The sequence below is a fragment of the Hypanus sabinus genome, chromosome 6 (assembly GCF_030144855.1).
Source record: "Hypanus sabinus isolate sHypSab1 chromosome 6, sHypSab1.hap1, whole genome shotgun sequence".
NCBI classification, from domain to species: domain Eukaryota; kingdom Metazoa; phylum Chordata; class Chondrichthyes; order Myliobatiformes; family Dasyatidae; genus Hypanus; species Hypanus sabinus.
In genome coordinates, this window is record NC_082711.1 from 1,483,496 (window position 1) to 1,555,584 (window position 72,089).

A 72,089-nucleotide genomic window follows, 5' to 3' on the forward strand; every position below is an offset into this window, starting at 1 on the left:
CATGCCAACAGTTTCCCAGGCCTTTATCAACAGTGGGCTCTGGGATGCTCTCCACAAGATAGAGGTCTACAAGATTATGAGAGGCATAGATAGGGTGGGTAGTCAGTACCTGTTTCCCAGGGAACCAATAGCAAACACCAGAGGGCATATGTACAAAATTAAAGGAGGGAAGTTTAGGGGAGACATCAGGGGTAAGTTTTTTACACAGAGGGTTGTGAGTGCCTGGAATGACTTGTCAGGAATTGTGGTGGAGGCTAAAACATTAGGGGTATTTAATAGCCTCTTGGACAGGCACATGGATGAAAGAAAAATGGAGGGTTATGGGGTAGTGCGTGTTTAGTACTTTTTTTAATGATTATATGGGTGGGCACAACATGGAGGGCTGAAGGGCCTGTACTGTGCTGTAGTGTTCTATGGTCCTATGGTAAGTATGCCTTTGTCTACTTGGATGACATCCTATATTTCTCGAAGTCCACGGAGGAACACATCACTCACTTCAGAAATATCCTAAAGCAGATTCTTGATCATGGACTTTACACCAAGCTGGAGAAGTCTGAATTTCACCTAACCACTATTTCTTTTTTTGGACTTCATCATCTCTAATGGCAATCGCAGGGTGGACCCTAATAAGTTGCAGGTGATCAGAGATGAACCACCAGCATCCACTGTGAAACAGGTCCAATGATTCCTGGGATTTACCAATTTTTATCAAAAGTTTCAAAAACTTCAGCTCAGTGGCAGCTCCAGTGTTGGCACTAACCAAGAGATCCACGGGTCCTTTTATTAGGACTACCATCTCAGGGGCTGCTTTCGCAGAACTCAAATAGTGGTTCACAACAGCTTCCATTTTAGTCGCACTAACCCAGACCTTCCTTTCATCGTGGAGGTGGACGTCTTAGCCATCAGTGTGGAGGCAGTGTCTCAATGGACACCTTCAGACAATAAACTGCACCCATGTGTGTTCCTTTCCAGGGGACTAACCCCATCAGAGGTGATTTACAGCATTGGGTATAGAGAGCTGCTCATGGTCAAGTTGGCTCTGGAGAAATGGCGTCACTGGTTTGTAGGGACCAAGAACCTTTTTGTCATAGGAACGGACCACAAGAACCTGGCTTGTATTCAGGAGAGCAAGAGACTGAATTTCAGGCAGGGCAGGTGGTCTCTTCTTTAACTGTTTTAATTTCTTCCTGGCCTGTCGACCGGGATCTAAGAACCAAAAGCCATATGCCTACATTGTTTAGTCTTTTCACTTAAATTACCATGATTATGGATTACATCAAATGACCGAACCAGTAATCAACCTTCTCATTTCAGTAACAATCATATTACCTTCTTTAATCAATACAATTCTACCTCTCCCCCCCACCACCTTTTTTCTTATTTCCCAAACATCTCCAAGTTCAATATCCCTTCCAATACCATCTCAAAATGATCTACAGTAAATCTTTTTTGCAACCTTCACCACTTTCCTGACCCAGCCTGTACCCTTTTATACTTGATAAGGTCACTCAAAACTTTCCTAAATGCCTCATTTCTCTCCCCAATTGCCTCTGCACATTCCTCAGTCCACTATGCTGCAGCCTTTCACCTATTCAGGCCCTTTTTAATAGCAATCACTTCAACCTCTATTTGCTGAATAATGTGACATAACCTTCCATTTCAAAAATCCAGATCATCAACAATCAGCCTTGACAGATGTTCATCACATTAAAGCTCAACTTCTTCCAATTTGCTTACCAAAATTGCACCTCGTAAAAGTGGCCTCCTATCCCCTATACAAATCCAAGCCCAAGCTTATGTAAATGGAGAATGAGCATTTTCCTAATGTTTCATCTCCCATGCCAATCCTACGCACTCAAGCCAGGGTGTTCAAAACTAAAGTTAACCTAGAGCAGTTTCAGAACTATTCCGAACATCAAATCTCATACCCCTCCCATTATAAAGCTGCACAAAAAGGAAAATATCTAAAAATTCTTTTAAAACTGAACTATTAACATCATTCTACAAACAACCCCCAATGAACCATGTGCATAAAAATCTCCACACCATACAATCCTTAGTGAGCTACAACGTTTGTAGATCTACATATGCTTTCTAACAAAAGAATCGAAAGCTTTCCACTAGGGTTGTAAAAATTTACAACTTTAACACCCCTACCTGTTGAATCAAATACTTCTACCACAAGTGCATCATACTCTTCATTCACTTCCATAACTTCTTATAAAACTTACATCCCTCTACCAGCTAACCTAGCACACCTAATAACAATATAATCCTGCAAAGAAAGAACTTCAATGTGGCAACTGCCAGGTTTCCTGAATACATATAACGTCGGGTGGATTTGATAAATCAGAAATGAACTTAAAGTCTTGAACATTAGAAATCAGGCTTCTCACACTTCATTGCAATATTCTTATGTCCATTATGTAGTTTCACAAAGAGAATGAAATACAGATATCCAACCCATCAGAGCTTTATTTCCAGCTTCCCACATAACACCAGTTATAACAAGATACTTTTCAGCAGCTTTCACAATTTTAATTTTCACAGTACGACTAGACATCTGAGCAGTATAATTCACCACATCCATTATAAACATCACAAACTTGATTTTATCAACTAGAAAAGTATCTGTAGTAAGAAAACTATGATGCTGACATTTAACATCCCATTTCACATTGTTCTCTGACTGGTAAGATTTTATGAAAATGCAATTTAACTTTTTGCAAGGCCTCTGCATAAGACACACCTAACTGTACTTCAACCTGTTGAACTTCAGCTGCCTTCTTAAGAACTTCACATCCTCTATAAACTGCACTATGTTCTCCTTTGCAATCACAATTAAACTTTACACCTTCACAATCTTCATACTTATGTTCCCCATCACGTTTACTACATCTTAGTTTCCCACGACATACTGCCACAACATGTCAAAATCTCCAACATTTGTAACATTTAAGTGGGGGTGGAATTTAAGCTCATACATTATAACTAACGTACCCCAAACTAACTACACTATTTCCCAACATCCCCTCAGCCTGTGCCACCAACCACCACTCTTCCGATCCAATGGTTTGAAAACCCTGCAGGTAAAGGTCCAAGCCAAGCACCAGAATTCTGTTCAGGTGCTCCTTAAATACTCAATCCTTGGTGCCCAAAACATGATTGCAGATTAGCGGGACTGTTCTGAAACTTTAAGGGGCTGAGCCAGCTGGGAAGTTAGATACACTAAACCTTGTAGGTTGGTATGGATGGGTGCGTGCCGAAACATATACTTTTCACTACCTCGATAAAGCAGACAAAGACCCCAACCATATGACATAGGAGCAGAATTAGGCCATTCAGCCCATCAAGTCTGCTCTACATTCCACCATGTCTGATCCCAGATCCCACTCAACCTCATACACCTGCCTTCCCGCCATTGATATAACGATCAACTTCTGCCTTAAATATACCCACAACTTGGCATCCGCAGTGGTCTATGGCAGAGTGTTCCACAGATACACTACTCTCTGGCTAAAAAAAAATTCTGCTTACTTCTGTTCTAAAAGTTCATCCTCGATTTTGAGGCTGTGCCGTCTAGTTACAGTAACTTTCCTGTAACTCCACAGGATTTTATTTTGTTCAGCAGCCACTCCAGACAGTCTTTCTTCTACCACCCACCCACAACTCCGCTACCATTGGTCAGAAGATTCAACAGCCTGAAAGCATGTACGGCCAGGCTCAGGAGCAGATTCTATCCCACTGTTATATGAAAATAATCTTATTCGCCTGGCCCCCTTTAGCCTTCTCTATTACCTGGTTAAATTCTCTGCTGTTTCCTTTATACTCTTCAAAAGCATCCATCCACCTTACAAAGCATTAAGTGCATGGCTCTGAGGCAGCAATGTGTGCCAACTATGAGAAATAGTGTAGAACAGATTGACCAGCATGTTGCATGACTTGACACATTGAGATATAGGGAGCAGTTTGCAGGAGTGTAGGAGACTAAGGGATGAACTTACCAAGGTGTACAATGTCATGATGGGCAGAGATGGGTGACGCTGTCTTTTATCTCAGGTTTGGGAATCAAGAATTAGAACCATAGAACATTACAGCACAGAATCAGGCCTTTTGGCCCTTCTTGGCTGTGCCAAACCATTTTTCTGCCTAGACCCACTAACCTGCACCTTGGCCTATATCCCTCCATACACCTCTCATCCATATACCTGTCCAAGTTTTTCTTAAATGTCAAAAGTGAGCCCGCATTCACCACTTCATCTGGCAACTCATTCCACACTCCCACCACTCTCTGCATGAAGAAGCCCCCCCAATGTTCCCTTTAAACTTTTCCCCCTTCATCCTTAACCCATGTCCTCTGGTTTTTTTCTCCCCTAGCCTCTGTGGAAAAAGCCTGCTTGCATTCATTCTATCTATACCTATCATAATTTTATATACCTCTATCAAATCTCCCCTCATTCTTCTACGCTCCAGGGAATAAAGTCCTAACCTATTCAACTTTTCTCTGGAACTCAGTTTCTCAAGTCCTGGCAACATCCTTGTAAACCTTCTCTGCACTCTTTCAAACTTATTAATATCCTTCCTGTAATTTGGTGACCAAAACTGCACACAATACTCCAAATTCAGCCTCATCAAAGCCTTATACAACCTCAACATAACATTCCAACTCTTATATTCAATACTTCGATTTATAAAGGCCAATGTACCAAAAGCTCTCTTTACTACCCTATCTACCTGAGATGCCACTTTTAGGGAATTTTGTATCTGTATTCCTAGATCCCTCTGTTCTACTGCACTCCTCAGTGCCCTACCATTTACCTTGTATGTTTTACTTTGTTTTTTCCTTCCAAAGTGTAATACCTCACACTCGTCTGTATTAAACTCCATCTGCCATTTGTCAGCCCATTTTTCCAGCTGGTCCAGATCCCTCTGCAAGCTTTGAAAACCTTCCTCACTGTCCACTACACCTCCAATCTTTGTATCATCAGCAAATTTGGTGATCCAATTTACCACATTATCATCCAGATCATTGATATAGATGATAAATAACAATGGACCCAGCACTGATCCCTGTGGCACACCACTAGTCACAGTCCTCCACTCAGAGAAGCAATCATCCACTACCACTCTCTGTCTTCTTCCATTGAGCCAATGTCTAATCCAATTTACTACCTCACCGTGTATACCTAGCGACTGAACCTTCCTAACTAACCTCCCAATCGGGACCTTGTCAAAGGCCTTACTGAACATCCACTACCTTCCCTTCATCCACTTTCCTTGTATCCTCCTCAAAAAACTCTAAATTTGTTAAACATGACCTACCACGCACAAAGCCGGGCTGACTCTTCCCTAATAAGTCCCTGTCTATCCAAATACTTGTAGATCCTATCTCTTAGTACTCCTTCCAATAATTTACCCATTACCGACATCAAACTTACCGGCCTATAATCTCTCAGATTACTTTTAGAGCCTTTTTTATTAGAGGGCATAGATTTAAGGTAAGGGGAAAGATTTAATAGAAAGCTTTGTTTATTTTTACAGAAAGGATGGTGGGTATGTGGAACTGGTGTAATGCATTCACATTTAAAAGACAGTTGGACAGGTACATGGATAGGAATGGTTCAGCAGATACAGTCCACACACGAGTAAATGTGACTATATTTGAGGGGCATTTTGTTTGGCATGGACCCAAGAGGCCAAATCTGTGTTGCATGATTCTCTAAGAGCTGACCAACAGCCAGGCTATGACCAGTAATGATTTCTTCTGTCCTTGATTTACAGTCTCGACTAACACTGCAGAAGAGGTACTTAATCAACCAGAGGCAGCACAGAAGACAGGCCAAGAGCTAGAGCCAGTTGGAGATGATGCAGAACACAGGATGTCAGGAGGATGCAAGCTCTGCCTGCGATGTCACCTCTTTGCCCAAAGGTGATGAGCTCAACAAAGGATCCACTACAGAGGGCTGCAACGCTATGAAAGCTCCCGACACAACCCCCAGCAGCAGCATTGCTGGGCTCCTAATTTATTCAACTAATGAGAAGATGAGCATCTACCAGGCCTTCAAAAAGGAACTGCTTCCGCCTGGCGTAGCTCTACTTCTGCTGGAAGCCCAAGCTGCAACGGGTTCTCTCATCGACCCTGTGACAGAGCAGAGGCTGCCTGTGGATGATGCTCTACAGGCTGGGATCATTGGTCATGACGTATACAACAAGTTGCTGTCTGCAGAGAAGGCCGTGTCAGGTTACAAGGATCCCACCACAGGGAATACCATCTCCCTATTCCAAGCCATGAAGAAGGAGCTGGTGGTGCGCTCTCATGGCATTCGGCTATTGGAAGCACAACTGGCCACAGGCGGCATCATCGATCCAACCTCGGGCTGTCGGATTTCCATGGCGGATGCCTATCAGCAAGGAATGTTTGATCAGGAGATGAACAATATTCTCTCTGACCCCAGTGATGACACCAAGGGATTTTTTGACCCGAACACCCAGGAAAACCTCAGCTACCTGGAGCTGAAACAGAGGTGTGTGACTGAGCCAAGCTCCGGTCTCTGCCTGCTGATCATCACGGATAAAGTGGTGAAAGGAATCCAGATTACCACTGAAGGAAAAACGAAGAACACCTTCAGAAGGACTTTGGTTTCAGTGAAAGCTGGCCGGTTCAGAGAACGAAAAGTGGCATTATGGGAAGTCATCAATTCAGAATACTTCACTGCCGAACAAATCTGTGAGTTTATCAAAGATTTCGAGTCTGGTAAAGCCACCATCGAGAAAATAATCACAGTTGTCATGACAACAATTGAACAAACAGAGAGGGAGAAAAAGATGGCCACATTCCGTGGACTGAGGCGCAGGGTGACTGCAGAGCAACTCCTGAAATCAAACATCATTGATAAGAAACTCTACGAGGAATTGGAGGAAGGGATCACCACAGTTAAAGAAGTTACCAAATTCCAGTCCGTGGAGCAGTACCTAACAGGAACATGCAGTATCGCTGGTGTCCTGGTGGAGAAAACCAATGAGAAGATGAGCATCTACCAAGCCATGAAGAAAGGTCTGCTGATGCCTGGAACAGCCCAGATCCTGCTGGAAGCTCAGGCAGCGACTGGCTTTGTCATTGACCCAGTCAAGAACATGAAACTTACGGTGGATGAGGCGGTTAAGAGTGGTCTCATTGGAAAAGAGCTCCATGAGAAGATGCTATCTGCAGAAAGGGCAGTTACTGGATACAAAGACCCCTACACCGGCAACATCATCTCCTTGTTCCAGGCTCTGAAGAAGGATTTGATCGTCAAGGAACATGGGATTCGCCTGCTGGAGGCACAGATTGCCACAGGGGGCATCATCGACCCGGTACACAGCCATCGCCTCCCTGTCGATGTGGCGTACAAGAGAGGGATGTTTGATGAGGAGATGAACAAGATTCTGGCTGATGCAGGAGATGACACCAAGGGATTCTTTGACCCCAACACCAAGGAGAACCTCACCTATCTACAGCTGAAGCAGAGATGTGTGAATGAGGAGGAAACTGGCCTCTGTCTCTTGTGCTTGAGAGACCTCAATTATATAGACAAACAGACAGAAGTGATTTTCAAACAGACCACCTTCTCCAGCACGATGGGCATATTTCAGGGAAAGACCTTGACAATCTGGGAATTTCTAAATTCTAAATATGTCACAGACAGAAAGAGAAAAGAAGTGCTACAGCAATACAATTCTGGATCATTGACAATACAACAGATAATTAGCCTTTTTACCAGGATCATTGAGGAGACTGAAAGAATATCCAGCTGCACAATGACTGTAGATGGATTCCGAAAGAAAGTTTCCATGCAGCAACTTGTGAACTCGCAAGTTATAAAAAGTGATACATTCAAAGACCTGAGCGAAGGCAGGACAACAGTGCAAGACATTCTGCAGATGGAATCAGTGAAGAGATACCTGCAAGGATCAAACAGCATTGCAGGCATAATTGTGGAAAACACTAATCAGAAGATGGGGATTTACGAGGCACTAAAAAAACGCCTGCTGATGCCTGGAACGGCCCTGATCCTGCTGGAAGCTCAGGCGGCGACTGGCTTTATCATTGATCCAGTCAGGAATCTGAAACTCACGGTGGACGAGGCTGTTGAGAGTGGTCTCATTGGAAAAGAGCTCCATCAGAAGCTGTTGTCTGCAGAAAGGGCAGTTACTGGATACAAAGACCCCTACACCGGCAACATCATCTCCTTGTTCCAGGCTCTGAAGAAGGATTTGATCATCAAGGAACATGGGATTCGCCTGCTGGAGGCACAGATTGCCACAGGGGGCATCATCGACCCGGTACACAGCCATCGCCTCCCTGTTGATGTGGCGTACAAGAGAGGGATGTTTGACGAGGAGATGAACAAGATTCTGGATGATGCAGGAGATGACACCAAGGGATTCTTCGACCCCAACACCAAGGAGAACCTTACCTATCTACAGCTGAAACAGAGATGTGTGAGTGACCAGGACACTGGTCTGTGCTTGCTGAAGATATCAAATGGAAGCATGCAGACTCACAAGGGATATACCATTGATGAAATCATGAGCGCATTTCAGAAGGAGACCATGTTTGTATCATGTGGCAAGTTCAAAGGCAGATCTATCTCAATTTGGGAAATCCTCCATTCTGAATATTTCACAGAGGAGAAGAGGAAGAAGCTGATGGAGATGTACAGATTGAGGGAAGTTGACATAAAGACCCTCATAACAAACATAAACACCATTATTGAGCAAACTCAAGACAAGACCATTGCTGTGACACCTTCTGAGGCTCTGCCATGTCAGAGCCCCCTGGTCTACACTGCAGAAGAGACTGAAGCTGCCTTTCAAAAGACAACACTCACCTTCACGCTCTGGTGTCTTCTTCATTCTAAGCTCTTTACTGAAGAGGAGCGCACATCATTGATTGACAGGTATATCAGGAAGGAGTTTGATATGGCGACGGTGATCACAACCATCACCACAAGAGTTGAGGCAAGACAAAGCCAATTGGACACCTCAATCACCTTTGCCGGTCTCCGAGCAGATATTTCCCTTCAGGAATTGGTGGAGTCGGAGGTTATTGATGAAGCAACATTGCTGGATCTGAAGGAGGGGAAGAAGACTGTGCAAGAAGTCAGTGAGCTGGAGTCGGTGAAGGTCTACCTGAAGGGATCAGACAGCATTGCCGGCATCCTGGTAGGATCAACCAATGAGAAGATGAGCATCTACCAAGCCATGAAGAAAGGTCTGCTGATGCCTGGAACGGCCCTGATCCTGCTGGAAGCTCAGGCGGCGACCGGCTTTCTCATTGACCCAGTCAAGAACATGAAGCTCACGGTGGATGAGGCGGTTAAGAGCGGTCTCGTTGGAAAAGAGCTCCATCAGAAGCTGTTGTCTGCAGAAAGGGCAGTTACTGGGTACAAAGACCCCTACACCGGCAACATCATCTCCTTGTTCCAGGCTCTGAAGAAGGATTTGATCATCAAGGAACATGGGATTCGCCTGCTGGAGGCACAGATTGCCACAGGGGGCATCATCGACCCAGTACACAGCCATCGCCTCCCTGTTGATGTGGCGTACAAGAGAGGGATGTTTGACGAGGAGATGAACAAGATTCTGGATGATGCAGGAGATGACACCAAGGGATTCTTCGACCCCAACACCAAGGAGAACCTTACCTATCTACAGCTGAAACAGAGATGTGAGAGTGACCAGGACACTGGTCTGTGCTTGCTGAAGATATCAAATGGAAGCATGCAGATTCACAAGGGATATACCATTGATGAAATCATGAGCACATTTCAGAAGGAGACCATGTTTGTATCATGTGGCAAGTTCAAAGGCAGAACTATCTCAATTTGGGAAATCCTCCATTCTGAATATTTCACAGATGAGAAGAGGAAGAAGCTGATGGAGAAGTACAGATTGAGGGAAGTTGACATAAAGACCCTCATAACAAAAATAAACACCATTATTGAGCAAACTCAAGACAAGACCATTGCTGTGACACCTTCTGAGGCTCTGCCATGTCAGAGCCCCCTGGTCTACACTGCAGAAGAGACTGAAGCTGCCTTTCAAAAGACAACACTCACCTTCACGCTCTGGTGTCTTCTTCATTCTAAGCTCTTTACTGAAGAGGAGCGCACATCATTGATTGACAGGTATATCAGGAAGGAGATTGATATGGCGACGGTGATCACAACCATCACCACAAGAGTAGAGGCAAGACAAAGCCAATTGGACACCTCAATCACCTTTGCCGGTCTCCGAGCAGATATTTCCCTTCAGGAATTGGTGGAGTCGGAGGTTATTGATGAAGCAACATTGCTGGATCTGAAGGAGGGGAAGAAGACTGTGCAGGAAGTCAGTGAGCTGGAGTCGGTGAAGGTCTACTTGAAGGGATCAGACAGCATTGCCGGCATCCTGGTAGGATCAACCAATGAGAAGATGAGCATCTACCAAGCCATGAAGAAAGGTCTGCTGATGCCTGGAACGGCCCTGATCCTGCTGGAAGCTCAGGCGGCGACCGGCTTTCTCATTGACCCAGTCAAGAACATGAAGCTCACGGTGGATGAGGCGGTTAAGAGCGGTCTCGTTGGAAAAGAGCTCCATCAGAAGCTGTTGTCTGCAGAAAGGGCAGTTACTGGGTACAAAGACCCCTACACCGGCAACATCATCTCCTTGTTCCAGGCTCTGAAGAAGGATTTGATCATCAAGGAACATGGGATTCGCCTGCTGGAGGCACAGATTGCCACAGGGGGCATCATCGACCCAGTACACAGCCATCGCCTCCCTGTTGATGTGGCGTACAAGAGAGGGATGTTTGACGAGGAGATGAACAAGATTCTGGATGATGCAGGAGATGACACCAAGGGATTCTTTGACCCCAACACCAAGGAGAACCTTACCTATCTACAGCTGAAACAGAGATGTGTGAGTGACCAGGACACTGGTCTGTGCTTGCTGAAGATATCAAATGGAAGCATGCAGATTCACAAGGGATATACCATTGATGAAATCATGAGCACATTTCAGAAGGAGACCATGTTTGTATCATGTGGCAAGTTCAAAGGCAGAACTATCTCAATTTGGGAAATCCTCCATTCTGAATATTTCACAGAGGAGAAGAGGAAGAAGCTGATGGAGATGTACAGATTGAGGGAAGTTGACATAAAGACCCTCATAACAAAAATAAACACCATTATTGAGCAAACCCAAGACCAGACCATTGCTGTGACACCCTCTGTGGCTCTGCCATGTCAGAGCCCCCTGGTCTACACTGCAGAAGAGACTGAAGCTGCCTTTCAAAAGACAACACTCACCTTCACGCTCTGGTGTCTTCTTCATTCTAAGCTCTTTACTGAAGAGGAGCGCACATCATTGATTGACAGGTATATCAGGAAGGAGATTGATATGGCGACGGTGATCACAACCATCACCACAAGAGTAGAGGCAAGACAAAGCCAATTGGACACCTCAATCACCTTTGCCGGTCTCCGAGCAGATATTTCCCTTCAGGAATTGGTGGAGTCGGAGGTTATTGATGAAGCAACATTGCTGGATCTGAAGGAGGGGAAGAAGACTGTGCAGGAAGTCAGTGAGCTGGAGTCGGTGAAGGTCTACTTGAAGGGATCAGACAGCATTGCCGGCATCCTGGTAGGATCAACCAATGAGAAGATGAGCATCTACCAAGCCATGAAGAAAGGTCTGCTGATGCCTGGAACGGCCCTGATCCTGCTGGAAGCTCAGGCGGCGACCGGCTTTCTCATTGACCCAGTCAAGAACATGAAGCTCACGGTGGATGAGGCGGTTAAGAGCGGTCTCGTTGGAAAAGAGCTCCATCAGAAGCTGTTGTCTGCAGAAAGGGCAGTTACTGGATACAAAGACCCCTACACCGGCAACATCATCTCCTTGTTCCAGGCTCTGAAGAAGGATTTGATCATCAAGGAACATGGGATTCGCCTGCTGGAGGCACAGATTGCCACAGGGGGCATCATCGACCCGATACACAGCCATCGCCTCCCTGTTGATGTGGCGTACAAGAGAGGGATGTTTAACGAGGAGATGAACAAGATTCTGGATGATGCAGGAGATGACACCAAGGGATTCTTTGACCCCAACACCAAGGAGAACCTTACCTATCTACAGCTGAAACAGAGATGTGTGAGTGACCAGGACACATGTCTGTGCTTGCTGAAGATATCAGATGGAAATGTGAAGACTCATCAGGGATATACCATTGATGAAATCATGAGCGCATTTCAGAAGGAGACCATGTTTGTATCATGTGGCAAGTTCAAAGACAGATCTATCTCAATTTGGGAAATCCTCCATTCTGAATATTTCACAGATGAGAAGAGGAAGAAGCTGATGGAAATGTACAGATTGAGGGAAGTTGACATAAAGACCCTCATAACAAAAATAAACACCATTATTGAGCAAACCCAAGACCAGACCATCGCTGTGACACCCTCTGTGGCTCTGCCAAGTCAGAGCCCCCTGGTCTACACTGCAGAAGAGACTGAAGCTGCCTTTCAAAAGACAACACTCACCTTCACACTCTGGTGTCTTCTTCATTCTAAGCTCTTTACTGAAGAGGAGTGCACATCATTGATTGACAGGTATATCAGGAAGGAGTTTGATATGGCGACGGTGATCACCACCATCACCACAAGAGTTGAGGCAAGACAAAGCCAATTGGACACCTCAATCACCTTTGCCGGTCTCCGAGCAGATATTTCCCTTCAGGAATTGGTGGAGTCGGAGGTTATTGATGAAGCAACATTGCTGGATCTGAAGGAGGGGAAGAAGACTGTGCAAGAAGTCAGTGAGCTGGAGTCGGTGAAGGTCTACCTGAAGGGATCAGACAGCATTGCCGGCATCCTGGTAGGATCAACCAATGAGAAGATGAGCATCTACCAAGCCATGAAGAAAGGTCTGCTGATGCCTGGAACGGCCCTGATCCTGCTGGAAGCTCAGGCGGCGACCGGCTTTCTCATTGACCCAGTCAAGAACATGAAGCTCACGGTGGATGAGGCGGTTAAGAGCGGTCTCGTTGGAAAAGAGCTCCATCAGAAGCTGTTGTCTGCAGAAAGGGCAGTTACTGGGTACAAAGACCCCTACACCGGCAACATCATCTCCTTGTTCCAGGCTCTGAAGAAGGATTTGATCATCAAGGAACATGGGATTCGCCTGCTGGAGGCACAGATTGCCACAGGGGGCATCATCGACCCGGTACACAGCCATCGCCTCCCTGTCGATGTGGCGTACAAGAGAGGGATGTTTGATGAGGAGATGAACAAGATTCTGGCCGATGCAGGAGATGACACCAAGGGATTCTTCGATCCCAACACCAAGGAGAACCTCACCTATCTACAGCTGAAGCAGAGATGTGTGAGTGACCAGGACACTTGTCTGTGCTTGCTGAAGATATCAGATGGAAATGTGAAGACACATCAGGGATATACCATTGATGAAATCATGAGCACATTTCAGAAGGAGACCATGTTTGTATCATGTGGCAAGTTCAAAGGCAGAACTATCTCAATTTGGGAAATCCTCCATTCTGAATATTTCACAGATGAGAAGAGGAAGAAGCTGATGGAGATGTACAGATTGAGGGAAGTTGACATAAAGACCCTCATAACAAAAATAAACACCATTATTGAGCAAACCCAAGACCAGACCATCGCTGTGACACCCTCTGTGGCTCTGCCATGTCAGAGCCCCCTGGTCTACACTGCAGAAGAGACTGAAGCTGCCTTTCAAAAGACAACACTCACCTTCACACTCTGGTGTCTTCTTCATTCTAAGCTCTTTACTGAAGAGGAGCGCACATCATTGATTGACAGGTATATCAGGAAGGAGTTTGATATGGCGACGGTGATCACAACCATCACCACAAGAGTTGAGGCAAGACAAAGCCAATTGGACACCTCAATCACTTTTGCCGGTCTCCGAGCAGATATTTCCCTTCAGGAATTGGTGGAGTCGGAGGTTATTGATGAAGCAACATTGCTGGATCTGAAGGAGGGGAAGAAGACTGTGCAGGAAGTCAGTGAGCTGGAGTCGGTGAAGGTCTACTTGAAGGGATCAGACAGCATTGCCGGCATCCTGGTAGGATCAACCAATGAGAAGATGAGCATCTACCAAGCCATGAAGAAAGGTCTGCTGATGCCTGGAACGGCCCTGATCCTGCTGGAAGCTCAGGCGGCGACCGGCTTTCTCATTGACCCAGTCAAGAACATGAAGCTCACGGTGGATGAGGCGGTTAAGAGCGGTCTCGTTGGAAAAGAGCTCCATCAGAAGCTGTTGTCTGCAGAAAGGGCAGTTACTGGATACAAAGACCCCTACACCGGCAACATCATCTCCTTGTTCCAGGCTCTGAAGAAGGATTTGATCATCAAGGAACATGGGATTCGCCTGCTGGAGGCACAGATTGCCACAGGGGGCATCATCGACCCGGTACACAGCCATCGCCTCCCTGTCGATGTGGCGTACAAGAGAGGGATGTTTGATGAGGAGATGAACAAGATTCTGGATGATGCAGGAGATGACACCAAGGGATTCTTCGACCCCAACACCAAGGAGAACCTTACCTATCTACAGCTGAAACAGAGATGTGTGAGTGACCAGGACACTTGTTTGTGCTTGCTGAAGATATCAAATGGAAGCATGCAGACTCACAAGGGATATACCATTGAGGAAATCATGAGCGCATTTCAGAAGGAGACCATGTTTGTATCATGTGGCAAGTTCAAAGGCAGATCTATCTCAATTTGGGAAATCCTCCATTCTGAATATTTCACAGAGGAGAAGAGGAAGAAGCTGATGGAGATGTACAGATTGAGGGAAGTTGACATAAAGACCCTCATAACAAAAATAAACACCATTATTGAGCAAACTCAAGACAAGACCATTGCTGTGACACCTTCTGAGGCTCTGCCATGTCAGAGCCCCCTGGTCTACACTGCAGAAGAGACTGAAGCTGCCTTTCAAAAGACAACACTCACCTTCACGCTCTGGTGTCTTCTTCATTCTAAGCTCTTTACTGAAGAGGAGCGCACATCATTGATTGACAGGTATATCAGGAAGGAGATTGATATGGCGACGGTGATCACAACCATCACCACAAGAGTTGAGGCAAGACAAAGCCAATTGGACACCTCAATCACCTTTGCCGGTCTCCGAGCAGATATTTCCCTTCAGGAATTGGTGGAGTCGGAGGTTATTGATGAAGCAACATTGCTGGATCTGAAGGAGGGGAAGAAGACTGTGCAAGAAGTCAGTGAGCTGGAGTCGGTGAAGGTCTACTTGAAGGGATCAGACAGCATTGCCGGCATCCTGGTAGGATCAACCAATGAGAAGATGAGCATCTACCAAGCCATGAAGAAAGGTCTGCTGATGCCTGGAACGGCCCTGATCCTGCTGGAAGCTCAGGCGGCGACCGGCTTTCTCATTGACCCAGTCAAGAACATGAAGCTCACGGTGGATGAGGCGGTTAAGAGCGGTCTCGTTGGAAAAGAGCTCCATCAGAAGCTGTTGTCTGCAGAAAGGGCAGTTACTGGATACAAAGACCCCTACACCGGCAACATCATCTCCTTGTTCCAGGCTCTGAAGAAGGATTTGATCATCAAGGAACATGGGATTCGCCTGCTGGAGGCACAGATTGCCACAGGGGGCATCATCGACCCGGTACACAGCCATCGCCTCCCTGTCGATGTGGCGTACAAGAGAGGGATGTTTGATGAGGAGATGAACAAGATTCTGGATGATGCAGGAGATGACACCAAGGGATTCTTCGACCCCAACACCAAGGAGAACCTTACCTATCTACAGCTGAAACAGAGATGTGTGAGTGACCAGGACACTTGTTTGTGCTTGCTGAAGATATCAAATGGAAGCATGCAGACTCACAAGGGATATACCATTGAGGAAATCATGAGCGCATTTCAGAAGGAGACCATGTTTGTATCATGTGGCAAGTTCAAAGGCAGATCTATCTCAATTTGGGAAATCCTCCATTCTGAATATTTCACAGAGGAGAAGAGGAAGAAGCTGATGGAGATGTACAGATTGAGGGAAGTTGACATAAAGACCCTCATAACAAAAATAAACACCATTATTGAGCAAACTCAAGACAAGACCATTGCTGTGACACCTTCTGAGGCTCTGCCATGTCAGAGCCCCCTGGTCTACACTGCAGAAGAGACTGAAGCTGCCTTTCAAAAGACAACACTCACCTTCACGCTCTGGTGTCTTCTTCATTCTAAGCTCTTTACTGAAGAGGAGCGCACATCATTGATTGACAGGTATATCAGGAAGGAGATTGATATGGCGACGGTGATCACAACCATCACCACAAGAGTTGAGGCAAGACAAAGCCAATTGGACACCTCAATCACCTTTGCCGGTCTCCGAGCAGATATTTCCCTTCAGGAATTGGTGGAGTCGGAGGTTATTGATGAAGCAACATTGCTGGATCTGAAGGAGGGGAAGAAGACTGTGCAAGAAGTCAGTGAGCTGGAGTCGGTGAAGGTCTACTTGAAGGGATCAGACAGCATTGCCGGCATCCTGGTAGGATCAACCAATGAGAAGATGAGCATCTACCAAGCCATGAAGAAAGGTCTGCTGATGCCTGGAACGGCCCTGATCCTGCTGGAAGCTCAGGCGGCGACCGGCTTTCTCATTGACCCAGTCAAGAACATGAAGCTCACGGTGGATGAGGCGGTTAAGAGCGGTCTCGTTGGAAAAGAGCTCCATCAGAAGCTGTTGTCTGCAGAAAGGGCAGTTACTGGATACAAAGACCCCTACACCGGCAACATCATCTCCTTGTTCCAGGCTCTGAAGAAGGATTTGATCATCAAGGAACATGGGATTCGCCTGCTGGAGGCACAGATTGCCACAGGGGGCATCATCGACCCGGTACACAGCCATCGCCTCCCTGTCGATGTGGCGTACAAGAGAGGGATGTTTGATGAGGAGATGAACAAGATTCTGGATGATGCAGGAGATGACACCAAGGGATTCTTCGACCCCAACACCAAGGAGAACCTTACCTATCTACAGCTGAAACAGAGATGTGTGAGTGACCAGGACACTTGTTTGTGCTTGCTGAAGATATCAAATGGAAGCATGCAGACTCACAAGGGATATACCATTGAGGAAATCATGAGCGCATTTCAGAAGGAGACCATGTTTGTATCATGTGGCAAGTTCAAAGGCAGATCTATCTCAATTTGGGAAATCCTCCATTCTGAATATTTCACAGAGGAGAAGAGGAAGAAGCTGATGGAGATGTACAGATTGAGGGAAGTTGACATAAAGACCCTCATAACAAAAATAAACACCATTATTGAGCAAACTCAAGACAAGACCATTGCTGTGACACCTTCTGAGGCTCTGCCATGTCAGAGCCCCCTGGTCTACACTGCAGAAGAGACTGAAGCTGCCTTTCAAAAGACAACACTCACCTTCACGCTCTGGTGTCTTCTTCATTCTAAGCTCTTTACTGAAGAGGAGCGCACATCATTGATTGACAGGTATATCAGGAAGGAGATTGATATGGCGACGGTGATCACAACCATCACCACAAGAGTTGAGGCAAGACAAAGCCAATTGGACACCTCAATCACCTTTGCCGGTCTCCGAGCAGATATTTCCCTTCAGGAATTGGTGGAGTCGGAGGTTATTGATGAAGCAACATTGCTGGATCTGAAGGAGGGGAAGAAGACTGTGCAAGAAGTCAGTGAGCTGGAGTCGGTGAAGGTCTACTTGAAGGGATCAGACAGCATTGCCGGCATCCTGGTAGGATCAACCAATGAGAAGATGAGCATCTACCAAGCCATGAAGAAAGGTCTGCTGATGCCTGGAACGGCCCTGATCCTGCTGGAAGCTCAGGCGGCGACCGGCTTTCTCATTGACCCAGTCAAGAACATGAAGCTCACGGTGGATGAGGCGGTTAAGAGCGGACTCGTTGGAAAAGAGCTCCATCAGAAGCTGTTGTCCGCAGAAAGGGCAGTTACTGGATACAAAGACCCCTACACCGGCAACATCATCTCCTTGTTCCAGGCTCTGAAGAAGGATTTGATCATCAAGGAACATGGGATTCGCCTGCTGGAGGCACAGATTGCCACAGGGGGCATCATCGACCCGGTACACAGCCATCGCCTCCCTGTCGATGTGGCGTACAAGAGAGGGATGTTTGATGAGGAGATGAACAAGATTCTGGCCGATGCAGGAGATGACACCAAGGGATTCTTCGATCCCAACACCAAGGAGAACCTCACCTATCTACAGCTGAAGCAGAGATGTATTAAGGATCCTATGACAGATCTCTGTTTTTTGTTACTGAGTCGATAAATAGTCGAATTGTCTTGTTGAATAATCTTATTATTATTATTAGGTACTACTGTTTAAGTGTACTATATAATTTTAATTAATTCCCTGTCATGTCCACATGCCATAGCTCTGCAGTCCTAAGCTTGTAACTTCCCCTCTTCAATGGAACGACTTGTCCTTCTTCCCCCATGCCCATGTGCTCCATTGTCTTTAATTTTCCTCTCCTGTCTTTCTCTTTCCATTCACACTGTCCCCCTCCCCTGACTCCAGATCTGATATGAGACTGATGAGGACTTTAACACATTTCATTTCAAGCCCCAATAGAATTAGCATTGTGGCATTTCACTTGCCATTGTCCTGCTGCATCTGCGGATAGAGGACACATTGAAGAATTTCCCTCAGAACTGAGAGGAGGCAAATAAGATGGTTGAGCAGCTGCAAGAGAAGTTGTTTGTAATATGGCTTTTCTTCAGTTTGTGCAGTTCCATTCAGACCTTCTGTGTTGTACACGTTCAGCATGATCCTATTGGAGCACAGGGTAATGTGGACAGCTTTGGGGAATTCAGGCCATTATCCGATATCGAGTCTGTGGTCAGCAAAAGAAAGGAGGCATACGGTTGGATTTGGCAATTGGAAAGAAGAAAATCCAGGCTCATTGAGGTCTTTAGTTGTGCTGACTGCTTCAGCAAGAAGTGTAAACAGAGCCTGATTTCCTGTTCCTGTATTAATTTTCAAAGCTGTACAAAGCCATCGTCCATCTCGATCCGATGTTTTCTGTGGCGAATCATAAATGACTCCGTGTTGACAGACATGCCAAACTTCTTTAATTTCCTGAGGAAGTAAAGGCATTGCTGAGTTTTTTTAGTTGTGGCGCTGAGTCATGGACAGGCGATTGGTGATGTTTACTTGTGGGAAGTTGAAGCTCTCGACCCTCTCAGCATTAAAATCATTGATGTAGACAGCAGCATGTGCTCTCCCCCCCCACACACTTTCTGAAGTCAGTGACCAGCTCCTTTGTCATGACAAATGACACTAAGCTATCTACCTCTTTCCTGTATCCGGAGTGATCATTATTTGAAATATGTTGACTATGGTGGTATCATCTGCCAAGTTAGAGATGGAGTTTGAGCACAATATGGCCATGGAGTAATGAGTATACAGGGGAAGAGCAGGGGGGTGCGACGACACATGGGGTATGGGGTAACATTGTTGAGAATAATTATAGTTGAGCTGTTGCTGTGAATCCTTAATGGTTACAGTCTGTTGGTTAGGAAGTTAAGGATCTAGTTGCAGATTGAGGCATTGACAACTCAGGTCTAGGATTTTGGTGATTAATTTTTTTAATTGGAGTACTAAAGTCAGAACTGTAGTCAATAAACTATAGAGGCATATGTACTACCATACAGAAAGAGGACATTGCGAACTTGATCTTCTGTCTAGTCCAACCTACATTGACAAAGACCACACTGCTCAAACCCCTCCCATCCATGTACCTATCCAAACATTTCTTAAATAATACAATTCAACCCACAGTTACCACTTCCACTGGCAAATTGTTCCACACCCGCAACAGCCACTGAGTGAAGAAGCACCCGCTCAGGCTCCCCATCAAATATTTCGCCTCATAATTCTGTGACTATGACCTCTAGTTTGTCTCACCCAACACAAGGGGGAAAAGCCTGCATGTATTTACCCTGTCTACACCCCTCACCATTGTGTATCACCTATATGATCTCCCGTCATTTTCCTATACTGCAGGGGATTTGATCCATAATGTTCTACTAAGCTAAATTAATTAGTATTCAAATGTCCAATTAATCTTCCAGTAATCACCTCTTTTGAACCCTCTCCATGGCCTCAACATCTTTCTGTTAATGGGATGACAAAAACTAGATGCAGACTAACCACAGTTTTATAAAGCTGTAACATAATTACCAACTCTTGAGTTCACTTCAAAGTTCAAAGTAAATTTATTATCAATTACAGTGTGTATGACAACTTCCTTGCAGGCAACTACAGGAAAAATAAAGACATACAATAGAATTTAGAAAATCAATACATGAAGAGATCAAAATTGACAAACAACTGATGTTGAAAGGAAGACAAATTGTGAAAATTAAAAATACTGAGAACTCAAGTTGTAAAGCGTCTTTGAAAGTGAGTGTGCAGCTCATAAAATCAGTCCAGTTTGGGGTGAATTAAGTTATACATGCTGGTTTAAGGGCCTAAATAAAAAAACAAGCATGCCATATGCTGTGTCTGGATGAAGGGTCTCAGTCTGAATTTTATTTGTTTATTCCTCTCCAAAGAAATGCCTGACTTCCTGAGTTCATCCAACATTTTGTGTGTATTACTCTGGATTTCCAGTATCTGCAGAATCTCCTGTAATTATTAACACATGCCATATACTTTCTTTACCTCACTATCACTTTCTATAGCTAATTCCAGTGTGTGAATATGGATGGTCAATGTGAATAGTAAGCCCGCTGATGAAACTGAAATAGGTGCAAATTGACAATGAAAATGGTTATCAAAAATAATAGGGCGATGTTGATAAGCAGGATAAGTGAGCAGGAGATTGGCAAATTCAGAGAACTGTAAAGTGTTGAATTTCAGTAAGTTAAACCAGATATCTCTTGTACAGTGAATAGTCGGTCACTGGGGGTTGTTGTGGAACAGAGGGGCATTTAACCTTTCATCAAAGTACATTTGATTGAAGATAAAAGATCTGAAAGATTAGCTTTATTTGTCACATGTACATCGAAACATGTATGAAATGGTTCATTTGTGTCAAATCAAATCAATGAGGATTTTGCTGGGCAGACTGCAGGTGTAGCCATGCTTCCTGTGCAAAAGTGTGCTGGGGCCTACTTGGGGAAAGGTGATCTTACACTGGGTGTTTGTAAAATCTCAGTTCTTATTAGGGAGCCTAATGTAAAGGAATCCATAGGAGGCAATGATCATAATATGATTAAATTCATACTGCATTTTGACAGGGAGAAGCATAAATCACATGTATCAATACCGCAATGGAATAAAGGGAATTACAGAGGCTTCAGAGAGAAGCTTGCCCAAGTGATAGGAGGATACTGGCGGAGATAATGGCAGATCAGAGGTAGCTGAAGTTTCTGGGAATAGTTCACAAGGTGCAGGATAGATAAATCCCACGGAAGAAGGACTAGGACTAGGACTAGGTAACAAAAGAAGTTAAGGACTGCATAAAAGCCAAGGAAAGGCATATAAGGTAGCAAAAATAAGTGTGAAATTGGATGATTGGGAAGCTTCTAAAATCCAACAAAAGGCAACTAAAACTGCTATAAGTAAGAAAAAAAATAAAATATGAGGGCAAACTAGCCAATAATATAAAGCAGGATATTAATAGTATTTTCAGTTATATAAAGCGTAAAAGGAAGGCAAGAGATGATATTGGACCACTGGAAAATGATGCTGGTGAGATATTAATGGGAGACAAAGAAATGGCAGATGAATTTAATGGGTACTTTTCATCAGTCTTCAGTGTGGAAGACGCTAACAGTGTGCCAGAGGTCTGTGAGTGTTAGGGAGTAGGAGTGAGTGCCACTGTTATTACAAAGGTAAAAGTGCTGGCAAACTCAAAGGCTTTAAGGTGGATAAGACACTTAGGCCAGATGGACAACATCCCAAAGTCCTGAGAGAGATTGCTGAAGAGATAACGGATGCATTGGTCATGATCTGTCAAGAATCACTTGATTCTGGCATGGTCGTGGAGGACTGGAAGTTTGCAAATGTCACTCCACTCTTTAAGAAGGGAGGAGGGCAAAAGAAAGAGAATTACAGGCCAGTTAGCCTAACCTCAGTGGTTGGGAAAGTGGTGGAGTCTATTATTAAGGATGAGGTTTTGGGGTACAATTATTTGGACACTAATGAGAAAATAAGTCAAAGTCAGTATAGTTTCTGTAAAGGGAAATCTTGCCTGACAAATCTGTTAGAGTTCTTTGAAGAAATAACAAGCAGGGTGGACAAAGGAGAGGCAGAGGATGTCGTTTACTTGGATTTTCACAGGCACTTGATAAGCTGCCACACATTATAGGAAAAGATGGCATTATAGGAAAGATACTGGCATGGATAGAGGAATGGCTGGCAGGCAAGAGGCAACGAGTGGGAATAGAAGCGGCCTTTTCTGGTTGGCTGCCAGTGACTAGTGGTGTTCCTGAGGGTCAGTATTGGGACCGCTACCTATCATTTGTTTGACAATGATTTAGACAATGGAATTTATGGTTTTGTGGCAGGGTTTGTGGATGATACAAAAATAGGTGGAGGGGTAGGGAGTGCTGAGGAAGCAATGTAATTGCAGCAGGACTTAGACAAATTGAGAGAATGGGAAGGTGGCAGATGAAATACAGTGTTGGGGAATGTATGATCATGCATTTTGCTAAAAGGAACAACAGTGCAGACTGTTATCTAAATGGTGAGAAAATTCAAATGAAGGTGTCCTCGTGCAAGACTCCCAGAGGGTTAATTTACAAGTTGAGTCTGTGGTGAGGAAGGCAAATGCAGTGTTGGCATTCATTTCAAGAGAACTAGAATATAAAAGCAAGGATGTAATGTTGAGCAACACACACAAGATGCTGGAGGAACTCAGCAGACAAGGCAGCATCTATGGAAAAAAGTATAGTTGAAGTTTCAGGCCCAGACCCTTTGGCAGGACTAGAGAAAAAAGATGAGGAGAAGATTTAAAAGTTGAGGGTGTGGGGAGAGTATCCGTGATACTTCACACACTCTGGATCTTTTCAATGGCCACCATCATCTTAATTTCACTATGGATGTCCAGTCCCTATACACCTCCATCACCGACCAGGAAGGCCTCAAAACTCTCCATTTCTTTCTGGACACCAGACCCAACCAGTTACTCTCCACCACCACTCCTCTCCATCTAGTGGAACTTGTCCTCACTCTTAATAATTTCTCCTTTGGCTCCTTCTACTTGTTTCAAATGAAAGGTATAGCCATGGGCACTCACATGGGTCCTAGCTATGCCTACCTTGTTGTCGGTTACATGGAACAGTCTATGTTCCAAGCCTACACTTGTGTCTGTCCCCCACTTTTCCTATGCTACACTGACAACTGCATTGGTACTGATTTCTGCACCCAAGCTGAGCTCATCGATTTCATTAACTTTGCCTCCAACTTCCAACCTGCCCTCAAAATTACCTGGTCCATTTCCGACACCTCCCTCCCTTTTCTCAATCTCATTATCTCTGGAAACAGTTTATCTACTATTGTCTATTATAAACCCACAGACTCTCACAGCTACCTGGACTATACCTCTCCCCATCCTCTTCTTCTCTCTATTCCTCCATCCCCACCACATCTGCTCTCAGGATAAGGCTTTTCATTCTAGGACAATGGAGAACTGTATGTCAATGATTTGGAAGTTGTAACCCTCCTAGATCAAATTTCCATGTCAATTTTTCCAACGATATTCTTGACATCTTACTTTTCCAAAGGAACTTCCTCACAAATTTATTTAACCCTTGAAAAAACTTCTGGGGTAATTGTATTGGTAGTGTTTGGAATAAATATTGTAATCTAGGGAATATATTCATTTTTACAGCATTTACTCTGCCTACTAATGTTATTGGTAACATCATCCATTTATCAAGATCTTCTTGAAGTTTTTTTCAATAATGGTAAATAATTTAATTTATATAAATTCTTTATATCATTATCAACTCTTATACCTAAATATTTTATACCATTTATCGGCCATCTAAATTGAGTTATTAATCGATATTGACTATAATCTCCTTTAGTTAGTCACTTTTATCCCAATTTATTTTGTAGCCTGATATTTTCCCATATTCTTCCAATCTAGAAGATAATTTACATAGCGAATACAATGGGTTTGTTAAATAAATCAGAACATCGTCAACAAATAAGTTAATCTTGTATTCCTCCTGGTTAACTCTGAAACCCTTAATATCTGGGTCCATTCTAATTAATTCAGCTAATGGTTCTATTGCCAACACAAATAAAGCAGGTGATAATGGCCAACCTTGTCTAGTTGACCTTGTTAACTGAAATGATGTTGAAATTTGACCATTTGTCACTACTTTAGCTTTGGGATTAGTATTTAAGCTTTTAATCCATTTTAGAAAGAATACTCCTAATCTGTATTTTTCCAAATTCCTGAAAAAGAAAATCCTATTCCAATCTATCAAATACTTTTTCTGCATCTAAAGCAACTGCCACACTCATTTCCTCCCTCTTTTGGGCCAAATGAATTATGCTAAGTAACCGGGTTACATTATCTGCCGATTGTCTATTTTTGATAAATCCTGTTTGATCCATATGTATTAATTTTGGTAAGTATTTAGATAATCTACTAGATAACATTTTTGCTATTATTTTATAATCAGTGCTTAACAAAGAAATAGGTCTATATGATGTTGGCTTTAAAAGATCTCTATCTTTTTTTGGCAATACTATTAAAATAGCTGTCGAAAAAGATTCTGGAAGTTTATGCGTTCTTTCCACTTGGTGTATTAACTCCATAAAAGGAGGAATTAGTAAATCTTTAAACTTTTTGTAAAATTCGGGTGGAAAACCATCTTCTCCTGGGGATTTATTATTCTGAAGTGATCCTAGAGCTTCTTCGACCTCTTTTCATGTAAAAGGCAAATCTAATCCCTTCTGTTCTTCTGAATTCAATTTTGAAAGTTATTTGTGATAAAAACCTTTCTATCTCGACATTATCATTTTGTGATTCTGATTGATACAGCTCAGAATAAAAATTCTTAAAAGTTTCATTAATTTCTAAAGGTTTTTAAGTAATTTTATTTACACTTGTTCTAATTGCATTTATTGTTTTGGAAGTCTGGTCTGTTTTTAACTGCCAAACAAGAATCTTGTGTGCTCTTTCACCTAGTTCGTAATATCTCTGTTTAGTTCTCAAAATTGCTTTTTCTGTTCGATATGTCTGAAGTGTATTATATTGTAACTTCTTGTTAACAAGTTGTCTTCGTTTTTCTTCTGTCATACATCTTTGAGATTCTTTTTCTAATTTTGTAATCTCTTTTTCCAATTGATCTATTTTTACCGTATATTCCTTCTTAATTTTAGAAGTGTAACTTATTATCTGTCCTCTCAAATATGCCTTCATTGCTTCCCATAATATAAATTTATCATCAACTGAATGTGAATTTGTATCTAAAAATACTGAATCTGCTTTTTCATAAAATCACAAAAATCTTGACGTTTTAATAATACTGAATTAAATCTCCATCTATAAATTGATTCCCCTTTATCTGTTATTATCATTGTCATTATCAAGGGGGAATGATCTAACAATATTCTTGCTTTATATTCCATATTTTTCACTCTGTCTTGAATATTCATTGATAATAGGAAAAAATCTATCCTTGAATAAGTTTTGTGTCAATTTGAATAAAATGAATAATCTCTTTCTTTTGGATTAATTCTTCTCCATATATCAATCAAATTTAAATCTTTCATCAATGATAAAGTTAATTTTGCTACTTTTGATTTTGTAACAACCTTTGTTGACCTATCTAAAACTGGGTCTAGACAAAAGTTAAAATCTCCACCTATTAAAATTTTGTCAAATTCCCCAATCTAATGGCTTCCTCAAAAACCTTACCTAACCAAGGGGAAAGAGTAGCGGAAAAAATTTTTGAAAATTCAACTGTATAACCATCTGGACCTGGTGCTTTCCCAGAATTCATTGAGGAAATAGCCCCCTTAATTTCTACATCCGTAATAGGAGTATCCAATATCAAAAGATCATCAGATGATAATCTTGGAAAATTTAATTTCCCAAGAAAATCAGACATGGTATTATATCTTTTTATAGAGCTTCTATTTCTCTAATATTGAAGAAAGATAAAGACCCTACTAACTGTGCTTCTTATAGACCTATATATTTATTGAATGTAGACTCCAAGATTTTTTCCAAGTTACTGGCATCTAGATTGGAGAAGGTATTACCCAAAATTATTTCAGATGATCAAACTGGCTTTATTAAAAATCGTTATTCTTTTTTTAACATTAGGAGATTGTTGAATATTGTTTATACTCCCTCACATGACACTTCAGAATGCGTGATTTCATTAGATGTGGAGAAAGCATTTGATAGAGTTGAATGGCCTTACTTATTTAATGTGTTGGAGAAGTTTAATTTTAGTCCGATATTTATATCATGGATTAAATTGATTTATCATAGTCCAGTAGCCTCAGTGTTTACCAATAATCAAAGATCTCCCTTTTTTTGTCTATTTCGGGGCACTAGACAAGGATGTCCTCTTAGTCCATTACTATTTAACATTGCCTTAGAACCTTTGGCAATTGCCATCAGACAATCACAGGATATTTTGGGTATTAATCGTGGGACAGATATTCATAAGTTATCTTTGTATGCAGATGATTTATTACTATTCATTTCTAACCCGGAGAAATCCATTCCAGCAGTTTTATCATTATTGGCTCAATTTAGTGAGTTTTCTGGGTATAAGTTAAATCTTAATAAAAGTGAATTGTTTCCATTGAATAAACGGGTCCCAATTTATGGAAATTTACCTTTTAAATTAGTTAATAACTTTTTTACTTATTTAGGGATCAAAATCACAAAAAAACCATAAAGATTTATTTAGATTTAATTTTTTACCCTTAATTGATCAGATTAAAGGTTTGTTTACTAAGTGGTCACCTTTGTCTTTATCCCTAATAGGTAGGATTAATGCTATTAAGATGGTTATTTTACCTAAGTTTTTATATATTTTTCAACTGATACCAATTTTTATCCCGAAATCTTTTTTTACTAATGTTGACTCTAAAATTTCTTCATATATATGGCAGAATAAAAATCCCAGGTTAGGTAAAACATATTTACAGAAGACAAAAAAGGAAGGCGGGTTAGCATTACCTAATTTCAGATTTTACTATTGGGCAGTTAATATTAGATATTTGTTATGTTGGTTGAAAGATGGGGATGGATCTTTTGGCCCTTGTTGGGTGAGTTTAGAAACTAAATCGGTATCAGCTTATGCTCTGGGTTCTATTTTAGGGACTTCTCTTCCTTTTGCTTTTTCTAAATTGCCGAAACGAATTGACAACCCGATAGTTAAACATACTTTGCGTATATGGTTTCAATTTCGGAGATTTTTTGGGTTGACTCAATTCGTTTTAAATAGTCCTATTGTATCTAATTGTTTTTTTCACCCTTCCATTATAGATCAAGCTTATTCGGCTTGGAAAACTAAGGGATTACTAAGATTTTCTGATTTATTTTTAGACAATTGTTTCATGTCTTTTGAGCAATTATCCAACAAATATAACTTGCCTAGATTTCATTTTTTTAGATATTTACAGATTAGACATTTTTTAAGTTCTGTACTCTCTACGTTTCCAAATTTTGTGCCTTCAGATACTTTGGAGAGTTTATTTGAATTAGACCCTTTTCAAAAAGGGCTTATTTCAAAACTTTATAATATAATTATGAAAATACGTTCAGAGCCTCTTTATAAGACTAAAAAGGATTGGGAGAGAGAGCTTAGTTTTAGTATTTCTAGTGAGAATTGGGATAGAATTCTTCAATTAGTTAATACATCATCGTTATGTGCCAAACATTCATTAATACAATTTAAGGTCGTACATAGGGCCCATATGTCTAAGGATAAATTAGCTCATTTTTACTCTCATATTAGTCCTATTTGTGATAGATGTCATTCTGAAATTGCGTCTTTAACTCATATGTTTTGGTCGTGTTCATTTTTGGAGAAATATTGGAAAGATATTTTTGATATTATTTCTGCGGTTTTGAATATCGATTTACAACCTCATCCTATTACTGCAATTTTTGGTTTACCAATGTTAGATTCACTGCATTTTCTGCCCATCGAATGATTGCATTTCTAACTCTGATGGCTAGAAGATCTATATTGTTGAATTGGAAAGAAATTGATCCTCCCACTGTATTTAATTGGTTCTCTCAAACTATGTTATGTTTAAATTTAGAAAAAATTAGAAGTGGTACTTTTGAGACTTCTATTAAATTTGAAAAGTTATGGAGACCATTTATTCAACATTTTCATATGATGTAATAAGACCCTGTGCCAAGTTCATTTGATTTCCCAGCTTTTAGCTTATGTATTTTGAGAGAACCGGAAGTGATGGCATTGATGAATACTTATTTTTGTGAGATATTATAAACAGCCCCCTTTTTTTTCTTCTCTCTTTTTTTTGCTTCTTTTTTTTCTATATTACTTATTAGTTATAGTTATTAGATTAGATTAGCTAGTTTTGCATTATATAAATTTTTTTTGTTTTTTTTCTTTCTTTTTTCTGTTTTCTTTATATTATACATTATGAAATATTTAGACTTACTATGTTCATACATATATTTTATGGCTTATGTCTTGGTAAGCTCATTTATATTGTAACTATTAGGTATGTTTTTTTCATATGTAATGGAATTTGTATGTTGGTAATTTCTTTATCAATATATCATTTGTATTCTGTCCATATTACTAATATTAATAAAAAGATTTAGAAAGAAAGAAAGAAAGAAAATTTTGTTGTGTGCGTCAGCCAAATTCAAAAAGGCCTCTTGTATAAATTTTACATCATTTTCATTTGGTGCATAAATATTCATAAGAGTCCATAGTTCTAAAAAAAATTGACAATGTATAATTACATGTCTCCCTGCCAAATCAATTAATACATTTTGTATTTTAATTGGTAAAGTTTTATTAACCAAAATTGCAACTCCCCTTGCCTTTGAATTAAATAAAGCCGCAATAACATTTCCAACCCAATCTCTTTTTAATTTCTGATGTTCTATCTCTGTTAAATGTGTTTCTTGTAAAAATGCTATAATCTATTTTCATTTTCTTAATGTATGTTAAAATTCTTTTTCTTTTCACCGGTCCATTAAGCCCATTAACATTAAAACTTTAAAAATTCAGTAAATTAGTCATTATTTTTAATAGGGTTACTCCAATCTATAATAATACCTAATCTTTCAACTTTCGTATTACCTTGGGGAATCTTTTTAATATTCTCCATGTTGCTATGTGTCTCCCCCCCCCCCCCCACCCCCTGATCATCCAGGCAAAGAAAGAAAGATAGAAGAAAAATAGATTATAAAGAAAAAAATAACAAAATACCCCTGTACTAATGTTGTGGATAAAAAAACACAACATTACCCCCCTCCATTGTATGGGTCATGGCAATTGCCATGATTACACACGTGAATCCCATTGCAATTGATCTGAAGTTCCCCCAGCTCCCCCGTAACATAAAAAAGTGTATATACGAGAAAAAAAATCACTACTCTCAATTAATACTTCTCAGATTTTTACCTTTCTCCCCCTGTATCATATAATTAAGAATATATTTAAATATTCTTCTGTCCTTAAATGTCCATCAATTCCATTCACTGTCCCTGTCTTCATCTTTAATCTGTTTCACTTGGAAATGGAAATTTGATCTAGGAGGGTTACAACTTCCAAACTTTAAGAATTATTATAAAGCAAATCAACTTAGATTTATTGCATCTTTTTTTGATGAAGATAAGGCAGCATGGATTAGAATAGACCTAGATAAAATAGGAGAAAATATACCAGAAGATTTTATATATAAGTGGGAATCTAAATGGATACGGGAAAAGAAAGAATCTCCTATATTAAAACATTTGATTGATCTATGGAATAAGATAAATGTTGATGATGAGATAAGGAAATCTTTATTAGCAAAGAGAACTCTAATTCAAAATAAACTTATTCCTTTTACAATGGATAACCAATTTTTATACAACTGGTTTCAAAAAGGGATTAGATATATAGGAGACTGTTTTGAAGGAGGTATATTAATGTCATTTGATCAATTAAAGAATAAATACAAATTCTCAAACAACACTTTTTTTGTTATTTCCAATTAAGGGTTTATTTTAGAGATAAACTGGGTCAAACAATGTTATTGCCGAAACCTAATGAAATAGAAACTTTAATTCAAAAAGGAAAAATTTAAAAATTTATTTCTTGTATGTATAGTTTGATTCAAAAACAGGCAATTAAACAAGGAATTCATAAATCAAGACAAAATGGAAAACTGACTTGAATATTAAAATTGAAGAAACAAGTTGCTCAAGACTATGTCTTGACAGTATGACAAATACAACAAATGTCCAGTTAAGATTAGTGCAATATAATTTTTTACATCAATTATATATTACACCACAAAAAATAAATAAATTAAACCCAAATTTATCTGATCCGTGCTTCTGATGTAATCAAGAAATTGGTACTTTTTTACATTCTACTTGATCTTGTTTTAAAATTCAACCTTTTTGGACAAATTTAAGAGTTTTATTGGAACAAATTATTGGAACACAACTTCCACATAACCCAATATTATTTTTACTAGACGATATTGAAGGGATAAAACTGAAACCAAATTGAATAAATATCAGAAAGAATTCATAAAAATTGCATTGGCAGTAGCCAAAAAGGCTATTGCAGTTACTTGGAAATGGGATTTATACTTAAGTATAGATCGTTGGAAGAACGAAATCTTCAGCTGTATTCCACTTGAAAAATTACTTATAATTTAAGAGGTAAGTATGAAACATTTCTGAAAATTTGGTGCCCTTATTTACAAAAGATGGGATTAAATATATAGGTGCTCTGAAGATAAAGTTACTGGTTATTTGGGGAAAGAAATAAATATATATACTAAAGCTATTATTAATTCCATGGAGCATGTGGGGATCTTCCGATATCCAGGCATTCTTTCTTTCTTTCTATTTTTCTTCGCTTTTTTTCTTTCTTTCTATAGGGATATGTTAGGGGGAGGGGTTAAGGGGGAAGGGTTGATGTTTTTTTTCTTTCTTACTGTAATCATTTGAAAACTCAATAAAAAATTTTTTTAAAAAAGATTTGGATGATGGGATTAATGGATTTGTGGCTAAATTTGCCGATGATACAAAGATAGGTGGAGGAGCGGGTAGTGTTCAAGAAACAGAGAATCTGCAGAGAGACTTAGATGGTTTAAGGGAATGGGAAAAGAAGTGTCAAATGAAATACAATGTTGTAAAGTATATAAACTTTGGTGGAAGAAATAAATAAGCAGACTGCTATTTAGATAGGGAGAAAATTCAAAATGCAGAAACACAAAGGTTAATCTCCAGGTTGAGTCAGTGGTGAAGAAGGTGAATGCAATGTAGCCATTCACTTCTAGAGGTATAAAAGATAAGAGCAGGGATGTGTTATTGAGTCTCTGTAAGGCACTTGTGAGACCACACTTGGAGTATTGTGTGCAGTTTTGGGCTCCTTATTTTAGAAAAGATATACTGACCTTGGAGAAGGTTCAGCAAAGTGTGATTCATGAGAATGATTCCAGGAATGAAAGGGTTACCATATGAGGAACATCTGGCAGCTCTTGGGCTGTATTCCCTGGAGTTCAGGAGAGTGAGGGGGAATCTCATAGAAACATTCCGAATGTTAAAAGGCCTGAACAGATTAGATATGGCAAAGTTATTTCCCATGGTAGAGGAGTCTAGGACAAGAAGGTACAACTTCAGGATTGAAGAATGTCCATTTAGAACAGAGATATGGAAAAATTACTTTAGTCAGAGGATGGTAAATCTGTGGAATTTGTTGCCACGAGCAGCTGTGGAGACAAGTCATTGCATGCATTTAAGACAGAGAGAGATGGGTTCTTGGTTAGCCAGGGCATCAAAGAGTATGGGGAGAAGGCAGGGAAGTAGGGATGACCGGAAGAATTGGATCAGCCCATGATTGAATGGCAGAGCAGACTCAATGGGCCAAATGGCCCACTTCAGTTCCTGTATCTTATGGTCTTATGGAGATGTTCTTGTTTTTCAAAGAAAGCGGCTTCCCTTCCTCCACCATCAAATCTACCTTCAACCATATTGCTTCTATTTCATGCATGTCTTCTCTTACCCCATTCTCCTACCATGTTATCAGGGATAGGGTTCCTCTTGTCCTCAACTACCACCCCATCTGCCTCCATGTCCAGCACATAATTCTCTGGAACTTTCACCATCTTCAACAGGACCCCACCACCAAGCACATCTTTCACTCCCACAAATTTCTGCTTTCCACAGAGATTGTTCCCTACATGACACCCTAGTTGATTTGCCCCTCCCCACTAATCACCCTCCTGGCACTTACCCTAGCAACGGAACAAATGCTGCACCTGCCCTGATACCTCCTCCCTCACTACCATCGAGGGCCCTAAACAGTCCTCCCCACACTTCACTTATAGGTCTGTTGGGTCATATAATGTCTCTGGTGCTTCCAGTGCCAGATGAAGCGGGATCTCCCAGAGGCCAGCCATTTTAATTCCACTTCCCATTCCCATTCCAATACATCTATCCATGGCTTCCTGCACTTGTGATGAGGCCACACTCAAGCTAGAGGAACAAAACCTTATATTCAGTTGGGGTAGCCTCCAACCTGATGGCATGAACATCAATTTCTCTAACTTCCTGTAATGACCCAGCCCCTCTCCTTCACCACTCCCCATCTCCTTTCCCCTGACTCACCTTAGCTCCTTGCCTGCCAATCACCTCCCTTTGGTGCTCCTCCCCAGCCTTTTCTTTCTTCCAAGGCCTTCTGTCTCCCCTATCTGACTCCTCCTTCTCCAGCCCTGTATCTCTTTCACCAATCAACTTCCCAGCTCGTTATTTCATCCCTCCCCCCTCCAGGTTTCACCTAACACCTTGTGCTTCTCTCTACTCTCTCCCATCTTTTAAATTGACATCTCATCTTTTTTGCTCCAGTTTTGTTTAAGGGTTGGCCAGAAACTTCGACTGTATTTTTTTTTCTGTAAATGCTGCTTGACCTGCTGAGTTCTTCCAGCATTTTGTGTGTGATGCTTGGACTTCCAACATCTTCAGATTTCCTCTTGGTTGTGAGATAATGCTGAAATAATAAGACACTCATCAGGCCACACTTGGAGTATTGTCAACAGTTTTGGGTCCCATATCTCAGAAGGATGGTTGTCATTGGAGAGAGTGCAGAGGACATTGAAGAAGATGATTCTGGGAATGAAGGGAGCATGTAAGGAGCATTTGGGAGTGTTGGGCCTGTACTCACCGGAATTTATCATTGAAACTTTCCGAATGTTGAAAGGCCTGATGACGTAGATGTAGAGAGAATGTTTCCTATGTTGGGCATATTCAGATTTAGAAAGCACAAAACTGAGGGGTGACCTTTTTGGACAAAGTTAAGGAGGAATTTTTTTTTAGGCAGGGAGTAGTAAGTCTGTGGAATGCTCTGCCATAGACTGTGGTGGATGCCAAGTCTGTGCGTATACTTAAGGCGGAAGTTACAGGCACTGATTATGGGTCCATGGTGCAGAAGGGAAAGAGAGAGAAGGGGACTTGATAGTGAGGGAACAGACAGGAGGTTCTGTGGACGTGAACGGGACACCCGGATGGTATGTTGCCTCCCAGGTGCCAGGGTCAGGGATGTCTCAGATCGCATCCACAACATTTTGGAGAGGGAGGGAGAGCAGCCAGATGTCTTGATACATACTGGTACCAATGACATAGGAAGGAAAACAATGAGGTGCTGAAAAAGAGAATATAGAGAGCTAGTTAGAAAGCTAAGAAGCTGGACCTCCTTGGTAGTAAATTCTGGATTGCTGCCTATGCCACATGCTGGTGAGGGTTGAAACAGGATGATTTGGCAGATAAACGTGTGGCTGAGAAGCTGATGCAATGAGGTGAGCTTCAGGTTCTTGGATCATTGGGATCTCTTCTGGGGGAAGGTATGACCTGTTCAAAAGTGACAGGTTGCACCTGAACCCGAGGGGGTCAATATTCTCACAGGCAGGTTTGTTAGAGCTGTTGGGGAGATTTAAACTAATTTGGCAGGAGGTTGGGAACCAGAGTGAGGGGACTCAGGATAGGACAGATGGTAAAAAAAGTAAACATAGCATGCAGTCAGATTGACAGGAAGGGCAGTCAGGTAATGGGACTTAGTTGCAGCCAACCAAATCATTAGGGATGCAGAATCAGAAAGGATAGCAAATACGGTACTCAAGGTGTTGTAGCTATATGTGCATAGTATAAGAAATAAGGTGGATGCTTTTGTTGCAATATTGCAGATTGCCAGCTATGATGTTGCAGTCATCACTGAATCATGGCTGAAGGATGGTTGTAGTTGGGAGATGAATGTCCAAGGTTACACATTATTTCAGAGGGATAGGAAGGTTTGTCATTGAGCCTACTAGGGGATCAGCTATACTGGATTGGGTGTTATGTAATAAACCAGAGCTGATTAGGAGGCTTAAGGTAAAAGAACATTAGGAACCAATGACCACAATATGATTAAGTTCAACTTGAAATTTGATAGTGTTACGTACCCCATGGGTACCTTGTGACTGTCTTATGATGATATCTGGTGAACATGATGTAATGGTCTTGTGATGGTGGGGTGATGTAATTTCGCGCCAGTGTGATGTCACATGATGTAATTTTCCCGCCAGTTTGAGGTCACATGATGACCTGTTACAGCAGGTATAAATGGGAAATCCTGCTGTGATGCAAGAGGTTTTTGTATTGAGATATCGTTTAAGTCATCAGTTACTCCATTATACTGCAAATTTGGTTTCATGATGCAGTTTCGTTTTAAAGCGGAGTTTTACTTTCTACTGTAAGTGGTGCCAGCAGGTTTGAAAATCACTGCCAGTTATGTTTGATGTATCTTTGATTTAATTTTAAAGTCTAAGTATTGGAGAGTGAAGATTTGCCAAAGTGCGGGAACCTGAAGGATCGAGTAAAGTTGGTGTCATCAACGGTAATACAGGATTGATCTTGTTGGATCTTCATTCAAGGAAGTAGTAACCTGCATCTGAGATAGCCCCTGCATTTGTGAAAGCAGAAAGGGTTGGGCGCAGCATTATTCACCAATGAAAAGGTCAGTTCCTTTAGGCCGTTTTTATTTCCTTCATCGTAAATCCTTCGGGCAAGGCATATTTCAGCTTGGATCAGCAATAACGTCACATCATCGAGGAATTTGTTACTTCAGGAAAGTCTCTCCTAATTGACTTTCTAAATCACCTGGACTTTTGCATTTATCGCTTTAAGACTGTGTTCACATTTGTCGCTTTAAGAACTGTTCAAATTGCCATATAGCAGTTAACTTATAGTTAAGTTGGTCATTTGTTTACTTTTCCTTTTTTTTAGTTGAGAAGAGTTTAATAAATGGTTGTTTGTTCATAAAACCGGACTCAATTCTATATTTATTGTTGCCGGATCGCAACAATAGGGAGAAAGTAAAGTCTAACAGAGTATTTCAGTGGATAAAGGGAATTACAGTGGTATGAGAGAACAATTGGCCAAAGTAAAGTGGAAGGAGATGCTGGCAAGAACGTCAGCAGAGTAGTAATGCAATGGTTTCTGGGGAAAAATGAGAAAGCTGCAGAACATGTGTATTCCAAAAATGAAGAAATACTCAAATGGTAAAATAGTACAACTGTGACTGTAAAGGGAAGTCAAAGCTATTGTAAAAGCAAAAGGAAAGGCATACAACAAAACAAAAATTAGTGAGAAGACAGAGGATTGGAAAGTTGAAAATTAAAAACCTACAGAGGGCAACCAAAAAAAATCATTAGAAGGGAAAAGATGAAATATTAAAGAAAGCTAGCAAATATTATCAAAGTGGACAGCAAAAGTTTTTTTCAAGTATGTTAAAAATAAAACAGAGATGAGAGTGGATATAGGACCACTAGAATATGAGGCAAGAGAAATAATAACAGGGGACAAGGAGATGACTGCTGAACTATTGACCTGTCAGCCTAACATCAGCAGTGGGGAAGATGCTAGAGTCCATTATTAAAGATGAAATAGTGGCATATCTAGATAGCAGTGATAGGATTGGGCTGAGATAGCATGGATTTACCAAGGGCAAATCATGCTTGACTAATCTATTGGAGTTTTTTGAGGATGTAACCAGGAAGTTAGACAAGGGAGATCCTGTGGATGTAGTGTACCTCGATTTTCAGAAGGCATTTGATAAGGTCCCACATAGGAGATTGGTGGGTAAAATCAGAGCTCATGGCATTGGGGGGATGATATTGACATGGATAGAAAACTGGTTGGCAGATAGAAAGCAAAGGGTAACGGTGAATGGGTGTTTCTCGGAATGGCAGGTGGTGACTAGTGGGGTGCCACAGGGCTCAGTATTGGGACCACAGCTGTTTACAATTTACATCAACAATTTAGGTGAAGGCATTGAGAATAACATCAGCAAGCTTGCTGATGATACTAAGCTGGGTGTAAGTGTGACATGTGATGAGGATGTTAGGAGAATTCAGGGTGACTTGGATAGGCTGAGGGAGTGGGCAGATACTTGGCAGATGATGTTTAATGTGAATAAGTGTGAGGTTATCCACTTTGGGAGTAAGAACAGGAAGGCAGATTATTATCTGAATGGTGTAGAGTTAGGTAAGGGAGAAATACAAAGAGATCTAGGAGTCCTTGTTCATCAGTCACTGAAGGTGAATGAGCAAGTGCAGCAGGCAGTGAAGAAGGCTAAAGGAATGTTGGCCTTTATTACAAAGGGAATTGAGTACAAGAGCAAGGAAATCCTTTTGCATTTGTACAGGGCCCTGGTGAGACCACACCTGGAGTATTGTGTACAGTTTTGGTCTCCAGGGTTAAGGAAGGACATCCCGGCTATAGAGGAAGTGCAGCGTAGATTCACGAGGTTAATTCCTGGGATGTCCGGACTGTCTTACGCAGAGAGGTTAGAGAGACTGGGCTTGTACACACTGGAATTAAGGAGATTGAGAGGGGATCTGATTGCAACATATGAGATTATTAAGGGATTGGACAAGATAGAGGCAGGAAATATGTCCAGATGCTGGGAGAGTCCAGTACCAGAGGGCATGGTTTGAGAATAAGGGGTAGGTCATTTAGGACAGAGTTAAGGAAAAACTTCTTCTCCCAGAGAGTTGTGGGGGTCTGGAATGCACTGCCTTGGAAGGCAGTGGAGGCCAATTCTCTGGATGCTTTCAAGAAGGAGCTAGATAGGTACCTTATGGATAGGGGAATCAAGGGATATGAGGACAAGGCAGGAACCGGGTATTGATAGTAGATGATCAGCCATGATCTCAGAATGGCGGTGCAGGACCGAATGGTCTAGTTCTGCACCTATTGTCTATTGTCTAAATGAGTATTTTGCACTAATCCTCACTGTAGAAAACACTAGCAGTATGCCTGATGTTATAGTGTATGAAGGAAGAGAAGTGAGTGCAGTTACCATTACAAGGGAGAAGGTGCTCAAAAAGCTGAAAAACCTAAAGGTACATAGATCACCCAGACCAGAGGAATTGCATCCTAGGGTTCTGAAAGATGTAGCATTAGAGTTTGTGGTGACATTAGAAATTATCTTTCAAAAATCATTGGACTCTAGCATGGTGCCAGAGGACTGGAAAATTGCAAATATTACTCCATTCTTTAAGAAAGGAGGAAGGCAGCAGAAAGGAAGTTATAGACCAGTTAGCCTGACCTCAGTGGTTGGGAAGATGTTGGAGTCAATTGTTAAGGACGTGGTGATGGAGTACTTGTTGACACAGGACAAGATAGTACCAAGTCAGCATGGATTCTTTGAGGATTACAAGTAGGACAGATGAAAGGATGCAGTGGATGTTGCATATTTGGACTTTCAGAAGGCTTTTGACAAGATGCCAGATGTGAAGCTGCTTACCAAGTTAAGATCCCATGGTATTACAGGAAAGTTACTAACATGGTTAGAGCATTGGCTGAATGGTAGGATGCAGCAAGAGGAAATGAAAGGATCCTTTCCTGCTTGGCTGCCAGTGACTTGTGGTTTTCTGTAGGGGTCAGTGTTGGGACCATTTCTTTTTATGATGAAGAAGGACTTAGACAGATTAGCAGAATGGGTAAGGCAGTGGCAAGTGAAATACAATGTTGGAAAATGCATGGTCATGCACTTTGGTAGTAGAAATAAATGTGCAGACTATTTTCTAAACTTGGAGAAATTCCAGGAATCTGAGATGCAGAGGGACTTGGGAGTCGTTGTGCAGAACACCCTGAATGTTAACTTGCAGGTTGGGTCAGTGGTGAGGAAGGCAAATGCCATGTTAGCATTCATTTCAAGAGGTGTGGAATACAAGCACAAGGATGTGATGCTGAGGCTTTATAAGTCACTGGTGAGGCCTCACCTTGAGTATTGTGAACAATTTTGGACCCCTCATCTTAGAAGAGATGTGTTGGCATTGAAGAGGGTCCAGAGGAAGTTCACATGGATGATTCCAGGAATGAAAGGGTTGTCATACGAGGAACGTTTGTTGGCTCTGGGTCCATACTTGTTGGAATTCAGAAGGGAAATGGGAGGGAGGAGGGATCTCATTGAAATCTTTAAAATATTGAAAGGCCTAGACAGAGTAGATGTGGAAAGGATGTTTCCCATGGTGGGAGAATCTAGGACAAGTGGGCACAGCTTCAGGATAGAGGGACACCCTTTCAAAACAGAGATGCTGAGAAATTTCTTTAGCCAAAGGGTGGTGAATTTGTAGAATTTTTTGCCACGTGCAGCTGTGGAGGCCAGGTCATTGGGTGTATTTAAGGCAGTGATTGATAAGTTCTTGATTGAACATGGCATCAAAGGTTACAGGGAGAAGGCCAGGAACTGGGGTTGAGAAGGAGATTTTTTTATAAAAGATCAGCCATGATTGAATGGCAGAGCACACTTGATAGGCCAGATGGCCTAATTCTGCTCCTATGTCTTATGGTCTTATGGAAGTTGATCGTTTCCTGATCAGTCAGGGCATCAAAGGACATGGCAAGAAGGGAGGTGTATGGGGTTCCAGGATCAGCCACGATGGACAGGCGGAGCAGACTCAATGAACTGAATAGACTAATTCTGCTCCAATGTCTTATGGTTTTAAAGATGTTGTGCCCACAACTCACTAACTCTGAGCCGTATGTCTTCAGAATGTGAGAGGAAAACTGAGCTCCTGATGGAAACCCACACAGTAATGCAGAGCACAAACAAACTCCTTTCAGGCAATTGATTCCAGATTAGGCACTAATTGCCACACTACTGTGCTGCCCTGGAAGTTCCCTAGAGCCGCACAGATCAACAGGGTGGCTAAGAAGCCATTAGTACGCTGGCCTTCAGTTGGGGTATTGAGCATAGGGGCTGCTAAGACTGGAGTACCATGTACAATTTTGAGAACCATATCACAGGAAAGACTGGAAAAATACTGAAAGGATTTCTGAGGAATTTGCCAGTGTTAGATGGCATGAACTGTAGGAATGGGACGGGCAGTTCAGAATGTAAGAGATTGAGGGGTGGCCTTCTCGGCATGGTGAAAATCATGATGGGCACAGACAGGGTGAATGCACACAGTCCTTTTCCCTGGGAAGGGGAACTAAAAGCTATAGGCCATATGATTAAGATGAGAGAGGGAGAATTAAAAGGAACATGAGGAGCAATATTTTCACACAGAGGTTTGTTAGCATGAACTACCAGGAGAAATATAAAATAAAAACATTTAATCTATATGGATTTCAGCAAGTCATTTGAGAAAGTGCCCCATGCAAGGCTTATTGAGAAAGTAAGGAGGCATGGGATCAAGGAGACCTTGCTGTGTGGATCCAGAGCTGGCTTGCCCACAGAAGACAAAGAATGGATGTAGACGGGTCATATTCTGCATGGAGGTCGATGATCAGTGCTATGCCTCAGGGATCTGTTCTGGGACCCTTACTCTTTGTGATTTTTATAAATGACCTGGATGAGGAAGTGTAGGGGTGAGTTAGTAAATGTGCTGATGACACAAAGGTTGGAGGTGTTGTGGATAGTGTGGAGGACTGTCAGAGGTTACAGCAGGACATTGCTAGGATGTAAAACTGGGCTGAGAAGTGGCAGACTGAGTTCAACCCAGATAAGTGTGGGGTAGTTCATTTTGGTAGGTCAATTATGATGGCAGATCATAGTATTAATGGTAAGACTCTTGGCAGTGTGGAGGATCAGAGGGATCTTGGGGTCTGAGCCCATAGGACGCTCAAAGTAGTTGCGCAGGTTGACTGTATGGTTAAAAAGGCATACAGTGTATTGACCTTCATCAAACATGGGATGGAGTTGAAGAGCCAAGAGGTAATATTACAGCTACATAGGACCCTGGTCAGACCCTCCTTGGAGTACCGTGCTCAGTTTTGGTCACCTCACTACAGGAAGGATGTGGAAACTATAGAAGGGGTGTAGAGGAGATTTACAAGGATGTTGTCTGGATTGGGGAGCATGCCTTATGAGAATAGGTTGAGTGAACATGGCCTTTTCTCCTTGGAGCAATGGAGGATGAGAGGTGACCTGATAGAGATGTATAAGATGGTGAGAGGCATTGATCATATTGATAGTCAGAGGCTTTTTCTCCAAGGCTGAAATGGCTAGCACGAGAGAGCACAGTTTTAAAGTGTTTGGAAGTAGGTACAGAGGAGATGTCAGGAGTAAGTTTTTTTACGCATAGAGTGTGATGAGTGCGTGAAATGGGCTGCCGGTGATGGTGATGGAGACAGATATGATATGGTCTTTTAAGAGACTCTTGGATAGGTACGTAGAGCTTAGAAAACCGAGGGCTATGGGTAATCTTGGGTAATTCCTAAAGTATGTACATGCTTGGCACAGTATAGTAGGCCAAAGGGCCTGTATTGTGCTGTAGTTTTTCCTTGTTTCTATGTTTCAATGTTATTTTTGTGTAAATACATATATGGGAGGTGTTTTTCATCCTCTTCAATCCCAGTTCTCAGCCTTCCCTCTATAATCTTTGATGTCATGTCCAATTAAGAACCTATCCATCTCTGCCTTAAATACATCCAATGACCTGGCCTCCACAGCTATATGTGGCAACAAATTCCACAAATTCACCATCTTTTTTGGCTAAAGAAATTTCTCTGCATCTTTTGTCCTAGACTCTCCCACCATGGGAAACATCATTTTCACATTGAGTCTGTCTAAGACTTTCAAAATTCCAAAGGTTTCAATGAGATCCCCCCTCATCCTTTTAAATTCCAGCAAGTAAAGACCCAGAGCCATCAAACATTCCTTGTATGATAATCCTTTCACTCCCAGAATCATCCTTGTGAACCTCTTCTGAACCCTCTCCAATTGCAGCACATCTTTTCCAAGTGTCTTACAAAGCCTCAGCAACACACCCAGACTTCTTGAAATGAATGCTAACATTGCATTTACCTTCCTCACCACTGACTTTATCTGCAAGTTAACATAGAAACATAAAACATAGAAAACCTACATGCACAATACAGTCCCTTTGACCCACAAAGCTGTGCTGAATATGTACATACTTTAGAAATTATCTAGGGTTACACATAGCCCTCTATTTTTCTAAGCTCCATGTACCTATCTGGGACTCACTTAAAAGAACCTATCATATCCACCTCGACCACCATTGCCAGCAGCCCATTCCACGCACTCACTACTCTCTACATGAAAAACTTATGCCTGACATCTCTGAACCTACTTCCTAGCACCTTAAAACTGTGCCCTCTTGTGTTAGCCATTTCAGCCCTGGGAAAAAGCCTCTGACTATCCACATGATCAATGCTTCCCATCATCTTGTACACCTCTATCAGGTCACCTCTCATCCTCCATCACTTCAAGGAGAGAAGGCCGAGTTCACTCAACCTGTCCTCATTAAGTATGCTCCCCAATCCAGGCAACATCCTTGTAAATCTCCTTGTTAACCTTCAGGGTGTTCTGCACAAGGACTCCCAAGTCCCTCTGCATCTCAGATTCCTGGATTTTCTTCCCATTTAGAAAATAGTCGGTACATTTATTTCTACTACCAAAGTGCATGACCATGCAGTTACCAACATTGTATTTCATTTAAGGTATCAAAGGTTTCTAAGATACATTTAATGTCAGAGAAATCTTTACAATATACAATATACATCCTGAAATGCTTTTTCTTCGCAACAATCCATGAAAAACAGGAGTGCCTCTAAAGAATGAATGACAGTTAAATGTTAGAACCCCAAAGTCCCCCCCCCACCAGCTCTCCTCCCTTCTGCACATCAGTGGCAGCAAGCAACAATCCCCCTTGCCCCACCAGCAAGAAAAAAGCAAAGGCACCGGCCACCGAGCACTCAAGCATGAGCAAAGCAACAGTAGAGACACAGACCTGCAGTACTCCAAATACCACTTGTTCACCCAGTGTTCAACATACCACAGGCTCTCTCTCTCCCCTTAATAAGGGAGAAAGTTGTGTCTCCATTTCACAGCAAGAGGGGAGAGATATCAAACAACTCGCTGGTTTACGATATTAAAAGTCCGTTGCTTTTTCTGAGCTCTATACCCAAAGATTTCAGGTCTTTGGGCACACGGCCTTAGATTTACCATCTTCCATTTCACATGGATTTCTTGCCTGGACACCAACCTCTGAAACCACAGATTTCAGGAGGAGGAGATTAAAAAAAAATTATCAGCCATGATTGAATGGCAGAGCAGACTCAATGGGCCAGATGGCCTAATTCTGCTCCTGAGTCTTATGGTAATGCTAACTGCACTCATTTCTCATTCCTCACCCCCTTCAACATCTGGCACATTGCTAGCATCTTCCACAGTGAAGACTGATACAAATTAGTAACTTAGTTCATCTGCTATCTCTTTGTCCTCCATTATTATTTCTCTGGCCTCATTTTCTAGTGGTCCTATATCCACTCTTATCTCTCTTTTATTCTTTACAAACTTGAAAAAGCTTTTGCTATCCACTTCGCTATTGTTTGCTAAAGTAACATGCTGTAGGATTTCACTGATAATGTAATGGTTTTTCTGTAGCAGCAATGTTTGGGTTCTGACTGGAGATAACGGGGTTTGGAATGCTGCTGTTCTTTTTTGTGAGACTGGAAGAGAGATTTTTGCGGTCTTTTGCCGGGGAGAGATGATGAGAGAAGACATGAATGGAGAGAGTTGGTAGACCGCCTGATGGGGTGGACTTGGAGCGAAGTTCCGAAGGGCAGCAACGATCGGAGGAGGTTGATGGTAGACGAACTACTTGTCAGTGAGCTCCAACATTGCACAACAGACTGCTTAATAAGATTGGGCCTTTCTTCTTTTTGTTCGTTTTCTTTACTAACCATATAGTCAAAGTAATAATTATAAAGCTTAATCATTTAATCACATATTGTGTACTATTTGTTATTTCAGGGTACTGATTTGTAACAGGGGACACATCGTGCAGCATCCATCCGAACGAGATTTCTTACATTTGGCTGGGCTAGGGGCTATCACCCCTTATATTTAGCCAGTAGTCAAAGCAAGAGTTACACTAGCTTGCTTTCATATTTCATCTTTTCCCTCCTAATGATTATTTTAATTGCTTTCTGTAGGTTTTCAAACACTTCCCAATCCTCTTGTCTTCTTGCTAAGCTTTACTTTGTTGTCTGCCTTCTCTTTTGCTTTTACATTAGCTTTGACTTCCCTTGTCAGCCATGTTGTACACTTTTGCCATTTGAGTATTTCTTTGTCTTTGTAATACACATGTCCTGCACCTTCCTCATTTTTCCCAGAAACTCACACCATTGCTGCTCTGCTGTCATCCCTGCCAACATTTCCTTCCAATTTACTTTGGCCAACTCCTCTCTCATGCCACTGTAATTTCCTTTACTCCACTGAAATACTGCTACATCAGACTTTACTTTCTCCCTATCAAATTTCAAGTTGAACTGAATCACTGAGTCCGAAGGGTTCTTTTACTTAAGCTCCCTAATCACTTCTGGTTTATTACATAACACCCAATCCAGTATAGCTGATCCCCAAGTAGGCTCAACAATAAAATGCTCTAAAAAGCCATCTCTTGGGCATTCAGCAAACTCACTCTCTTGAGATCCATTACCAACCGAATTTTCCCAATTGACCTTCATGTTGAAATCTCTCATAACAACCATAATATTGCTCTTTTGACACACCTTTTCTATTTCCTGTTGTAACCTGTGGTCCACATCCCAGACATGTTTGGAAGCCTTGTATATAATTGCCCTCAGGGTCCTTTTACCCTTGCCGTTTTTTAACTCAATCACAAGGATCGAACATTTTCTAATCCTGCTTCGCAGCTTTATATTGATTTTGATGGGCGTTCTTTACCAGTGGAGCCATGCCATCCCCTCTGCCTAAATTCCTCTGCCTCTGATACAATGTTTCATGGTTGTCTGTGAAGAAGATGAATGTCAGGATTTTATACTGCATACATACTTTGATAATAAATGTACTTTGGATCGGCTGATAGATGGAGACATTGCCCTAAAGCCCGAGAGGAGTCCAAATATTGTTTCTATGATCCCATCATTTATCAAGGGTAGACACGCAGAAAAAACATCCATTTCTCAGAACTGTAGGTGATAAGATGTGTGACTTGTCAGCTTGCTCCCAAACTGTCCGTCCTGCTGACCTGGGAATGTTGTAAACAGGGCAGTGTGATCAGTGAACAATTGAGACTGCTGAGGAAGGGCTCTGGCAAATATCCACAAGTCAATTAGGCTTAATGGCTCTTTTCACATTGTTTTAGCTTGCAACCCACAGACCTCATAATGACAGATAGCTCCTGTGGAGGGGTCAGTCCATGGGCAGCTTGTGTTTGTGCAGTTACAGACAGTGAAGAAATTGCCCAGGTAGGCTACGTCAACAAAAATCAGCACATATCTAGCTCCAACCTGGTGAACATTGACTTCTCTAACTTCCATTAATGCCCCTCCTCCCCTTCTTACCCCATCCCTGACATATTTAGTTGTTTGTTTTTTTACTCTCTCTCTGCCCATCACTCTGCCTGTTCTCCATTTCCCTCTTGTGTTCCCCCCCCCCTTCTTTCTCCCGAGGCCTCCCGTCCCATGATCCTTTCCCTTCTCCAGCTCTGTATCACTTTCACCAATCACCTTTCCAGATCTTAGCTTCATCCCACCCCTCCGGTCTTCTCCTATCATTTTGCATTTCCCCTTCCCTCCACTACTTTCAAATCTCTTAGTATCCTTCCTTTCAGTTAGTCCTGATGAAGGGTCTCAGCCCAAAACATCGACAGTGCTTCTTCCTATAGATGCTGCCTGGCCTGCTGTGTTCCACCAGCATTTTGTGTGTGTTGTTTGAATTTCCAGCATCTGCAGATTTCCCCTTGTGTTTGCACATATCTAGCTTGGATAGTCACAGCACAGTTATTCCATTATAAATATCAGCAACTGAGATTTTACTGAGACCCAGGGGTATCTGTTGATATATTTTGGGAGGACAAGTACAGCTGAAACATATGAAGAAATGTTAGGACCTATGGAGTATTGAGGAATGGGACAACTTTAGTGGATTTGTCCCATAATCCCCAAAGTTGCCAGCACAACTGGAGAAGTTAATAAAGAAAGCAGACATCATTTTTCATTCCATTGAGCAGGGCACAGCATGTAAGAGCAAAGACATGGTGGGGCACAATTCCATAATACTGGCTAAAACACCGTGGACACTTTTGCAAACATTAAAATGGCAAATAGCTGTTAACTGAGGCAATGCCCTCATCCGAGATGGACCAAAGGATTGGATTCTCTTTGCAGAAGTTCAGCATTTTTCGCATTGTTTGGTGTTTGCCAGTGTTGGCATAGATACATCGAACCCTGCCCACAGGGCAGATACTTGCTTCATGGCGCAAAGACGGAAGGCAAACCAGGTGGAGGGGCAGGTTATTTTACACAGATCATTTCTGCCCATAGTAAACAAGGACATATTTAACATCATCTTAAATTTTAAATGCAAGCACACTATTTAAGGAGGAAATTGAGAAATCAGGGCCAAAGTGTCAGTTGGCTAGGGAGATGCTGAATTCTTTTAAGGTTTGGTAAAACTCACTCAGAATGTAATGATAGGATTGGCCAGAGAATCACACGAAGTTGCAGAGGATTGTGACTCATCCAGCCACGTTCTGGCATAGCCCTCCCCGCAATCAATGAACACTACTGCACACAAACAGGCCCTTCATCCCATTTAGTCCATGCCAAACTGTTATTCTTCCTAGTCCTATCAACCTTCACCTCGCCATATCCTTATATAACTTTGCGATCCATGTACAATCACCGCTCAACCACCACACCACACCCCCACCCTGATATTAGTCCCTCTCCACTTCAGATGCAAACCGACTCTTCTGTACAGGTTCCAACTTCCCTGAAAGAAAACCCAATGATCCAAAATCATGAAGCTCTCCCACATGTTAAACTGTATGAATTTCCTTTTCCTGGCCTCACTAGCATGTAGCATTGGTATTAATCCTTAGATTAAAAGCAAGGACAGCAAGGGTAGGGAGAGCCAGCCTTGGATAACTAAGGAAATAAAGGAAGGCATCAAACTAAAAGCTCGTGTGTACGAAGTCACCGAGAGTAGTGAAAAACGGGAAGATTGGGAAAACCTTAAAAAGCAACAAAGAACCACAAAGTGAGCAATAAGGAAAGGGAAGCTAGATTATGAAAATAAGACAGCACAAAATATAAAAACGGATAGTAAGATTATATAATTATATAAATCGGAAAAAAGTGGCCAAAGCGAATGTAGGTCCCTTAGAGGATGAGAAAAGGGTATTGGGTAATGAGGAAATGACAGAGGCTTTGAATGATTATTTTGTGTTGGTCTTCATGATGGAGGACATGTTCAACATACCAAAGAGGGATATTATGGATGTGATGGGAAGTGAGGAGCTCAATACAATAGTGATCACTAAAGAGGTAGTGCTGAGAAAACTTGTGGGCCTGAAGTAGATAAGACCATGGTCCTGATAGAATGCATCCCAGGGTACTGAAAGAAATAGCAGAAGTTATAGTAAGACTTCGGAGATAATTTACCAAAGTTCTTGGGACTCTTGGCAGGTCCTGGTGGATTGGAAGATGGTGAATGTCACACCACTGTTCAAAAAAATGATGCAGGCAAAAGGCAGGTAGCTATAGGCCAGTTTAAAATCTGTAGTTGGGAAAATGTTTGAAGCTATCATTAAAGAAGAAATAGTGAGGCATCTGGAAAGCAGAGAGAAAGAAGAAAGTTGGGATACATGGATGTTACTCTAGTTGGCAAACAGTGCTCAGCAGTGTGCTGCAGGGGTTGGTGCTGGGCCCACAATTGTTCATGATATACACTAATGATCTGGAAGAAGGAACCAAGTGTGTGTACCCAGTAACCGTACTCTTTTTTGGAATGTAAGATGCTCCTCCAACTTGAGTGTGGCCTCATCATGGCAGTAGAGGAGGTCATTAACTGACTGGGAAATAGAATTGAAATGGGTGGCCACTGGGGGATCCCTCTTTTTGTGGCAAATGGAATGAAGCTGCTTGACAAAGCAGTCTCCCAATCTATGTCAGGCCTCACCAATATGCAGGAGACCATATCAGGAGAAGCTGATACAGCAGATGACAACATGCTCACAGGTGAAGTGTTGCCTCACCCAGAAGGTGTCACAAGGGGACGTGGAGACTGGACCCAAATGCATGAGGCAGGCACTGAAGTACTAGGGGCAGGACAGGAATAACTAAAGGATAGAACAAGATTGGGAGACCGTGGCATGCAACAGTGATCCTGGGGTTCAGAGAGTTCATGGCAAAGGCAGGATCTATGCGACAAGGAATGCTGGGAGGATCGCCCCCTGGCAGGACCCAGCCTCCCAGGCAGGAACACAGGGGCCCGGGCAGGTCACAGGGGCCTGTGCAGGATGCAGGGCACAACCCATCAGAGACGAGGGGTAGGAAAGGGTCAGAGTCCTCAGGGCAGGCTGCATAGCTCCTGGGCAGGGTCACCTCCCAGGCAGGAACATGGAGGCCTGGGCAAGACATGGAGCACCTGGGCAGGTTGCAGGGCCCAACCTGTCAGAAAAGAGGGATAGGAAAGGGTCAGAGTCCCCTACCAGGCAACAGCAGTCCAGCCTGCTTACCCGACAGAGGAAAGGGATCAGAAGGGAGTTCAGCCCAGGGTGACTACAAGAACAGACTTACAGAAATAGATGATTAACAGTGGGTATTCCAAGCCAGGGTCAAAACAGGATAGACAGGCGAACAGCACAAACAAGGCAAACCAGACAGAACAGCAGGTACAAGAGGAACAGAACAAAACATGTTCAGAGCAGGACAACGACAACGACGATGACAACAACAACAACAACAACAACAACAACAACAACAACACCCCCCCCCCCCCCCCCACACACACACACACACACACACAACTAGACTCAGACCCAGAGCCCCTTATATCCACCTGCCAGCCGATAGGTCTCAGGTGCACCTTCTTAAGCCAAGATGATCCTATTTGGGCTCAAAGGTGAAAGGAGGGACGGCTACAAGACCCGGAGTCTGGAGCCCACGGACCGGATCAAGACCTGGAAAGCTGTCTCCGGACCGGACCATAATAGAAGGACTGTTTGGGGCCCTGAATGGTAGTGAGGGAAGAGACCTAGGGGCAGGTATGGCATTTGTTCCACTTGCAGGAACAAGAAGGGTAGGGAAAGGAAGAGGAAAGCTGTAGTAATAGGGACTCGATAGTTAGGGGGTCAGATAGGCAATTCTGTGGTCATAATCAGGAGACCCGGATGGTAGTTTGCCTCCCTGGTGCCAGGGTTCAGGATGTTTCTGATCACGTCCAAGATATCTTGAAGTGGGAGGGTGAGGAGCCAGAGGTCATGGTACGTATAAGTACCAATGACATAGTTAAGAAAAGGGAAGAGGTCCTGAAAGGAGAATATAGGGAGTTAGGAAGGCAGTTGAGAAGAAGGACCACAAAGGTAGTAATCTCGGGATTACTGCCTGTGCCACGCGACAGTGAGAGTAGGAATAGAATGAGGTGGGGGATAAATGCGTGGCTGAGGGATTGGAGCGGGAGCAGAAATTCAAGTTTCTGGATCATTGGGACCTCTTTTGGGCAGGTGTGACCTGTACAAAAACGATGGGTTACACTTGAATCCCAGGGGGACCAATATCCTGGCGGGGAGATTTGCTAAGGCTACTGGGGAGACTTTAAACTAGAATGGTTGGGGGGTGGTAATCCAATTAAAGAGACTAGGAGAGAGGAGGTTAGTTCACAAATAGAGAAAGCTAGTAGACAGTGTGTGAGGGAGGATAGGCAGGTGACAGAGAAGGGGAGCGCTCAGACCGAAGATGTAGGGGAGAAGGAAGAAAAAGATAATAAAGTTGTTTGCACCATTAGGGATAAACAGAGAGTAAGAGGTGGAGAGTTTTTTAAATGCATCTATTTTAATGCGAGGAGCATTGTAAGAAAGGTGGATGAGCTTAGAGCATGGATTGATACCTGGAAATATGATGTTGCAGCTATTAGTGAAAAAGTAGTTGCAGGAGGGGTGTGATTGGCAACTAAATATTCTTGGATTTCATTGCTTCAGGTGTGATAGAGTCAGAGGGGCAAGATGGGGATGTGTTGCATTGCTTGTCCAAGAAAATATTACTGTGGTGCTTTGGCAGGATATATCAGAGGGCTCGTCTAGGGAGACTATTTGGGTGGAATTGAGGAATGGGAAAGGTGTAGTAACACTTATAGGGGTGTATTATAGGCCACCTAATGGGGAGCGAGAATTAGAGGAGCAAATTTGCAAGGAGATAGCAGATATTTGTAGTAAGCACAAGGTTCTGATTGTGGGAGATTTTAATTTTCCACACGTAGACTGGAAAGCCCATTCTGTAAAAGGGATGGATGGTTTGGAGTTTGTAAAATGTGTGCAGGATAGTGTTTTGCAGCAACACATAGAGGTACCAACTAGAGAAGGGGCAGTGTTGGATCTCCTGTTAGGGAATGAGATAGGTCAGGTGATGGAGGTATGTGTTGGGGAGCACTTCAGGTCCAGTGATCACAATACCATAAGTTTCAATATTATTATGGAGAAGGATAGGACTGGACCCAGGGTTGAGATTTTTGATTGGAGAAAGGCTAACTTTGAGGAGATGTGAAAGGATTTAGGAGTGGATTGGGACAATTTGTTTTATGGGAAGGATGTAATAGAGAAATGGAGGTCAATTAAAGGTGAGATTTTGAGGGTACAGAATCTTTATGTTCCTGTTAGGTTGAAGGGAAAGGTTAAAAGTTTGAAAGCACCATGGTTTTCAAGGGATGTTGGAGACTTAGTTTAGAAAAAGAGGGAGATCTACAATGCATATAGGCAGCGTGGAGTAAATGAGGTGCTCGAGGAATATAAAGAATGTAAAAAGAATCTTAAGAAAGAAATTAGAAAAGCTAAAAGAAGATATGAAGTTGCTTTGGCAAGTAAGGTGAAAATAAATCCAAAAGGTTTCCACAGTTATATTAATAACAAAAGGATAGTGAGGGATAAAATTGGTCCCTTAGAGAATCAGAGGGGACAGCTACATGTGGAGCCAAAAGAGATGGGGGAGATTTTGAACAATTTCTTTTCATCAGAATTCACTAAGGAGAAGGATATTGAATTGTGCAAGGTACAGAAAACAAGTAGGGTAGTTATGGAAACTATGACGATTAAAGAAGAGGAAGTACTGGAGCTTTTAAAGAATATAAAAGTGGATAAATCTCCAGATCCTGACAGGATATTCCCTAGGACCCTGAGGGAAGTTAGTGTAGAAATAGCAGGGGCTCTGACAGAAATATTTCAAATGTCATTAGAAACGGGAATGGTGCTGGAGGATTGGCATATTGCTCATGTGGTTCCATTTTTTAAAAAGGGTTCCAAGAGTAAACCTAGCAATTATAGGCCTGTCAGTTTGACATCAGTGGTGGGTAAATTAATGGAAAGTATTCTAAGAGATGGTATATGTAATTCTCTGGATAGACAGGGTCTGATTAGAAATGGTCAGCATGGATTTGTGTGTGGAAGGTCATGTTTGACAAATCTTATTGAATTTTTTGAAGAGGTTTCTAGGAAAGTTGATTAGAGTAAAGCAGTGTACGTTGTCTATATGGACTTCAGTAAGGCCTTTGACAAGGTTCCACATGGAAGGTTAGTTAGGAAGGTTCAATTGTTAGGTATTAATATTGAAGTAGTAAAATGGATTCAACAGTGGCTGGATGGGAGATGCCAGAGAGTAGTGGTGGATAACTGTTTGTCAGGTTGGAGGCCGGTGACTAGTGGTGTGCCTCAGGGATCTGTACTGGGTCCAATGTTGATTGTCATATACATTAATGATCTGGATGATGGGGTGGTAAATTGGATTAGTAAGTATGCAGATGATACTAAGGTAGGTGGTATTGTCTATAATAAAGTAGGTTTTCAAAGCTTGCAGAGAGATTTAGGCCAGTTAGAAGAATGGGCTGAAAGATGGCAGATGAAGTTTAATGCTGATAAGTGGGAGGTGCTACATTTTGGTAGGAATAATCAAAGTGGGATATGCATGGTAAATGGTAAGGCATTGAAGAATGCAGTAGAACAGAGTGATAGTTCCCTGAAGGTGGAATCTCATGTGGATAGGGTGGTGAAGAAAGCTTTTGGTATGCTGGCCTTTTTAAATCAGAGCATTGAGTACAGGAGTTGGGATGTAATGTTAAAATTGTACAAGGCATTCGTGAGGCCAAATTTGGAGTATTGTGTATAGTTCTGGTCACCAAATTATAGGAAAGATGTCAACAAAATAGAGAGAGTACTTGAAATTTACCTGGATATCAGCACCTAAGATACAGAGAACGGTTGAACAAGTTAGGTCTTTATTCTTTGGAGCGTAGATGGTTGAGGGGGGACTTGATAGAGGTATTTATAATTATGAGGGGGGTAGATAGAGTTAACATGGATAGGCTTTTTCCATTGAGAGTAGGGGAGATTCAAACAAGAGGGCATGAGTTGAGAGTTAGAGACAGCAGAGACAGAGGTGATTGGTCACTATGAGACAGAGGTGAGTGGTCACTATGTGGCAGAGGTGACTGGTCACTAGATGGCAGAGGTGAGTGGTCACTAGGAGAGAGGTGAGTGGTCACTAGGTGGCAGAGGTGAGTGGTCACTGGATGGCAGAGGTGAGTGGTCACTAGGAGACAGAGGTGAGTGGTCACTAGGTGGTAGAGGTGATTGGTCACTAGGTGGCAGAGGTGATTGGTCACTAGGTGGCAGAGGTGAGTGTTCACTAGGTGGCAGAGGTGAGTGGTCACTAGGAGACAGAGGTGAGTGGTCACTAGGAGACAGAGGTGAATGGTCACTAGGAGAGAGGTGAGTGGTCACTAGGTGGTAGAGGTGAGTGGTCACTAGGTGGCAGAGGTGAGTGGACACTAGGTGGCAGAGGTGAGTGGTCACTAGGTGGCAGAGGTGAGTGGACACTAGGTGGCAGAGGTGAGTGGTCACTAGGTGGCAGAGGTGAGTGGTCAGTAGGTGGCAGAGGTGAGTGGACACTAGGTGGCAGAGGTGAGTGGACACTAGGTGGCAGAGGTGAGTGGTCACTAGGTGGCAGAGGTGAGTGGTCAGTAGGTGGCAGAGGTGAGTGGACACTAGGTGGCAGAGGTGAGTGTTCACTAGGAGACAGAGGTGAGTGGACACTAGGTGGCAGAGGTGAATGGTCACTAGGTGGCAGAGGTGAGTGGTCACTAGGTGGCAGAGGTGAGTGGACACTAGGTGGCAGAGGTGAGTGGTCATTAGGTGGCAGAGGTGAGTGGTCACTAGGAGACAGAGGTGAGTGGTCACTAGGTGGCAGAGGTGAGTGGACACTAGGTGGCAGAGGTGAGTGGTCACTAGGTGGCAGAGGTGAGTGGACACTAGGTGGCAGAGGTGAGTGGTCACTAGGTGTCAGAGGTGAGTGGTCACTAGGAGACAGAGGTGAGTGGTTACTAGATGACAGAGGTGAATGGTCACTAGGTGGCAGAGGTGAGTGGTCACTAGGTGGCAGAGGTGAGTGGACACTAGGTGGTAGAGGTGAGTGGTCATTAGGTGGCAGAGGTGAGTGGTCACTAGGAGACAGAGGTGAGTGGTCACTAGGAGACAGAGGTAAGTGGTCACTAGGAGACAGAGGTGAATGGTCACTAGGTGGCAGAGGTGAGTGGTCACTAGGAGACAGAGGTGAGTGGTCACTAGGTGACAGAGGTGAATGGTCACTAGGTGGCAGAGGTGAGTGGTCACTAGGAGACAGAGGTGAGTGGTCACTAGGAGACAGAGATGAGTGGACACTAGGTGGTAGAGGTGAGTGGTCATTAGGTGGCAGAGGTGAGTGGTCACTAGGAGACAGAGGTGAGTGGTCACTAGGTGGCAGAAGTGAGTGGTCACTAGGTGGCAGAGGTGAATGGTCACTAGGTGGCAGAGGTGAGTGTTCACTAGGTGCCAGAGGTGAGTGGTCACTAGGAGACAGAGGTGAGTGGACACTAGGTGGCAGAGGTGAGTGGTCAGTAGGTGGTAGAGGTGAGTGGACACTAGGTGGCAGAGGTGAATGGACACTAGGTGGCAGAGGTGAGTGGACACTAGGAGACAGAGGTGAGTGGTCACTAGGTGGCAGAGGTGAGTGGACACTAGGTGGCAGAGGTGAGTGGTCAGTAGGTGGTAGAGGTGAGTGGACACTAGGTGGCAGAGGTGAGTGGTAACTAGGTGGCAGAGGTGAGTGGACATTAGGTGGTAGAGGTGAGTGGTCACTAGGTGGCAGAGGTGAGTGGTTACTAGATGACAGAGGTGAGTGGTAACTAGGTGGCAGAGGTGAGTAGTCACTAGGTGTCAGAGGTGAGTAGTCACTAGGTGTCAGAGGTGAGTTGTCACTAGGTGCCAGTGGAGTTAGTGGTGTGTGGACACTAGGATGCAGCAGAGACAGAGGTGAGTGCTGACCAGGTGGCAGAGGTGAGTGGTTACTAGATGGTAGAGGTGAGTGGTAACTAGGTGGCAGAGGTGAGTGGTAACTAGGTGGCAGAGGTGAGTGGTCACTAGGAGACAGAGGTGAGTGGACACTAGGTGGCAGAGGTGAGTGGACACTAGGTGGCAGAGGTGAATGGTCACTAGGAGACAGAGGTGAGTGGTCATTAGGTGGCAGAGGTGAGTGGACACTAGGTGGTAGAGGTGAGTGGTCATTAGGTGCCAGTGGAGTTAGTGGTGTGTGGACACTAGGATGCAGCAGAGACAGAGGTTAGTGGTCACCAGGTGGCAGAGGTGAGTGGACACTAGGTGGTAGAGGTGAGTGGTCATTAGGTGGCAGAGGTGAGTGGACACTAGGTGGCAGAGGTGAGTGGTCACTAGGTGCCAGTGGAGTTAGTGGTGTGTGGACACTAGGATGCAGCAGAGACAGAGGTGAGTGGTCACTAGGTGGCAGAGGTGAGTGGTTACTAGATGGTAGAGGTGAGTGGTCATTAGGTGGCAGAGGTGAGTGGACACTAGGTGGCAGAGGTGAGTGGTCATTAGGTGGCAGAGGTGAGTGGACACTAGGTGGTAGAGGTGAGTGGTCACTAGGAGACAGAGGTGAGTGGTCACTAGGTGGTAGAGGTGAGTGGTCACTAGGTGGCAGAGGTGAGTGGTCATTAGGTGGCAGAGGTGAGTGGACACTAGGTGGTAGAGGTGAGTGGTCATTAGGTGGTAGAGGTGAGTGGACACTAGGTGGCAGAGGTGAATGGTCACTAGGTGGCAGAGGTGAGTGGTCACTAGGTGGTAGAGGTGAGTGGTCATTAGGTGGCAGAGGTGAGTGGTCACTAGGAGACAGAGGTGAGTGGTCACTAGGTGGTAGAGGTGAGTGGTCACTATGTGCCAGCGGAGTTTGAGGTGAGTAGTCACTAGGTGCCAGTGGAGTTAGTGGTGTGTGGACACTAGGATGCAGCAGAGACAGAGGTGAGTGGTGACCAGGTGGCAGAGGTGAGTGGTTACTAGATGGCAGAGGTGAGTGGGCACTAGGTGGTAGAGGTGAGTGGTCATTAGGTGGCAGAGGTGAGTGGACACTAGGTGGTAGAGGTGAGTGGTCATTAGGTGGCAGAGGTGAGTGGAAACTAGGTGGCAGAGGTGAGTGGTCATTAGGTGGCAGAGGTGAGTGGACACTAGGTGGTAGAGGTGAGTGGTCACTAGGAGACAGAGGTGAGTGGTCACTAGGTGGTAGAGGTGAGTGGACACTAGGTGGCAGAGGTGAATGGTCACTAGGTGGCAGAGGTGAGTGGTCACTAGGTGGTAGAGGTGAGTGGTCATTAGGTGGCAGAGGTGACTGGTCACTAGGTGGCAGACGTGAGTGGTCACTAGGTGGTAGAGGTGAGTGGTCATTAGGTGGCAGAGGTGACTGGTCACTAGGTGGCAGACGTGAGTGGTCACTAGGTGGCAGAGGTGAGTGGTCAGTAGGTGGCAGAGGTGAGTGGTCACTAGGTGGTAGAGGTGACTGGTCACTAGGTGGTAGAGGTGATTGGTCACTAGGTGGCAGAGGTGAGTGGTCACTAGGTGGCAGAGGTGAGTGGTCACTAGGTGGTAGAGGTGAGTGGTCACTAGGAGACAGAGGTGAGTGGTCACTAGGTGGTAGAGGTGAGTGGTCACTAGGAGACAGAGGTGAGTGGTCACTAGGTGGTAGAGGTGAGACAGAGGTGAGTGGTCACTAGGTGGTAGAGGTGAGTGGTCACTAGGAGACAGAGGTGAATGGTCACTAGGTGGCAGAGGTGAGTGGTCACTAGGTGGTAGAGGTGACTGGTCACTAGGAGACAGAGGTGAGTGGTCACTAGGTGGTAGAGGTGAGTGGTCACTAGGAGACAGAGGTGAGTGGTCACTAGGTGGTAGAGGTGAGTGGTTACTAGGAGACAGAGGTGAGTGGTCACTAGGTGGCAGAGGTGAGTGGTCACTAGGTGGTAGAGGTGAGTGGTCACTAGGAGACAGAGGTGAGTGGTCACTAGGTGGTAGAGGTGAGTGGTCACTAGGAGACAGAGGTGAGTGGTCACTAGGTGGTAGAGGTGAGACAGAGGTGAGTGGTCACTAGGTGGTAGAGGTGAGTGGTCACTAGGAGACAGAGGTGAATGGTCACTAGGTGGCAGAGGTGAGTGGTCACTAGGTGGCAGAGGTGAGTAGTCATTAGGTGGTAGAGGTGAGTTGTCACTAGGAGACAGAGGTGAGTGGTCACTAGGTGGTAGAGGTGAGTGGTTACTAGGAGACAGAGGTGAGTAGTCACTAGGTGGCAGAGGTGAGTAGTCATTAGGTGGTAGAGGTGAGTTGTCACTAGGAGACAGAGGTGAGTGGTCACTAGGTGGTAGAGGTGAGTGGTTACTAGGAGACAGAGGTGAGTAGTCACTAGGTGGTAGAGGTGAGTAGTCATTAGGTGGTTGAGGTGAGTTGTCACTAGGAGACAGAGGTGAATGGTCACTAGGTGGTAGAGGTGAGTGGTCACTAGGTGGCAGAGGTGAGTAGTCATTAGGTGGCAGAAGTGACTCATCACTAGGAGACAGAGGTGAGTGGTCACTAGGTGGCAGAGATGAGTGGTCACTAGGTGGCAGAAGTGACTCATCACTAGGAGACAGAGGTGAGTGGTCACTAGGTGGTAGAGGTGAGTGGTCACTAGGAGACAGAGGTGAGTGGTCACTAGGTGGTAGAGGTGAGTGGTCACTATGTGCCAGCGGAGTTTGAGGTGAGTAGTCACTAGGTGCCAGTGGAGTTAGTGGTGTGTGGACACTAGGATGCAGCAGAGACAGAGGTTAGTGGTCACCAGGTGGCAGAGGTGAGTGGTGACCAGGTGGCAGAGGTGAGTGGTTACTAGATGGCAGAGGTGAGTGGGCACTAGGTGGTAGAGGTGAGTGATCATTAGGTGGCAGAGGTGAGTGGACACTAGGTGGTAGAGGTGAGTGGTCATTAGGTGGCAGAGGTGAGTGGACACTAGGTGGCAGAGGTGAGTGGTCACTAGGTGGTAGAGGTGAGTGGACACTAGGTGGCAGAGGTGAATGGTCACTAGGTGGCAGAGGTGAGTGGTCACTAGGTGGTAGAGGTGAGTGGTCATTAGGTGGCAGAGGTGACTGGTCACTAGGTGGCAGATGTGAGTGGTCACTAGGTGGTAGAGGTGACTGGTCACTAGGTGGCAGAGGTGAGTGGTCACTAGGTGGCAGAAGTGACTCGTCACTAGGAGACAGAGATGAGTGGTCACTAGGTGGTAGAGGTGAGTGGTCACTAGGAGACAGAGGTGAGTGGTCACTAGGAGACAGAGGTGAGTGGTCACTAGGTGGCAGAGGTGAGTGGTCACTAGGTGGTAGAGGTGAGTGGACACTAGGTGGCAGAGGTGAATGGTCACTAGGTGGCAGAGGTGAGTGGTCACTAGGTGGTAGAGGTGAGTGGTCATTAGGTGGCAGAGGTGACTGGTCACTAGGTGGCAGATGTGAGTGGTCACTAGGTGGTAGAGGTGACTGGTCACTAGGTGGCAGAGGTGAGTGGTCACTAGGTGGCAGAAGTGACTCGTCACTAGGAGACAGAGATGAGTGGTCACTAGGTGGTAGAGGTGAGTGGTCACTAGGAGACAGAGGTGAGTGGTCACTAGGAGACAGAGGTGAATGGTCACTAGGTGGCAGAGGTGAGTGGTCACTAGGTGGCAGAGGTGAGTGGTCATTAGGTGGCAGAGGTGAGTGGTCACTAGGAGACAGAGGTGAGTGGTCACTAGGAGACAGAGGTGAATGGTCACTAGGTGGCAGAGGTGAGTGGTCACTAGGTGGCAGAAGTGACTCGTCACTAGGAGACAGAGATGAGTGGTCACTAGGTGGTAGTGGTCACTAGGAGACAGAGGTGAGTGGTCACTAGGAGACAGGTGAATGGTCACTAGGTGGCAGAGGTGAGTGGTCACTAGGTGGCAGAAGTGAGTGGTCACTAGGTGGCAGAGGTGAGTGGTCATTAGGTGGCAGAGGTGAGTGGTCACTAGGAGACAGAGGTGAGTGGTCACTAGGAGACAGAGGTGAATGGTCACTAGGTGGCAGAGGTGAGTGGTCACTAGGTGGCAGAGGTGAGTGGTCACTAGGAGACAGAGGTGAGTGGTCACTAGGAGACAGAGGTGAGTGGTCACTAGGTGGCAGAGGTGAGTGGTCACTAGGTGGCAGAGGTGAGTGGTCATTAGGTGGCAGAGGTGAGTGGTCACTAGGAGACAGAGGTGAGTGGTCACTAGGAGACAGAGGTGAATGGTCACTAGGTGGCAGAGGTGAGTGGTCACTAGGAGACAGAGGTGAGTGGTCACTAGGAGACAGAGGTGAGTGGTCACTAGGAGACAGAGGTGAATGGTCACTAGGTGGCAGAGGTGAGTGGTCACTAGGAGACAGAGGTGAGTGGTCACTAGGAGACAGAGGTGAATGGTCACTAGGTGGCAGAGGTGAGTGGTCACTAGGAGACAGAGGTGAGTGGTCACTAGGAGACAGAGGTGAATGGTCACTAGGTGGCAGAGGTGAGTGGTCACTAGGAGACAGAGGTGAGTGGTCACTAGGAGACAGAGGTGAATGGTCACTAGGTGGCAGAGGTGAGTGGTCACTAGGAGACAGAGGTGAGTGGTCACTAGGTGGCAGAGGTGAGTGATCAGTAGGTGGCAGAGGTGAGTGGTCACTAGGTGGCAGAGGTGAGTGATCAGTAGGTGGCAGAGGTGAGTGGTCACTAGGAGACAGAGGTGAATGGTCACTAGGTGGCAGAGGTGAGTGGTCACTAGGAGAAAGAGGTGAGTGGTCACTAGGAGACAGAGGTGAATGGTCACTAGGTGGCAGAGGTGAGTGGTCACTAGGTGGCAGAGGTGAGTGATCAGTAGGTGGCAGAGGTGAGTGGTCACTAGGTGGCAGAGGTGAGTGATCAGTAGGTGGCAGAGGTGAGTGGTCACTAGGAGACAGAGGTGAATGGTCACTAGGTGGCAGAGGTGAGTGGTCACTAGGAGAAAGAGGTGAGTGGTCACTAGGAGACAGAGGTGAATGGTCACTAGGTGGCAGAGGTGAGTGGTCACTAGGTGGCAGAGGTGAGTGATCAGTAGGTGGCAGAGGTGAGTAGTCATTAGGTGGCAGAAGTGAGTGATCAGTAGGTGGCGTACAAGACACAGCTTTTATGTCAGAGTTTGTTTTGGCTAATCTCATTGGGCCAGTGTTTCCGTGACCTTTACCAAATCTTTAAAATCGTTGAACCGGCCTTAAACGGCTTGTTCCATTGCTTCTTGTGTAAATGAGGACAGAATAAGATGGATGCCTTCTTCTTCAGGCACCTCTTAAGCATGTTGGGTGAGCAGGCACTGACACTGGAAGAGCTGACTGGCTCCGTCCGTTCCTTTGAGTCGGGTAAGACTCCCGGAAGCGACGGCTTACCGGTCGAGTTGTATTCAGCTCTGTGGAACCCGACAGGCCCCGACCTGCTGGAAGTGTACAACGTTATCCTCCTGGCAGGCAGCATGTCAGAATCCATGAGGAAGGGCATCATCACCCTCACCTACAAGCAGAGGGGGGAGAGGAAAGACATTAGAAATTGGAGGCCCATCTCACTCCTGAATGTGGACTACAAGTTCCTGTCCAAGGCTGTCGCCGACAGGGTCAAGTCTGCACTGCAGCAGGTGATCCATCCAGACCAAACCTGTGCTGTACCGGGCAGGAAGATCTCAGACAGCCTCGCGCTGCTGAGGGACACCGTCGCCTACGTGCAGGAAAGTGGGGTGGATGCCTGCCTGGTCAGCTTGGACCAGGAGAAAGCCTTCGACAGGATATCGCACACGTACATGGCGGATGTACTCTCCAAAATGGGATTTGGGAAAGAATTCGGAATTGGATCAAACTGCTCTACTGCTCTACACAGACATCTGCAGCGCAGTGCAGGTCAACAGGTGGGAAACAGACAGCTTCCCCATCAGGTCTGCAGTCAGGCAGGGCTTTGAGGGGATGCGAAGGGATTTAGAGAGAGTGGATTGGGTCAAGTTGTTTTATGGGAAGGATGTAATAGAGAAATGGAGGTCATTTAAGGGTGAAATTATGAGGGTACATAATCTTTATGTTCCTGTTAGGGTGAAAGGAAAGGTTAAAGGTTTGAGAGCACCATGGTTTTCAAGGGATATTAGAAATTTGGTTCAGAAAAAGAGGGATGTCTACAATAGATATAGGCAGCATGGAGTAAAGGAATTGCTCGAGGAATATAAAGAATGTAAAAGGAATCTTAAGAAAGAGATTAGAAAAGCTAAAAGAAGATACGAGGTTGGTTTGGCAAATAAGGTGAAAGTAAATCCGAAAGGTTTCTACAGTTATATTAAAAGCAAGAGGATAGTGAGGGATAAAATTGGCCCCTTAGAGAATCAGAGTGGTCAGCTATGTGTGGAACCGAAGGAGATGGGAGAGATTTTGAATGATTTCTTCTCTTCGGTATTCACTAAGGAGAAGGATATTGAATTGTCTAAGGTGTGGGAAACAAGTAAGGAAGTTATGGAACCTATGACAATTAAAGAGGTGGAGGTACTGGCGCTTTTAAGAAATTTAAAAGTGGATAAATCTCCGGATCTTGACAGGATATTCCCCAGGACCTTGAGGGAAGTTTGTGTAGAAATAGCAGGAGCTCTGACGGAGATCTTTAAGATGTCATTAGAAACGGGGATTGTGCCGGAGGATTGGCGTATTGCTCATGTGGTTCCATTGTTTAAAAAGGGTTCTAGAAGGAAGCCTAGCAATTATAGACCTGTCAGTTTGACATCAGTGGTGGGTAAATTAATGGAAAGTATTCTTAGAGATAGTATTTATAATTATCTGGATAGACGGGATCTGATTAGAAGTAGCCAGCATGGATTTGTGCTTGGAAGGTCATGTTTGACAAACCTTATTGAATTTTTTGAAGAAGTTACGAGGAATGTTGACAAGGGTAAGGCAGTGGATGTAGTCTATATGGACTTCAGCAAAGCCTTTGACAAAGTTCCACATGGAAGGTTAGTTAAGAAGGTTCAGTCGTTAGGTATTAATGCTGGAGTAATAAAATGGATTCAATAGTGGCTAGATGGGAGATGCCAGAGAGTAGTGGTGGATAATTGTTTATCGGGATGGAGGCCGGTGACTAGCGGGGTGCCTCAGGGATCTGTTTTGGGCCCAATGTTATTTGTAATATTCATAAATGATCTGGATGATGGGGTGGTAAATTGGATTAGTAAGTATGCCGTTGATACTAAGGTAGGAGGTGTTGTGGATAATGAGGTGGATTTTCAAAGCTTGCAGGGAGATTTATGCCAGTTAGAAGAATGGGCTGAATGTTGGCAGATGGAGTTTAATGCTGAGAAGTGTGAGGTTCTACATTTTGGCAGGAATAATCCAAATAGAACATACAGAATAAATGGTAGGGCATTGAGGAATGCAGAGGAACAGAGAGATCAAGGAATAACTGTGCACAGTTCCCTGAAAGTGGAGTCTCATGTAGATAGGGTGGTGAAGAGGGCTTTTGGAATGCTGGCCTTTATAAATCAAAGCATTGAGTACAGAAGTTGGGATGTAATGCTAAAGTTGTACAAGGCATTGGTAAGGCCAAATTTGGAATATTGTGTGCAGTTCTGGTCACCGAATTATAGGAAAGATATCAATAGCAAAGACGATTTACTAGGATGTTACCTGGGTTTCAGCAATTAAGTTACAGAGAAAGGTTGAACAAGTTAGGTCTCTATTCATTGGAGCGTAGAAGGTTGAGGGGGGATTTGATCGAGGTATTTAAAATTTTGAGAGGGATAGATAGAGTTGACGTGAACAGGCTGTTTCCATTGAGAGTAGGGGAGATTCAAACTAGAGGACATGATTTGAGAGTTAGGGGGCAGAAGTTTAAGGGAAACACGAGGGGGTATTTCTTTACTCAAAGAGTGATAGCTGTGTGGAATGAGCTTCCTGTAGAAGTAGTAGAGGCCAGTTCAGTTGTGTCATTTAAGGTAAAATTGGATAGGTATATGGACAGGAAAGGAGTGGAGGGTTATGGGCTGAGTGCGGGTAGGTGGGACTAGGTGAGATTAAGGGTTCGGCACGGACTAGGAGGGCCAAGATGGCCTGTTTCCGTGCTGTGATTGTTATATGGTTATATAAGTACCACTACGTGCCCAGGTTCTACCTGTCGCCCTGGCTACGAAGGATGGGTCTGGCCCCTTTCCCACACAACACACCTGCCAGCTGGTTGTTGCCGCCATACCTGTCCCTTGTAGAGAAGTTCTTTCAGGTCAACGCCTTTGACCACAGGGCCATCAGGCAGGAGAAGGACATGATGGACACAGTGGGGTGGTTCCCTGAGCAGACCGTCCAGTTCATCTGGCAAAATGCCTCATTGCCAGACATCACCAGCAGGCACCAAGTCCTCGCCTGGCTGGCGGTGAGAGGGGCCCTCCCAGTCCGATCCCTCCTGTACGCCCGGAGCGTCGTCTCCACACCCCTCTGCCCACGGGAGGACTGCAGAGAGGAGGAGTCGGTGACCCACTTCTTTGCACACTGTGGGTTTGCGGAGAAGATGTGGAGGAGGATGGAAGGGGCAGTGTCGAGCTTCATCCCCAGCAGCTGCGGAACAGAGGACTCGGATCTACAGGCTGTTCCCGGGGACGTACACGGAGACCAACATCCGGTGCTGCTGGCAGATCATCAACTTGGTCAAAGATGCTCTTTGGTCGGCCTGAAACTTGATGGTCTACCAGCACACGGAGATGTCCGTGGGAGAATGCTGCCGACTGGCACACTCTCAGCTGCAGGAGTACGTGCTGAGGGACTCACTCAAACTCGGTGCAGCCACCGCAGGGGCCCGGTGGGGAAGGACCACAGTCTAGGGTAGGGGGCGGGGTGTATACCCCCGAACAAGTGTATGTAAATATGAAGTAACAGAGTGCCACCTGGGTGGCAAAAGTGTGGGAATGTAAAGACTGTAATGGAAACATTTGTAAAGGACTGAGAGTAATTGAATGGTTTATTGTACATAATTTTATTTTTGAATAAAGTATATATTGTTTAATAAAAAACCTCTGACACACAAATCTATGCTGATAAAATCCTGTGAGAGGTCGGTCATGGGCAGACTGACCAGACACATTGGCTGGATGCAATCTCAATGGCTGTTCACACAGACTTAGATAACCTGGACAAGACAAATACCTATGTCAGGTTGCTGTGCATTGTCTAAAAATCAATGTTTAACACCATAATTCCCACTGTCCTGATAGACAAGCTGCAGAACCTGGGCCTCTGTACCTCCTACTGCAATAGAACCCTCAACTTCCGAACCGGAAGACCACACCCTGTGCAGATATCGTCTGCTCGCTGACGATCAACACTGGTGCACACAAGGGTGCGTACTTAGCTGAGTGATACGCTCTGTCTATACCCATGACTGTGTGGCTGGAATAGCTGAAACGACATCTCTCACTCTGCTAACGATACACCCATTGTTATTTCAATCTGAGATTACGATGAGAGAGCTGACAGGAGTGAGATACGCCAACTAGTGGAATGGTGCCACAGCAAAAACCTGGCACTCAAGATCAGTGAGACGAAAGAACGGATTGTAGACTCAAGGTAGGGTAAGACGAGGAAACAAGAACCAATCCTCATAGAGGGATCAGAAGTGGAGGGAGTGAGCAGTTTCAAAGTTCCTGGTTGTCAAGATCTGAGGACGCAACCTGGTCCCGACACATCGATGAAGCAATAAAGAAGGAAAGACAGCTGCCATGTTTCATTAGGAAGTTGAAGAGATTTACTTAGTGAACGAAAACACTCGAAAACTTCTGTAGAAGTACCGTCGAGAGCATTCTGACAGGCTGCATCACTGTCTGGTATAGAGGGTAGCATTCTGACAGGCTGCATCACTGTCTGGTATGGGGGGGGGAGCATTCTGACAGGCTGCATCACTGTCTGGTATGGGGGGGGAGCATTCAGACAGGCTGCATCACTGTCTGGTATGGAGGGGAGCATTCTGACAGGCTGCATCACTGTCTGGTATGGAGGGGAGCATTCTGACAGGCTGCATCACTGTCTGGTATGGAGGGGAGCATTCTGACAGGCTGCATCACTGTCTGGTATGGAGGGGAGCATTCTGACAGGCTGCATCACTGTCTGGTATGGGGGGAGCATTCTGACAGGCTGCATCACTGTCTGGTATGGAGGGGAGCATTCTGACAGGCTGCATCACTGTCTGGTATGGAGGGGAGCATTCTGACAGGCTGCATCACTGTCTGGTATGGGGGGGGAGCATTCTGACAGGCTGCATCACTGTCTGGTATGGGGGGGGAGCATTCTGACAGGCTGCATCACTGTCTGGTATGGGGGGAGCATTTTGACAGGCTGCATCACTGTCTGGTAGGGAGGGGAGCATTCTGACAGGCTGCATCACTGTCTGGTATGGAGGGGAGCATTCTGACAGGCTGCATCACTGTCTGGTATGGAGGGGAGCATTCTGACAGGCTGCATCACTGTCTGGTATGGAGGGGAGCATTCTGACAGGCTGCATCACTGTCTGGTATGGAGGGGAGCATTCTGACAGGCTGCATCACTGGTATGGAGGGAGCATTCTGACAGGCTGTATCACTGTCTGGTATGGGGGGGAGCATTCTGACAGGCTGCATCACTGTCTGGTATGGAGGGGAGCATTCTGACAGGCTGCATCACTGTCTGGTATGGAGGGGAGCATTCTGACAGGCTGCATCACTGTCTGGTATGGGGGGGAGCATTCTGACAGGCTGCATCACTGTCTGGTATGGAGGGGGGAGCATTCTGACAGGCTGCATCACTGTCTGGTATGGGTGTGAGCATTCTGACAGGCCATCACTGTCTGGTATGGAGGGGGGAGCATTCTGACAGGCTGCATCACTGTCTGGTATGGAGGGGAGCATTCTGACAGGCTGCATCACTGTCTGGTATGGAGGGAGCATTCTGACAGGCTGCATCACTGTCTGGTATGGGGGGAGCATTCTGACAGGCTGCATCACTGTCTGGTATGGGGGAGCATTCTGACAGGCTGCATCACTGTCTGGTATGGAGGGGAGCATTCTGACAGGCTGCATCACTGTCTGGTATGGAGGGGAGCATTCTGACAGGCTGCATCACTGTCTGGTATGGGGGAGCATTCTGACAGGCTGCATCACTGTCTGGTATGGGGGGGGAGCATTCTGACAGGCTGCATCACTGTCTGGTATGGGGGAGCATTCTGACAGGCTGCATCACTGTCTGGTATGGGGGGGAGCATTCTGACAGGCTGCATCACTGTCTGGTATGGAGGGGAGCATTCTGACAGGCTGCATCACTGTCTGGTATGGGTGTGAGCATTCTGACAGGCTGCATCACTGTCTGGTATGGGTGTGAGCATTCTGACAGGCTGCATCACTGTCTGGTATGGGTGTGAGCATTCTGACAGGCTGCATCACTGTCTGGTATGGAGGGGAGCATTCTGACAGGCTGTATCACTGTCTGGTATGGGGGGGAGCATTCTGACAGGCTGCATCACTGTCTGGTATGGGGGGGAGCATTCTGACAGGCTGCATCACTGTCTGGTATGGAGGGGAGCATTCTGACAGGCTGTATCTGTCTGGTATGGGGGGGAGCATTCTGACAGGCTGCATCACTGTCTGGTATGGGGGGGAGCATTCTGACAGGCTGCATCACTGTCTGGTATGGAGGGGAGCATTCTGACAGGCTGCATCACTGTCTGGTATGGAGGGGAGCATTCTGACAGGCTGCATCACTGTCTGGTATGGGGGGGAGCATTCTGACAGGCTGCATCACTGTCTGGTATGGACGGGAGCATTCTGACAGGCTGCATCACTGTCTGGTATGGGGGGAGCATTCTGACAGGCTGCATCACTGTCTGGTATGGGTGTGAGCATTCTGACAGGCTGCATCACTGTCTGGTATGGACGGGAGCATTCTGACAGGCTGCATCACTGTCTGGTATGGAGGGAGCATTCTGACAGGCTGCACCACTGTCTGGTATGGGGGGGGAGCATTCTGACAGGCTGCATCACTGTCTGGTATGGAGGGAGCATTCTGACAGGCTGCACCACTGTCTGGTATGGGGGGGGAGCATTCTGACAGGCTGCATCACTGTCTGGTATGGAGGGGAGCATTCTGACAGGCTGCATCACCGTCTGGTATGGGGGGGAGCATTCTGACAGGCTGCATCACTGTCTGGTATGGGGGGAGCATTCAGACAGGCTGCATCACTGTCTGGTATGGAGGGAGCATTCTGACAGGCTGCATCACTGTCTGGTATGGAGGGGAGCATTTTGACAGACTGCATCACTGTCTGGTATGGAGGGAGCATTCTGACAGGCTGCATCACTGTCTGGTATGGAGGGGAGCATTTTGACAGGCTGCATCACTGTCTGGTATGGAGGGAGCATTCTGACAGGCTGCATCACTGTCTGGTAAGGAGGGAGCATTCTGACAGGCTGCATCACTGTCTGGTATGGAGGGAGCATTCTGACAGGCTGCATCACTGTCTGGTATGGGGGGAGCATTCAGACAGGCTGCATCACTGTCTGGTATGGAGGGAGCATTCTGACAGGCTGCATCACTGTCTGGTATGGAGGGGAGCATTTTGACAGACTGCATCACTGTCTGGTATGGAGGGAGCATTCTGACAGGCTGCATCACTGTCTGGTATGGAGGGGAGCATTCTGACAGGCTGCATCACTGTCTGGTATGGAGGGGAGCATTCTGACAGGCTGCATCACTGTCTGGTATGGAGGGGAGCATTCTGACAGGCTGCATCACTGTCTGGTATGGGGGGGAGCATTCTGACAGGCTGCATCACTGTCTGGTATGGAGGGGGGAGCATTCTGACAGGCTGCATCACTGTCTGGTATTGGTGTGAGCATTCTGACAGGCCATCACTGTCTGGTATGGAGGGGGGAGCATTCTGACAGGCTGCATCACTGTCTGGTATGGAGGGGAGCATTCTGACAGGCTGCATCACTGTCTGGTATGGAGGGAGCATTCTGACAGGCTGCATCACTGTCTGGTATGGGGGGAGCATTCTGACAGGCTGCATCACTGTCTGGTATGGGGGAGCATTCTGACAGGCTGCATCACTGTCTGGTATGGAGGCGAGCATTCTGACAGGCTGCATCACTGTCTGGTATGGGGGGAGCATTCTGACAGGCTGCATCACTGTCTGGTATGGGGGGAGCATTCTGACAGGCTGCATCACTGTCTGGTATGGGGGGGGAGCATTCTGACAGGCTGCATCACTGTCTGGTATGGGGGAGCATTCTGACAGGCTGCATCACTGTCTGGTATGGGGGGGAGCATTCTGACAGGCTGCATCACTGTCTGGTATGGAGGGGAGCATTCTGACAGGCTGCATCACTGTCTGGTATGGGTGTGAGCATTCTGACAGGCTGCATCACTGTCTGGTATGGGTGTGAGCATTCTGACAGGCTGCATCACTGTCTGGTATGGGTGTGAGCATTCTGACAGGCTGCATCACTGTCTGGTATGGAGGGAGCATTCTGACAGGCTGCATCACTGTCTGGTATGGGGGGAGCATTCTGACAGGCTGCATCACTGTCTGGTATGGGGGGGGAGCATTCTGACAGGCTGCATCACTGTCTGGTATGGGGGAGCATTCTGACAGGCTGCATCACTGTCTGGTATGGGGGGGAGCATTCTGACAGGCTGCATCACTGTCTGGTATGGAGGGGAGCATTCTGACAGGCTGCATCACTGTCTGGTATGGGTGTGAGCATTCTGACAGGCTGCATCACTGTCTGGTATGGGTGTGAGCATTCTGACAGGCTGCATCACTGTCTGGTATGGGTGTGAGCATTCTGACAGGCTGCATCACTGTCTGGTATGGAGGGGAGCATTCTGACAGGCTGCATCACTGGTATGGAGGGAGCATTCTGACAGGCTGTATCACTGTCTGGTATGGGGGGGAGCATTCTGACAGGCTGCATCACTGTCTGGTATGGGGGGGAGCATTCTGACAGGCTGCATCACTGTCTGGTATGGAGGGGAGCATTCTGACAGGCTGCATCACTGTCTGGTATGGAGGGGAGCATTCTGACAGGCTGCATCACTGTCTGGTATGGGGGGTAGCATTCTGACAGGCTGCATCACTGTCTGGTATGGGGGGGAGCATTCTGACAGGCTGCATCACTGTCTGGTATAGAGGGTAGCATTCTGACAGGCTGCATCACTGTCTGGTATGGGGGGGAGCATTCTGACAGGCTGCATCACTGTCTGGTATGGGGGGGAGCATTCTGACAGGCTGCATCACTGTCTGGTATGGACGGGAGCATTCTGACAGGCTGCATCACTGTCTGGTATGGGGGGAGCATTCTGACAGGCTGCATCACTGTCTGGTATGGGTGTGAGCATTCTGACAGGCTGCATCACTGTCTGGTATGGACGGGAGCATTCTGACAGGCTGCATCACTGTCTGGTATGGAGGGAGCATTCTGACAGGCTGCACCACTGTCTGGTATGGAGGGAGCATTCTGACAGGCTGCATCACTGTCTGGTATGGGGGGAGCATTCAGACAGGCTGCATCACTGTCTGGTATGGGGGGGGAGCATTCTGACAGGCTGCATCACTGTCTGGTATGGGGGGGGAGCATTCTGACAGGCTGCATCACTGTCTGGTATGGAGGGAGCATTCTGACAGGCTGCACCACTGTCTGGTATGGGGGGGGAGCATTCTGACAGGCTGCATCACTGTCTGGTATGGAGGGGAGCATTCTGACAGGCTGCATCACCGTCTGGTATGGGGGGGAGCATTCTGACAGGCTGCATCACTGTCTGGTATGGGGGGAGCATTCAGACAGGCTGCATCACTGTCTGGTATGGAGGGAGCATTCTGACAGGCTGCATCACTGTCTGGTATGGAGGGGAGCATTTTGACAGACTGCATCACTGTCTGGTATGGAGGGAGCATTCTGACAGGCTGCATCACTGTCTGGTATGGAGGGGAGCATTTTGACAGGCTGCATCACTGTCTGGTATGGAGGGAGCATTCTGACAGGCTGCATCACTGTCTGGTAAGGAGGGAGCATTCTGACAGGCTGCATCACTGTCTGGTATGGAGGGAGCATTCTGACAGGCTGCATCACTGTCTGGTATGGGGGGAGCATTCAGACAGGCTGCATCACTGTCTGGTATGGAGGGAGCATTCTGACAGGCTGCATCACTGTCTGGTATGGAGGGGAGCATTTTGACAGACTGCATCACTGTCTGGTATGGAGGGAGCATTCTGACAGGCTGCATCACTGTCTGGTATGGAGGGGAGCATTCTGACAGGCTGCATCACTGTCTGGTATGGAGGGGAGCATTCTGACAGGCTGCATCACTGTCTGGTATGGAGGGAGCATTCTGACAGGCTGCATCACTGTCTGGTATGGAGGGGAGCATTCTGACAGGCTGCATCACTGTCTGGTATGGGGGGGAGCATTCTGACAGGCTGCATCACTGGTATGGAGGGAGCATTCTGACAGGCTGCATCACTGTCTGGTATGGAGGGGAGCATTCTGACAGGCTGCATCACTGTCTGGTATGGGGGGGGAGCATTCTGACAGGCTGCATCACTGTCTGGTATGGGGGGGGAGCATTCTGACAGGCTGCATCACTGTCTGGTATGGGGGGAGCATTCAGACAGGCTGCATCACTGTCTGGTATGGGTGGGAGCATTCTGACAGGCTGTATCACTGTCTGGTATGGAGGGGAGCATTCTGACAGGCTGCATCACTGTCTGGTATGGGGGGGAGCATTCTGACAGGCTGCATCACTGTCTGGTATGGAGGGGAGCATTCTGACAGGCTGCATCACTGTCTGGTATGGAGGGGAGCATTCTGACAGGCTGCATCACTGTCTGGTATGGAGGGGAGCATTCTGACAGGCTGCATCACTGTCTGGTATGGGGGGGGGAGCATTCTGACAGGCTGCATCACTGTCTGGTATGGGGGGGGAGCATTCTGACAGGCTGCATCACTGTCTGGTATGGGGGGAGCATTTTGACAGGCTGCATCACTGTCTGGTATGGAGGGGAGCATTCTGACAGGCTGCATCACTGTCTGGTATGGAGGGGAGCATTCTGACAGGCTGCATCACTGTCTGGTATGGAGGGGAGCATTCTGACAGGCTGCATCACTGTCTGGTATGGAGGGGAGCATTCTGACAGGCTGCATCACTGTCTGGTATGGAGGGGAGCATTCTGACAGGCTGCATCACTGGTATGGAGGGAGCATTCTGACAGGCTGTATCACTGTCTGGTATGGGGGGGAGCATTCTGACAGGCTGCATCACTGTCTGGTATGGGGGGGAGCATTCTGACAGGCTGCATCACTGTCTGGTATGGAGGGGAGCATTCTGACAGGCTGCATCACTGTCTGGTATGGGGGGGAGCATTCTGACAGGCTGCATCACTGGTATGGAGGGAGCATTCTGACAGGCTGTATCACTGTCTGGTATGGGGGGGAGCATTCTGACAGGCTGCATCACTGTCTGGTATGGGGGGGAGCATTCTGACAGGCTGCATCACTGTCTGGTATGGAGGGGAGCATTCTGACAGGCTGCATCACTGTCTGGTATGGGGGGGAGCATTCTGACAGGCTGCATCACTGTCTGGTATGGAGGGGGGAGCATTCTGACAGGCTGCATCACTGTCTGGTATGGGTGTGAGCATTCTGACAGGCCATCACTGTCTGGTATGGAGGGGGGAGCATTCTGACAGGCTGCATCACTGTCTGGTATGGGGGGGGGAGCATTCTGACAGGCTGCATCACTGTCTGGTATGGAGGGAGCATTCTGACAGGCTGCATCACTGTCTGGTATGGGGGGAGCATTCAGACAGGCTGCATCACTGTCTGGTATGGAGGGAGCATTCAGACAGGCTGCATCACTGTCTGGTATGGGGGGGAGCATTTTGACAGGCTGCATCACTGTCTGGTATGGGGGGGAGCATTCTGACAGGCTGCATCACTGTCTGGTATGGGGGGGAGCATTTAGACGTGCTGCATCACTGTCTGGTATGGAGGGGAGCATTCTGACAGGCTGCATCACTGTCTGGTATGGAGGGGAGCATTCTGACAGGCTGCATCACTGTCTGGTATGGGGGAGCATTCTGACAGACTGCATCACTGTCTGGTATGGGGGGAGGGAGCATTCTGACAGGCTGCATCACTGTCTGGTATGGAGGGGAGCATTCTGACAGGCTGCATCACTGTCTGGTATGGGGGAGCATTCTGACAGGCTGCATCACTGTCTGGTATGGAGGGTAGCATTCTGACAGGCTGCATCACTGTCTGGTATGGAGGGGAGCATTCTGACAGGCTGCATCACTGTCTGGTATGGAGGGGAGCATTCTGACAGGCTGCATCACTGTCTGGTATGGGGGGGAGCATTCTGACAGGCTGCATCACTGTCTGGTATGGAGGGGAGCATTCTGACAGGCTGCATCACTGTCTGGTATGGGGGGGAGCATTCTGACAGGCTGCATCACTGTCTGGTATGGAGGGGAGCATTCTGACAGGCTGCATCACTGTCTGGTATGGGTGTGAGCATTCTGACAGGCTGCATCACTGTCTGGTAAGGGGGGGAGCATTCTGACAGGCTGCATCACTGTCTGGTATGGAGGGGAGCATTCTGACAGGCTGCATCACTGTCTGGTATGGGGGAGCATTCTGACAGACTGCATCACTGTCTGGTATGGGGGGAGGGAGCATTCTGACAGGCTGCATCACTGTCTGGTATGGAGGGGAGCATTCTGACAGGCTGCATCACTGCCTAGAGGTAAGATGTCAGTCCAGCTCCAAAGTCAGCAAGAATAACAGGTAAGTGAGTTAAGTTTAATCAGAAACTTTACTTGCAGAATGATTTGGAAGTGTACTCTGCCAAAATATCGACTGACATCTTACCTCTATTTTGTCTTCCAGACCC

At 45.0% G+C, this 72,089-nt stretch overlaps 1 protein-coding gene across 1 annotated transcript; it reads left to right on the plus strand.

Moving 5' to 3' along the window:
• Positions 1 to 5,862: 5,862 nt before the first annotated feature.
• On the plus strand, positions 5,863 to 25,072 carry LOC132394940 (epiplakin-like). Its single transcript, XM_059971286.1, has 2 exons — positions 5,863 to 8,712; positions 8,953 to 25,072. The coding sequence occupies exons 1-2, from the start codon at positions 5,863 to 5,865 to the stop codon at positions 18,367 to 18,369; spliced, it is 12,267 nt and encodes a 4,088-aa protein (XP_059827269.1). The 3' UTR covers positions 18,370 to 25,072.
• The last annotated feature ends 47,017 nt before the right edge of the window (positions 25,073 to 72,089 follow it).

Coding starts and splice junctions, on each gene's coding strand:
- LOC132394940 (XM_059971286.1), top strand. CDS start 5,863: ATGATGCAGAACACAGGATGTCAGGAGGATGCAAGCTCTGCCTGCGAT. Junction 8,713..8,952: donor AGATGTACAGATTGAGGGAA/GTTGACATAAAG, acceptor TATATCAGGAAG/GAGTTTGATATGGCGACGGT.